Raw genomic sequence first — 72089 nt, forward strand, 5'->3', positions numbered from 1 at the left:
TAGAATTTGCATGTATAATAGAGAAAACAAAGATCCAAGGTTTATAGGGTTGCATATACACCATAGGAATGTTAGAATGCTCAAAACCCATCAAATGGATCTTCAAGAAGAAGACAAACATGTATGGAGAGGTGCACACGTTCAAGGCACAACTGGTTGCGAGGGGCTTTACTCAAACCCTGGGGGTTGACTATGATGAGACCTTCTCACTAGTAGCCAATATCAAGTCTATTATGGTTATGTTAGCCAACGTTGCATTTCATGATTATGAAATATGGAAAATGGATGTCAAAACTGCTTTCCTTAATGGGATGCTAGTTGAAGATGTTTACATGTATCAGCCAGAGGATTTTGTGGATGCTAAATACCCCCAATAGTTTGTACAAGCTTGAGAAATTCATTTATGGATTAAAGCAAGCATCTCACAGATGGAATCTTTGCTTCGATGAGAAAGTCAAAGATCTTGGTTTCTTTAGGAATGAGGATGGACCCTATGTATATGTCAAAGCTAGTGGGAGTATAGTTAGCTTTCTAGTGTTCTATGTTGATGACATACTGCTAATAGGAAACGACGTTCCAACCTTGCAGGAAGTTAAGTCTTGGCTTGGAAAGTGGTTCGCTATGAAGGATCTAGGAGAAGCTGCTTACATTCTAGGGATAAGGATTTTGAGAAATAGGAGTAGAAGACTAATTGCACTTAGTTAAAGTACTTACTTGGATAAGGTGTTGAAACATTTTAGCATGGAGAATTCCATGAAAGAGGAGTTACCTATCCAGAGAAATACCAAACTGAGTAAGACTAAGAGTCCGAGTACCGACGCAGAGATAGCAAAAATCAGTCGAGTGCCATATGATTTCGTTGTTGGCTCAATCATGTATGCTATGAGATATACTCGCCCTGATGTGGATTTTGCTTTAAGCATGGTAAGTCGATACCAAGGGAACTCGGGTAGAGCTCACTGGATAGCAATTAAGAACATTCTTAAGTATCTGCGAAAGACTTAGGACTGGGTCCTTGTGCTTGATGGCAGTGATGACTTAAGAGTTACAGGGTATAAAGATGCCAACTTTCAGACTGACATAGATAACTTCTGCTCTCATTCGGGTTGGGTGTTTACCTTGAATGGAGGAGCTGTGACTTGGAAAAGTTCCAAGCAAGAGACTGTAGCTGATTCAACGTGCGAATCAGAGTATATAGTTGCAAGCGAAGAGTTAAAGGAGCCTATATGGTTAAAGAACTTCATTGGAGACCTTGGAGTTGTACCAGCCATAAAAGAGCCTATGGAAATTTTCTACGATAATGAAGGAGTGGTTGCCTTAACCAAGGAACCAAGGGATCATGGCAGATCCAGACATATCGACAGAAAATATCATTTCATCAAACATCGTATAAAAGAAGAACTCCTCATGGTCAAGAGGGTATCATCAGAAGAGAATCCTGCATATCCCCTCACAAAGGGTTTGAGTAGGATTAAATATGTTCAACATGCGAGGAGCATTGGTCTGAAGTATGATATTAGTTTTAGTGATTAGATAGATTTTCAAAAACTTGTAACAATATATATGTAATTGACATTTGATCATTAACTAATGGAGATTTATTTATAAGTAATAGTTTACTATCTTTTGTCAATTGTTTATTTTGTGTTTCATTTTTGCATGTTTTACTTCCTGAATAATTGAATTATTCAAACATCCACAGTCGATCATACTTTGAAAGTAAGTAATGAAGTAAGATTGTCATGAATTGGCTTGTAGATTGTCTAAGTGTTTAGACATAGCAAATGTTTGTTGCAACGTTCACGAGTACTAGATTGTCTAAGTATTGGATTAAACCCACACTCATTTGAATTACTTCATGGAATTTATCACGGGTAATTGTGAGACGATAATATCGTATAGTCTTTAAACCGAGATATATTGGTTGTTGTTTACAAGTTGATTGTGCATTGATAATGCGTAAACATATCAGTAACTTGATGTTATAAAATGTATTGTTGTGTACGATTTGATGAGTAAATAGTAAATGCATATAAGTCAAAATTTATCTGTTCCTTTTATCCCAAGGGGTAAAAGTGATATCTTAGTCCCCTCGATGATTTGTGTTGACTTATGTGTTGGACCTGGTCAGGACTGAATTGATGTGTTCAATTAAGTTCCTTGTCAAATAAATCTAAAATCGGGAAACAAACTGTTGGACATTGAGAATGATTCTGTTCCATGTCTTTATCCACATGATATATTGCAGAACGGAGGATTATATGATCCCCTAACTAAAGGACGCATCATTGACAAGGTCAGAGTTTGACAACGGCTTTTGAAAGATAAGATTGCAAATCAGATTCTGAAGTCATATTTGCAATTTTAGTTATTAGACCTATCCTAGTGGGAGACTGTTAGATTAGGTGGCTAAGCTCATAACTATAATTGGTTTGTACTTGGTTTGATATTAGCATTGTTCTTTTGGGTTGCCTTCACCATAACAACTTGACAAGATGAATTTTGGAAAAAGAGGTTAATATGTGATTTAATAATATATTATAAGAATAATATATTAATTAGAGATCATATTATTTAATTAGTTTTAATCAAAAATTAATTTGGAATTAATTTTCGGATTAAAGGAACTGATTAAAAGAATGGGGATTGGTTTTGCAAATCATTGATAGTTGCAAAGTTGGGCTGATGGACTCCTTTAGGATGAGTAGATGAAATCTATAGCAAGCCCTATAGAATTTTATCCAAGGCTGCTAGCTAGGAGGCCCATGGACTGCTTAAGGCCTAAGCAAGGAAATTAGGGTTTCCACCTGAAAACCCTAGCAGCCTCAAGTATATAAAGAACCCCCTAGCATTTGATTTTCGGCCCCAAGCTTCTAGGAAAAACCCTAGCTAATTTTCATAGTGCTTTACCATCTCTCTCATCTCATCCTTTGCTATTCGTGTTTGTGACTCCATTAGAGGTGCAACACTTAAGGTGCTAAAGCTTTCAAGAGTCAAGATCATCTGTGGAATTCTTATTATTACTAGATAGCAAGCAAGGTATTCTTCTAACCCTAGTCTTCATATAGATTTTGAAATTGTATGCTAGTATTAGGGTTATTGCTTTGGAATTTCAATTTGCATGTATAACTAGTGAAAAAATTAGATCCTAAACAATTAGGATTGCATGAACACATAAGAATGTTGTTGTGCTCAAAACACATCAACCTAAAGGTGGAAGGGATTGATGAGGGTTAAGTTGCTTAAATAGAGCTCAGAACTCTGAATTTAGGGTTTGTAGAACTGGCGAGTACGTGCGGACCCATTACGTACGCCCATCTTACTCATGAAGGCCCACGTTCCTTTTAATGAATTATGCCATGCTTACGCCCCAAGTACGCACGATGTAAGGACTACTTTTGCAACAAATTCATATTTTGAATCTAAAAGGAAAAAAATACTTGATGTCTAGGTGTTACAATATGTGTTTATATAAGTCGTTTATTACACAAATTTAATTTGTCTTATATGTCTTTAAACATGTAAATTCTTGTTTAACACATGTAAGACATGAAAGACGAATTTAGGATTTGTGTCAACACAAATAAACACGTAACACAATTTTCTAAAACACATACACAAAAAACCTGTGTCGTGTCGTCGTGTCATGTATCTAGTTGTCGGGTCTAGTTGATTCCTTGTAGACTAATAAATAAAAAAGAGGTTTTGATGGCTCTATAACAACTTGGTGAATGTTATGGTATTAGCACAATTCTATAGTCTTTGGTGATAAAAAACAAAGAATTGGAAGATTTTAGATTCTAATTTTAGTCATTCGTTAATTGGTGTTTTAGTAGGAATCCAAAATTAATGTTTCATAGAATCGATTGGCTAAAAAGACCATTTTGAATTGTATTATGATGTAATAGTTTTTAGTTTTTTACTAGATACTTGCCCGTCTGTTTTAATATATGAAACATTAAATTAGTTATATAGGTCGGGTCGAGCCCATTTATGCATATAAATTATTTAACGGGATAATGACTTAAAGAGTAATATATTTTTGATTTGTACATATTTGGTCACTGAGATTTTTTTTCATCCACATTTTCTCTTTCATCTTGTTTAACTATACACATTCAGTACTTATGACCGGCTACTCCAGGTAAACCGAAAAAATGACTTAATACAGTATATTTTCTCACTTTGTAAACATTTAGTCTTTAATATATATATATATATATATATATACACACACACACACACACATACACAAACATTTAGTCCTTAATATTTTTTTGTTACAAAATAAGTCCTTGTTGTTTTTGTACATATTCAATACTTATGAATAATTTATTTACGTTTTTCTCACGATATTATACGTAGGACAATCATTAATGAGTGTTTGGGGTTGTTCATGCTTATGGGTATTACGACCTCAACTTTTTGGTTGCTTAGGTTTTGTGTTCTGAACGTTGTAATATCTTCATATGATCTCAGATTTTTACGATCTTTAGATCCACATATTCGTATTTATTGTGATGTGAATGTCGTAACTTCTTTATATGATCTCGGATTTAATGATCTTTATATTCACGCGTTCATATTTGAGTCTACTACAACTTTCATTTAGATTATTCTCGTTAAAAAATAATATATTTTTACTTACGATCTTTATATACATGAGTTCTCTGTGAATATATATAAATAAAAATATATTAATTTTTAACGGGAGTAATGTAAACGAAAATTGTAGTAGACTTAAATATGAATGCGTGGATATAAAGATCGTTAAATATCGAGATCATATGAAGAAGTTACGATGTTCAGAACAAAACAAATATGAATGTGTGGATATAACAATTGTACAAATCTGAGAACGTATGAGTTACGATGTTTAAAACATATAACCTAAGCAATCGAGTAGTCAAGGTCGCGATGGTCATAAGCATGAACAACCACACATACCTCATTAATGATTGTCCCATATAGGATGTCGTGGGAAAAAACCTAAAGAAACCATTTATAAGTACTGGATCTGTACAAAAACAAAAATGACTTATCTTGCAACAAAAAAATAAATGACTAAATGTGCAAAAAAAAAAATGAATACCGACTAAATGTGTAGAAAGTAAAAAATATATTATCATATTAAATCATTTTTTTCCGGTTTACCTGAAATCACCAATCATAATGTACATTTAAACAAATTGAAAGGTCAAACATGGACGAAAAAAACTTAGTAATTAAATGTGTACAAAATAAAATTTATATTATTTTTTATGTCATTATCCTTATTTAAATAAACGAATAAAATGGTATATCAAAAGAAAAAAAAAAAAAAAGCTAAACCTTTATTTTAAACCGTATCCACGTAACAAATTCTTTATAAAGGCCATCTATATGGTACTTTTTGTAAATGACCAGAGACCACTTTTGTAATTTGTCAAATGGTTATGATATGATGAACGATTTTTGTTTCCCATTTTATTGCATCATCATTTGCCTTTCAAAACCACTCACTTTATTTGATGCATAAACGTAGTATATAAACTAATTAGGTAACACTAATTAACTTTGTCTAAAAATTTATATAATGAAAGAACAACATGAAATTTCTACCATTAATTAAGTAAAAGTATGTAACCATTAAGTTTGACCTAATGCTACTACGTATCAACTAGAATCATCTTATTATCTAATGTTTTTCTCCTTTTTTGGCACACAATATCAAACTCCATGAAAACTTGTCTTATTGTTGGATTTATGACTTTTATTATTTTTGTATTTGTTTATTATTTTTATATCATAGCATTATATATTATATTTAAATATTTAATATATAATAAGAGAAAAAAAAAAAGTTAAAAACTCCAGATGAGAACGAGGGAAAGGGACGATGATCATATCAAATCTTGTTTTGCCTCACAGTTTTCCACTTCTCACTATCCCCACCAATCCCAGCTCACAAAATTTAATTCTCAAAAATTAAAATATTAAATTAACCCCATTATGATATTATCCTCTAATTCCTTTCCGCCTTCCTCCTCCACACAACCACCACCAGCCGCCGCGTCGCCACCTTCTTTTGGACTCTCCAACGCTCTCTTCTCCTCCTCCTCCGCCATCTCCTCCACGTCCGCCCCCAACCGCTGCAACCCACTTCTATTTTTCTCAGCTCTTACCCTCAACGCCTCCAGTAACTCCCTCAATGCCTTCTTGTTGTCTCGCCGGTTTTTTATCAAGACCTCGCTGATATCCGCCGGAGTCATCTCCGCAGCGTCGGTGACCTCCTCCAACCTCTGTAAAACCGACGTCTCCACGTCGTCCGGCGTACACCCTAGGTAGTTCTTTAGTAGAATTTTTAACGACGGGAAAGAACAGTGGCTCATGAAGACGTGCATATCCATTCGCCCGCTTCGTAACAATGCCGGGTCAAGTTTTTCAATATGGTTTGTCGTGAACACAAATATTCTCTCCGATCCGCAGCACGACCATAACCCGTCTGTAAAATTCAATAAACCGGATAATGTTATGGAGTTGTTGGTCCCACTGGTTTCGATATCGCCGTCGACGAAAGTAGAAGAGTTCCTATCGCCGCCGCCGGTGGTGGTGGTGGTTTCTTTGCGGTTTGTGAGGTTTATGGAACAGTCAATGTCTTCGATTACGATGATTGATTTAGAACTTGTCTTCATAAGCAACTTCCGGAGCTCCAAATTCGTCTGCACTTCAGTTAGTTCAAGATCGTAAATGTCGTACCTAAGAAAATTTGCCATTGCAGCGATCATGCTGGATTTTCCGGTGCCGGGTGGACCATACAAGAGGTAACCGCGTTTCCAAGCGCGACCGGTGCGGGTGTAAAACGCCTGGCCGTCGGCGAAGTCGCGGAGATCGGACATGATTTCCGCTTTTTTCACCGGATCCATTGCCAGCGTCTCGAATGTGCTAGGATGCTTGAAAGGCACCGATTCCCATGGTTGTCCCCGGGAATCGAGCGATCCACCGCGAGAATTTGTGTACAGCAACCTGTCTTGATTTTTTCTTCGAATTTCGTTCGCTTTTTCGTTGATGAAGTTGAGGTAGGATTCTAGGATGTAAGATTTATCCCTTTTGTTAATCCGGAGAGTGAACCCACGTTTCTCCTCCGGCAACGGCCGCCATGAAAACGTCTGGGACTGTCGTGGGGTTACGATGTGTTCCCAGACGACGGAGACCCCATTGAAAACGTCGGTGAGGCGGTCGTTGTGAGAGAGACCGAAGGTAATTGCGGAGGAGTTGAGGCCGCGGGTGAGGGAGAGACGGTTGGAGGAGGTGGCTGAACATGAGGATGAGGCGGAGGAGGAGAGGTAGAGCTGGACGGCGTTGTAGAGCTCATTGGTGTTGACACCTTCGATCTCTGTGATATCGTAGTAGCAGTAGGAAGAGCAGCAGTTGAATAAACGTTGAAAGAGTTTTATTAAGGCGAAGCGGAGCTCCGGCGGGAACACGGCAAGTAAGAGTGTTTGGGAGAAAGCCCAAACGCCCATTAGAGACGCCACCGTCGTCCAAAGCTCCGTCATCACCGGGTGCTGATGAATTTACAGAGTGAAAGAAAAAGAGTTGTAGAGATGGTGAAAACGAAAGTCTTGGCTGTTGGAATTTATAGATTAAAGATAGTGATGTAATAAATAGATTCTAATTTTTACATGTGATAAATAGTTTAATAAATATTTAGATTATTATCTAACAAAAGGGTAAAATAGTAAACTAAATTATTAATGAGTGTACTGATCTTGGAATGTAGTATATGGTTTAATTCTCCAGGGTGTGAAGAATAATATTTTATGGATCATTAATTTATATTTTTATTGGGATAAAAATAGACTATGCATCATACCAACCAATTAAAACGACAGTCACTTAAATAAGTGATTAATTTGCAAGTGGCATTAAATTAGTAAAACCAAGTACGGTAGCCTAACTCTCCTTTTAGTAAGGTTGTATTTGTTTTTTTAAAAAATCCTCTTCTAACCTCTTAGTGTTGCGCGGCGCAGCACACGCGCAACATTTTTAAATTTGCAGCAGTTTGATTTTTAGAAGGTTTTTGGCTCCCGTCCTCTTCCCCACGCAGCATTGGACTTTCCTCTTCTCAGCACTTCTAAACCTAATAACAAAAAAAAGACACGGACAAAAGCACAGCCGCAACTCGTTCATTCTCTCTTGGCGTCGAATCTGTTGAAGACCGGAAGAAATCGCTGCCAGTCACCGCTTGCTGCTGCTGCTCGCCGGTCGCTGCTCACTGCTGCTGCTCACCGCCTACTGCTGCTGGTGGTCGCCGATTTCACTGCCCCATCCTCCATCTGCCTTCGTCTTCAACATCACATCACACAGGTTTGTTTGTTTTTTTTTTTTTTGTCAAGATTTCTTAATTGACTTTGAAAGTGTGAAATAAAATTGAAGCTGTGAAATAAGATTGAAGAAAGAAGCTGTGAAATAAGCTTTGAAGCTGTGAAATAAAATGATAATCTCATGATTTTAATGGTTTCATAAGGGCATAATTGGCTTTTTTTTTAACAGATCCACCATAGAGAGAAGTTTGTGTTTTGTTATAATTCTAGCAGTTAGAGATATTGCAAGCATGAATTGAGTTAAAATTCTGCTTTAGTGCTTTGTTATAATTCTAGGAGTTTGTGTTTTGTTCTTTAATTAGAGCCATGATTTATGTTTAGGTTCATGAATTTTTGTGTTGAATTGTTATGAATGTTGGGTAAAATCATAATCCTTGCTGAAATCATATACTTATATTGTGAAATCATAAACTCGTATACTAGTTTATATGCTGAAATCATTAGCTCAAATGGTTTTTTTAAACTTATTTGTTGAATTGTTATCACTTGTATTTCTTGAATGGAGATCAAGTTTATGCTTCTTTTCAAGTTTGTGCTTAAATTGTTGAATATGCTAAACGTATTTGTTGATTATGTTGAAATATGATTAATCTTTTTTGCTAAAGTATGTATTTTATATTTTTTTGTTATTAGCGATGGGAGATAAACATACATGGACCAATGAGCAAACAAAATGCTTATTGCTCACTTGTATTGAAGAAGTACAAACCGTGGGTAGAAAAGGTTTGAGTTTGCACAAACAATCATGGTACAAGTTAGGAACAACCATTAAGGAAAAGTATGGCGTGGATTTGAGTCAACGACAATTAAAAAACGCCTATGATAACCTTAAAGCCAAATACACAGGATGGTTATACTTAAAAAATAAAACTGGAAACCTTTACAATCCCCAAACAAATACTTTTAATTTAACAAATGAGGAGTGGGAGGACTTTAAAAAGGTATATATACACACACATATTTATATGTATTTTGTTTATATAGTTGCCAATTCTTATATTACTTTTGTTACATTGATTGCGTTTAGGGACATCCGAAAGCCGCTTCTTTGAAAACCGTCCCATTATTGTTCCCAGAGCTTTGTGCAGAACTCTTTGATGGAAACAGTGCATCTGGTAATCTCAGTTATGCCACATCCCAAACACCATCGGGACATGGATCATCTTCTTTCCATGTCGTACCACTACATCTTATGGACGCCCCTTCTATTAACATAGATGAGGATGATTTCTTTTCCAATCATACTAGTGAGCATTTTACTCAGCCTTCACCTTCTGCTGCTTCACCTTCTGGTAACCCCAACAAAAGGGCCAAACCCTCAACTCCTAGACCTAGAGCTCCTAGTGCCTCACCTGATCCACCTTCTTCTGCCTCGCCTAAAGCTTCTATTACTGCTGATGATTTAGCATTGGAGATGCAAAAAGCTCTACGTCATTTGACTCAAGGGCTAACAATTCCCCAATGTTTAGAGAAGCTTGAGTTGCTCGAGTTAGACCCAATAGACCCTCTACGATTTGCTGCGTATCACATTTTTGGAGGGACCATGAATATGAGAGAGATGTGGGTAAATTTGCCTAATGATCCACGAATATTAAGAGGATAGATCGAGATGACAGCTACAAGTTTGGGAGTTTTAAAGGATGGAAAGATCGTTCGTTAACTTTATATGTTTGAGTTGTTTAGGTTTTAATTGCATGTTTTGGAACTATATGGTTATGTTTTTTAGTTATTTCTACTTGAATGTTATTTTTAGTATTTGGTACTTGAGATTTATGTTATGTTATTTGGTACTTAAAATTTATGTTATGTTTTTTGGTACTTGAAATTTATGTTATGTTTTTTGGCACTTGAAATTTATTTTATATTTTTTTGTACTTGAGATTTATGTTATGTTTTTATGTTATGTTATGTTATGTTTTGTTGATTAATAGGTTTGTAATGGATCACGACAAAAAGATATTACTCATAATTCTTATGTACTTGTACGTCCGCTACTTTTGGAAGAGAGGTGTCAAACGAGTGCGGGACAACGATTCGGAAATGACGGGACATGAATTTACGTTAGAGTTACTTCACCGTAATCCTCTACAATGTCTTGAAGTGCTACGTATGTCCCGTGAATCATTTGTTCGGCTATGTGCTCATTTTAGAGTACACTACGCGTTAAAGGATAGCAAACATGTGTCGGTTGAGGAGAAGATGGCTATGTTTTTGATGATGATCAGTCATAACCAACGTTATGTGATTATCAAGCGGAGATTTCAACACTCAAAGCAAACAATTCATAAGTTTTTTCATGAAGTGTTGGACAAAATGTTGCTTTTTTCACATGACATTATAGTGCCAACTTCTTTTAATCCGAATCCAAACATTCCGGGACATAATAGGAGGCTACGACGGGTGTTCAAGGGAGCAGTTGGTGCACTTGATGGCACTTTGATACATGTTGTTGTCCCTGCAAACAAACGGGATTTATATAGAAGTAGGGGAAAAGGCGCTTGTTACCAAAACGTATTGGCAATATGTGACTTCAACATGATGTTTACGTTTGTTGTGGCCGGTTGGGAAGGGATAGCACACGATTCTAGAATTTTATCAGAAGCATTAGCAAATCCACATGCACCATTCCCGCTCCCACCACCAGGTAAATTTATGGTTATTTAAATAGTTTTATCTTAGCTTGAAAAATAAATGACTTTTTTTTTTTTTGCTTTTTTACAGATAAATATTATCTTTGTGATGCCGCCTATGCAAACATTCGAGGTTTTATGGCACCGTACCGTAATGTAAGGTATTGGCTTGGAGATTTCCGTCGAAGACGTGCATTAACGAATAAAGAAAAATTTAACCATGCACATGCAAAACTTCGGAATGTCATTGAGCGGGCTTTTGGTGTCTTGAAAGCACGATTTCCTATATTGAAGAGGATGACACCATTCTCGTTGGTTACACAACGAAACATAACCCTAGCATGTTTTGCGCTTCATAATTTTATAAGAAGAGAGGGACTACGTGATGAGTTTTTTGCACGATATGATGAACCAAATGTCTCGGTTCGGAATAACAATGCAGTCGTTGATAATGATGAAGATGAGATTCCAACACATGGTACTGCAGCGGACCGTGAATATATGACCCAGTTACGGGATGAAATTGCCGAGCAATTGATGCAAAATATGGAATGAAAATTATTAAAGTTTGGTTTTATGAATTTTATTTAAAAATGTTATTATAAGACTAATTTGGTTGTTTGAATTTTATTTCAATGTTTTAAAACTACTATTATTAAATTTTTGGTATTAAAAAACTATCTTCGGTTTATTAAATTACTTTATTTTAAATTTTTTAATATATGCAGCAGTCTGCAGATGTTAAAAAAACAAACATGCTTCTCATTACAGTCTGCAGCACTTTGGTCCACCTCTTCTGCTGCAGAGGGCCGCAGAGGTGGTCCGCAGACTTCAGACAGTTTCACTTCGGAAAAACAAACAGCACCTAAGAGTTTAAGTTCAAATCCGAATCCTTCTAGTTGAAGCCGTAATAGCACCAAACTTAGTTCGGAAAAAAAAAAAAAAAAAAAAAAAAAGGAATAGAGTGTTTGAATATTTTGACCATGAAAATTTGAGTTTTGTAGAACGATCAAGGAATTCTCAAAGGGCTCTACGAAGGTTTTTACTTACAGTTCCTCACAGATGTGATGATGAAGAACAGATCTTCAGACCCTCAGCCACCTCTGAGTAACTATGCAACAAACCTTTTTTTTTTTTTTGTCTTTTTACCTGCCACCAACTGAACTCGTCAAGTTGTCTCATCAACCCGCCGAGTCACTCATGTCCAGACTCATCGGGGAAAACCCTAGCCAACTCGTCGAGTCACTCATTGACTCAACGAGTTCATTTAGTCTATGTTCTCATTAACACATTTTAAGGCAGATCTATAACCCCAAACTCTAGATCTAGCCATCCAAGGCTGAGATACCATGTAAAGTCATAATCTTTATGTCCATGTATTGCACTTTGGGCTTGAAGTGCCAAAACAAATCCCATTTAGGTTTTTAAGCATATAGGCTCTTCTGTAGTTGAATAAAGTTGGGACCTTTGGACTCTAGGGACCTCATAAGGTCTAGATCTGAAGTCTCATTTGATAAGCTCAACACACTCACAATCTCAAGGAAGGATGGAAATAGCCCTAAAACTCCATAATCATGAGATCTAATCAACATAAGAAGAAAGGTAGGGACTTTTTACCTTCAACAGAAGCTATGGATGAAATAACAATAGATCCAACAGTCCCTCCTCGCTCCTTGTCATGATTCTTCTCTCTTCTCTTCCAAAAGATCACAAAAATGCCCAAGATTAATTCTCCTTTCTCTCTTAGCTCACTCTAGATGGTTAGGGTTTCACTCAGGGGAGTAAGGTGACTGGTGAGGCAGAAATGAGGGCTTAAGGTCCTTTAAATAGGACCCAACCTTGGAGGTTTAGGGTTTCTTCTCACAGCGCCAACTCGCCAAGTTGGTTGTAAAACCCACATGGCCAATTTGTCCCTACTCGACGAGTTGGGGCACCCACTCGTCAAGTTGCTCATTCAACTCATAAATAAATAGATAAATATTATACATGGGAGTCGGGATGTTACAATTCTCCCCCGCTAGAATCAGACTTCGCCCTCGAAGTCATGCTCCAGAAATAACTTTGGGTATTGCTCGCGCATCTCAGACTTCGACTTCCAAGTCCACTCGGATCCCTTCCGATGTTGCCATTGGACATGAACCGGGTGCACCTATTTATTCCTCAAAACCTTCACTTTCTGATCCAAGATCATTATCGACCTCTGAATGTAATTCGGGTTCGCATCTACTTGAATGTCGTCTAAGGTACCACCACCGTCTCATCGGCTACACACTTCCTCAACTGAGACACGTGGAAGGTGTTATGAATCTGACTCAACTCTGCAGGTAGCTCCAACTGATAAGCTACTTTCCCCACTCTGGCAGTCACTCTGAAAGGGACGATATATATAGGACCCAACTTTCCCCGCTTTCTGAATCGGATCACCCCTTTCCACGGGGACACCTTTAGGAGGACAAAATCTCCAACTTGGAACTCTAGCTCGGATCGTCGTCTGTCTGCGTAACTCTTCTAGCGACTCTAGGCTGTCAGTAACCTCTTTCTGACCTGCTAAATCTGCTCAGTCGTCTTGAGCACTATCTCAATGCCACCCATCACTCTCTGCCTTACTTCTCCCTAACAGATGGGATTCCGACACGTCCTCCCATATAAGAGCTCAAAGGGAGGCATACTAATATTGGAATGGTGCTTGTTGTTGTAAGAAAACTTAGCCAAGGGCAAATAGGTGTCCCATCTTCTACCGAAGTCCACAACACATGCACGCAACATGTCCTCAAGCGTCTGTATCATCTGCTCACTATGTCTGTTTGTGTGTGGGTGGTATGCGGTACTAAAGTGCAATCGGGTACCCAACTCCTCATGAAACTTCTTCCAAAACTTGGAAGTAAAACGCACATCCCAATCTGACACTATTGATGTCGGCACTCCATGTCGTGCCACCACCTCTCTCACATAAATATTGGCCAATTTCTATGTAGAAGAACTCTCATTGATAGCAAGGAAGTGAGCATTCTTCGTCAACTGGTCCCCAATCACCCATATCGCGTCGACACCTCGAGCGGTTCTCGGTAATTTGGTGATAAAATCCATGGAAATTTGTTCTCACTTCCACTGGGAATCTCAAGAGGCTACAAAGGGCCATGTGGATGCTGGTGCTTTGCCTTAACCCAGCGATAGGTTAAGCACCTCTCCACTACCCATGCCACATCCCTCTTCATATAGGGCCACCAGTAATCTCTCTTCAGATCCAAATACATCTTAGTGGCCCCTGGGTGGATCGAGAATCTCGATCTATGTGCCTCTTCCATTAGTATGCACCGAGCTCCACCCATATAGGGCACCCAAATCTGCCCACGGAAAATCATAATTCCCCAACTATCAGTCTCAAACTCGGAAACCTGTCCGATCACCTGTTCCCTCTTGTAGTTTTCCGGTCTCATGGCCTCCACTTAAGCCTATCGAATGGTATCTAAGAGTGGAGTCGTCACTGTCATCCTCATACACACATCTCGGATCAGAGCACTCGCTGCTCTATGGCTCAGGGCATCGGCTACCACGTTAGCCTTGCCCAAATAATACAAGATCTTGCAGTCATAGTCTTTCACTACATTTAACGACCTCTTATGTCTCATATTTAGGTTGGGATGATCCATGAGATACTTCAGGCTCTTTTGGTTCGTATATTGTTGGATTAGTGTCTAAGTCCATAACTATAATTAGTATGTACTTGACCCGACTCAACATGGTCCATTTGGGTTGCATGGCATCGGAACATTTGGATAGACCGTTTGTGAGAAGAGGAAATTTGTGACATATTAATATATTATAAGTTCTAATATATTAATATGAAATCATGTTATTTAGTTAGTATTGATCAAGAATTAATTTGGACTTAATTTCTACACTGCAAGAGGCTTCCATTCAGGTAGAAACCCCCCCACCTTGATCACTAGTTCTTTAGATCCCCTTTTTGTCCCTAAAATGGTGGTTTTCAAGCCCTAAAACACCATACTCCTTGTGTTTGTGCTTAATGGTCCGAAAGGACTTCAGATCTAGGCAATATGGACGTATTAGAAGTATAAAGTTTTTGTGGTTGGAGTGATTGAGGTCCCCATTGAGTGTATGAACTCATAAAAAGCTTGGATTTGCCTTTTGGAGCTTGTAGGGCCATGCATGCACGTAAAGTTTGCAACTTTACGTGATAAGCATGCCCGAGGATCATAGATCTATGGTTTTGAAGCGTTGCATGTCGCAGATTTGGTCTATATGGTAAATGGGTCAAGGAACTCGGTGAGTCCTAAAGTGGAACTCGGAGAGTTCTATGATGATGGCTTTAGACTCGGTGAGTTGGATGAACAACTCGACGAGTCCTATGAACATTGCCTGGAGCTCGGCAAGTTGTTCTTCAAACTCGGCAAATTGTTCCTGGACTCGGCGAGTCGGGTCGCGAGTCGGTTCAATCGTCCCAAGTAATGAGTTAAGGGTGACTCAGTGAGTGGGAAGAGGGACTTGTAGAGTGGGACCGGGTTAGTGGGAGAAGGACATGACTCGACAAGTCCAGTCAACTGGAAGTTGACCTTGACCATGGAGTTGACCTTGGACCAAGGGTGGGTCATTCATCTGACCTAATGGTGTGTATGAGAGGCTAACCTATGTTTATGATTTATAGTCGGAGGATTTGCGATTCAGCAGTCAGGCGCTTAGCAAGCAGACTTCAGTAGCTACTTTTGAGGTGAGTTACCTTCCAATAGCGGTGGGTGTACGGCCACAATGTCGGCCCACCACTAGGAGGTGTATGTTAGATTATTGTATTTGTGATATCATCTAGGTTTGCTACTACCTGATACGTTATATGATGGCATGATATGTGATAGTAGTAGAGTTCGGTCGTTAGGATCGAAGGGTAGGTCAGGCACCCCAGCTATGTCTGACAGTATGTGATGATCTGTTTATATGCCATTATGATCTGTTATATGTGTTAGTGGTAGTAGGAGGGGAGCAGTCCCCGAGTTTCGGTTGTTAGGATCGAAGGGTAGTCAGCATCCCAGAACGGCTTAACATGGGTAGTCAGCACCCCAGAATGGCTTGACACGGGTAGGTCGGCACCCCAGAATGATCGTACCGGGTAGGTCGGGCACCCCATAATTGTCTGGCAGTATGTATGCTATGTGATTATATGGTATGTGGTATAGTGGGGGAACTCACTAAGCTTCGTGCTTATGGTTTTCAGTTGTTGTTTCAGGTACCTCTTCTGTCAAGGGGAAGGAGCTAGCGCGGTAGCGGCGCATCACACACGCTCTTTTGATTTCCGCACCAAGAGTCATTCTGGGATTTTGTACTCTGACATTTTCATGTTTTATGTTTTGGTTTATGGCCACGAGACATGTTTTATCAAATATTATGATCGTGTGATATTTTGTTACAAACGCTTTTTCAAATCGCTTAATTAAAAACGAAAATTTTGGCCCGTATTTTTGGGATGTTACACAAATTATGGAACTTGAAGAGTTTTTTGAATTAAAACTACTTTAAACACATAATTTATGGAATTGAATAGTTTTGAATAGTTTCAAAACTTGCCCTCAAGTTTTGGAATTTGAAAACTTTTCCCTTATGAATACTTTAATTCCAAGTTAAGCCCTTAGAATTTTAAAAGATAAAATTCAACCCTTACACTTTATAATATTAAAAATTAATAATATATATATATATATATATATATATATATATATATATATATATATATATATATATGTGTGTGTGTGTGTGTGTGTGTGTATAAGAGCAAGTTGTCTTACCATTAGTAGGCCTAATTCACGAAGCCGGTCTATAAGGAGGGTATAAGGTTACTGCCTATAAAATGACATTTTAATGGGTGTCCACTCTCACCCACCTCTTCCTTGAATGGTGGAGGGTCGTTAGCTGAACGGGTAGGATAAGGAATATAATTCTCCCTTCATTAAAAGTATTAATGGTAAATACTAAGTAACTAAACTCTTATTAATACCCAACCTTAGTTACATAGGAAAATGTGAATTTGGTGCTAACCCATGAAATTACACTTTGCACTTTGCTTAAGTCAGTTAGTGGAGCGTGTGTGGTTAACCGCCATACTAGCTTGATTTAACAAGGTAGACAAAGGGTTTCTTAAAGTTTATCATAGGTCGGTGGAGCGTGTGTGGTTAATTGGCACATCGGTTGAGTGATAAACATTGAAGAGTACCAAGTAATTTGCATGGTTACTTCACACCATGTTTTGTGATCCTTGGCATCCCAGTCACAAAACCTGAAGGGCACACTCTAGACTGAAACATGTCATTGAAAAGTTCAATGAATCTCAAGGGAATCTAGGAGTTTCAAAACCAATAAAAACCTAATAATACATTTCGTTTATCTTGGTGGAAATTGGTGAATCTTCATTCACATACCTTCAAATATTTTATAGCTTGGATTATGGCATCCCTATTCCAAGTTATAAAATAGTTTGTTGGGTCCTAGCTTTAATATTTCATATTGGGTGTTATATTAAGGACTTAAATCAACTAACTTGAATTTCTCCCATTATAGATGTATGGTTCAGACAATAATGATCTTCCCAAATATCATCGAAATCATATTTCCCTTCCTCCTCCTCCTCTAATTATTCTCACTGACCCACAAGCTCAAAAACTTGAGAAGCTCAAGATCACTCAATCGCTACTCATAATGAAACATAGAGATGGAAGTCTTGTGTGCACTCATGTCTTAGGAATGAAGTCACAGATTGACAGGTTGAGAATGTTGGGTCTCGTTGTCCCAAGGAAGTTGGCTATTGACTAGGTTCTTCAGTCACTTCCTAAGTCATATAGTAAGTTTATTAAAGACTACTATGTGACAGATCACGACATGACCCTATAGATCTTTCCTATTTGCTTATTGCTGCTAAATCAAAAATGATGTGGCACAATAGTCAAGCAAATATGGATGGAAGGTCTATTTCTCAAACTTCCATGGACATAGACAATGCTAACATTGGAAGTCCAGAAAAACTTTCTCTTCCCAATGGAAAAGGGATCGGCCTTGGTCAACCAGGTTGACCGGAAAGTAAAGAGAAAGTCTAAGTCTGGGATAGCCACTTGTACCATTCCCGAAGAGTCTATATGTTTTCATTATGAAGAAAAGGGGCATTGGAAGCGAAGCTACCCTAGCTACCTGAAAGAAAGAAGAATCAAAAAGTTTGACCCTGCTTCAGGTAAGTCCACTATCTAACTATGTTAAGTTCCCAGTTGATGATTCTTAATACAAAATGTGGCTCGGTTGCATCTTGATATTGAGTAAGATCAAGCAAAGGGAAGGAAATTTAAACAAAGAGTATGTTGAATCTGTTCGCGTAGATGGATTTCTATCGCAAGGTTTGAAGATCGGATTCTTGAGCTACTTCTTAGGAGTTATGATAGATTGCTAGGAAACATATAATAGCATAGTTTTAATTTCAAGTTGCATTGTAAGGAAAAAAAATTTCCGCATTTTTATAAATAAATAAAAGTTTTACTTTATTTTATATCTCCTTGCAATGGCATTTATGAAAACTTGATTTTTGTATGTTTCTAGCAATATTGGAAATATGAATTTGATTCTTTCATTTGTGGTAGTGTCTAAATTTACCAAGTAAGGAAAGAGTCTCATCACCCAAGGTTCAGTTTGATCGAAGCTTGGAATCATGCAAGTTGTATAGTATGATGAATGAGAAGTTTTCATTTTTGGAAAATTAAGACTAGTTCCTTGTTCACATGTATATTTGACTCAAGAGAAGGACTAAGGGATCAAGTACACATTCTTGTGCACTAGCCAAAGTCCACCACAAAAGATGGATAAGACAATTCATCATGATTTACGAAGGTTTAGTAAATATGGTTATACTTACAAGCTTAAGTATAATTCTGAGACATCGAAAAAGTTTCAATATGTGGCAGAGCGAATAAGAAGAATCAAATTAGGCAGAAGGATAAAAGTTTCTCAAATTTGAAAAGATGGGAGAGTACTTTAGTATCATGTTATATGATCATCTTGATGATTAAGAGACCTTATCACAATTCATCCTCTAAGTCCATTTTGATAGCTAAGAAGAGGAGTTATGAATTGTTGAAGTGGTTAAATTAAGAAGATGATTCATACTTCATTCCAAAACAAATCTTAGAAACATACTCAAAGATTGTAACTTGAGTGACACATCGTAAAGAAGGTTTATAACACTTGTCAAATGTAAGAGTAAAAGTTTTCTATTCTTATACATTTGAAGTTGGTAAGTTACAAGTCGGTTGCACATTGGTATTACATAAACACATCAGTAACTTGATGTTATAAAACGCAATGTCATTTATGATTTGGTGAGTAAAATATACATATGAGTCAAAGTTTATTCATTCCCTTTTCCCTGACGGGAAGATATCTTTGGGCCCCTCGATGAATTGGTGTTGACTTATAGTGTTGGGTCTAACCATGACTAAATTTATGTACTAAATTAGAATTCTTATGATGTCATCATAAATCAGGAAATCGGGAAACAAAATTTTGGACAATGATATTGATTTTAATCCATGTCTCACATCAATACGATATCTTGTATAATGGAGGAATATTTAATCACTTATCTAAAGGACAATTATCTTATCAGATCATAATTTGGCAGTTGCTTTGGAAATCATCCTTTGCTGTTTAATTTTGAAGTTGTACCTGTAATCTAGTTTTAGACTTATCCAAGTAGGAGACTATTGGATTAGGTGTCTAAGCCAATAACTAAATTAGTATAATCTTGAATTATTAGTTGTCTAAGCTAATAAATTTTTGGAGAGAGAGAGATTGATTTATTAATTTATTATATGGTTATTAAATTAATTAGAAATCAAAATAAATAATTTATTAATATATTATTAGAACAATATATTAATTAGAAATATTATTGTTTAATTAAAAATTAACCAAAAATTAATTGGAATTAATTTTGGGATTAATTGGATTAATTAAAAGTGGAAGGACTAAAGGTGACAATGTTTAAAAGTTGAAAATTGACCAATTCTACAACCTCCCACTAGGGATGGTTCTAGAGGAGATATAGAGGGTTTCTAGAGCTTTTCTAGGCTCTAAGGAAACTTGGATGCCTTAGGAGGAAAGCAAAAGGATTAGGGTTATCTAAAATGAATCTACATTATCTTTAGCCTCCCTATCACCAATATAAACCCCCTTAGGTCATGATTTTTGGAACTCACTTCATTCCAAATAGAAAATCCAAAAATTCCCTTCCTCTTCCACTCTCCTCTTAAGCCTGTAACTTGCTAGGGTTTGGGTGTGAGCCATTAGAGGCACGAGACTTTCTGTTGCTTGATTTCTAAATACCAACAAAGAAAGAATACTAGTTTATTTGCTATAATAAACTAAGGGTATGATTTTCTTGTAACCCTTTTTAATTTTGAAAATAGCAATGTACTTTTAGGGTTCTTGATATTCAATAGTTGTTTGCAAATCATAATAAGAACATAGATCATTTAGAGTGCATGTGAACTGAGGGTTTATGTTTTTCCTCCAAAATAAGACTTTGTAACATAAAAAACTCATCATAAAAGTCATGGCCTCTTATCATCATTTTCATCTCTCATCACCCTTTACTACCCAATAGTTTATAAGTATGAAAATACATATATGGTTAAATCAAAATCATCCCATATTGTTTCATCTAACACATAATAGCTTAATCATAGATAATAAGCATATATAACATTTAATTATCTATATACTTCATATCTATGTGTAAGATAAAAGTGACTATGCACTCATAGTTAACAGTGGATGACTTGTGATGTGGACAGAGCTTCACCTAACACCTTAGACTTTCCTTTGATATGACCTAGGTATACGCATCGCTAAATCCTAGTCTTATGTTCTTGGTGACTAATGATAGTCTAGATTTCTCACTAATCCTAATTTCTACATCAAGATCTATCAAGTAAGGAATAACCAGGTAAGATCATATCATAGGTAGGGTTCGTTTGGTATATAGAGTACACTGTTTAGAAATGTCACTTTAAACACCTCAGTAAATATAGTCGAGACATCATTCTCGTAAGTAGATCAATCGGTATTTTGACTTGGAATCTCTCATAAATCTTATTTATAGATTCATAATAACGACTATGAATATAAATATAAGTTACACTTGAATTATAGTAAGTGCCGCTTAATTTATAGGAATTTTAGTGAAATCGGGAAATTATGCGGGTAGAACTTTGAAACCGAAAGACCTATTTCTTTGGGCTCTCGGACGCTCCAGAGCCTCGCTCAAGTAGTTGAGAACTAGGGAGTATCAATGCTAGGGGTGTGGAAAGGATTACAGAGGATTTGGATGAGAATTGGTGAGGAAATAGGCTGAAAACGATATATATATATATATATATATATATATATATATATATATATATATATATATATATATATATATATATATATATATATATATATATATATATATATATATATATAGGGATTAGGAAGGGGAACGTTGCGTCTATTATCTGGTGTGCACCACGCCTTTTGTCAGGGCCTTTGACATGGTTCTGGTTGAAGGTTTCAACGTGTCAGAATATGGGTGGGTCGCATCCCACCAGTGCATGCCGCGCAACCTACTATGCTTGTGACACTTTTAGAAAGACTTCGGAAAATCAAATATTTTCTCATACAAACTCTGTTTTCGACGTTTTTTATATCCACGCGTGGTCGACAAGCACTAAAACTTTCATTTAGATTTTGTCGACTAATTCTCACTTTATTTTTTATTTATGATTTTTTAAAGGGCTTAAACTGCTAAAACCCGTATAAAAATCATAACTCTTTCATACGACATTCATTTTCGATTGTCTTTATATCGACGGATTCCTCTTCTCGAGATCTTCAACTCTCTTTTAGACTGTTTTGGATAACAATCAATCGATTTTAATTTTGGTTTCTATGTTGACACTACTATGCTGAAACTTTGAAAAATCATAACTTCCTCATAGGAGTTAGATTTAGGCGTTCTTTATATGCACATTCTCAATTTTATGATTACTAGAATTTCGTTTATATTACTTACACTAATAAGCAACTTATCTCCGATTCATTTTTTATGACGCGCATATCCATCTCGGTTTGATCGTGAACTTCGAAGAAGCATAACTTCTTCATACGAAATCAAATTTAAGCGTTCCTTATATCCCTGAGATGGTCATTACGAGTACTACATATTTGGCTAATATAATAATAATAATAAATGTAATTAAAAAACTTAAATAAATTATTTCGAAATCATTTAAAATTATGTATAATTATTATTAGATTAACAACTTTATTTAATTCAATTCAAACATAACTTATTATATCTATCTTATCCTATACTTAAAATAGTTATAAAATTAGTTACAACTTAGTGTAAAAATCATTATTTTAAGATAAATTCCAATAATATTGTTATTATAACATATAATTGTCAATATTTTACTACATTCATATGTACAACTCAAGTGTTTGAAACTCTTATAAGAACTCTAAGAGTTTTCTATTTTAAATGCAGTTTTAATTCCAAATTTAATATAATTAGTCATGCCTTTTTGTTTTGATTACATTTCAAGAGCTATTTTTTTTAAAGTTATGATTATTAATGTTCAATGTTTTTTTCCAATTATTTATACACACTATAGATATATTTGTACTATATAAATAAGTTTTGATCAAAATATGTTTGAAAATATTTGTTATTCAAATATGAAAAGAGTTAAAAAAATGAGTTTTGTAGCATCAATGGTTATTTTAACGCAATTTTTTTTTAACAATGTTTATATATATCAAATGTATGTTGATTTCTAAATATCCCTTTTAAATGACTTATAAATGTTTAATAAGTTTTGTTTGATGTAAATGTTATACTAAATGTAGTAATATTTTATGTTCTTAAAAGTTGTAGTATTTTTTCATATTATTTCTTATTTGTTTTATATACTAATCAACATATGTTTTATATATAATTACACAACTTAAAACAATCTATAAAATCATTAGAAGTTATAGTATTTATTTTTTCATATTACTTTGTTATTTGATATAAAATTTACACAATATAAAACGGTTAATAAAATCATCAATTAATAATAGAAATAACCAATTATATAAATTTATTATAGTTAATAAAAATAATAGGTTAACTATATGTTTTATTTTACTAGTGATATTGGTTTTTGCATGTATAAATACTAAATTATAATTTGTAAAATTTTATTATTTTAATTAAATAATTATATTCGCGAGCAACGCGTAATGATTCACTTAATATATAGATAGATAGATATAGATATAGATATATAAATATAGATGTTTTATTATCAATTTTTAAATGGACCGAACAAAAGTTTTAATTTTTGCTATAAAAAAAATAGGATGCTAGGAATGGAGTGTTGGAAGTGTATTGTAAAAGTGATATTAATTGTTTAATATGTATGTATATATAAATGGTTAAAATGGAAAAAAAATTGCAATAGATAGTTTTCGAAATGAATAAATGAAATGGTTGGCTAAAAAGATAACTTATTTTTTCATATAGACATCCTATTTAATTTTTAAGATATTTTTATTGGTTACGTTTGTATTGTTTTCTAAAAAATAAATTATAAATAATTTATTATACGTTGATTTTTAATAAAAATATGTATAAAATCTCTAAAGAGTATTTTAGCCACATAAATGGTTTAGTGTCTACCACCGAGCAACATCAATTTCATGTTTACCGCATAGGTTTTGGGGTGTAGTATAGTTGTCATGCTCAAACGACATCTTAATCACCGTCCTCGTCCGATGATAGTAGATTGGATGGTCTACGAACAATAAAGAAATAACCTTTAAATAACTATCATATTTAATATAATGGTTACTTTCAAACAAAGCAATAAATATAATGATCATGTCTTTTCTAATAACACCAAAACTGGGAATATTTCAAAAATTGTGGACAAATATGTTCCTTTTATGGGTATATTGTCCTGAGATGTCTACTAATCAAGGTTCTAAATAACGTAAGGCGTGACTTGGCGGTAATGTTAAACCTCAAGTTTTTCCGAGCCTTGGCGAGTCATGACGTTTGTAAGGCGTGACTTAAGGCGGCAATTTTCTATATAATTAATATTTTTATATGTATTTTGAACTATTATTCATTTTTATACACATATATGAGTTAAGGCGGCGTTTTGGCAAAGCTTGGCGGTAGTTGCAAGCCTTGGAGTCGTGGCGTACCATGGCGAACTTTTTAGAACCTTGATACTAATACGTATCCCAAATTATTTGTTGTATTGTTTATAAGTGAATAAATGTATATTTCTTATATTTGACGTTTTTATATGAGTGAGAGAGTATAAGGATGAACATTTGGACCGGAAAATTGGCCAAAACCGGTACTGGAACCGGTTAGGTTAGTATTGGGACGATATTCTTGTGAATTTTTGGAATCAGGAACCGGAACCGGTAGAACCGATAAAAATCGGAACCGTATGTTGCTATTTCTCGATGACCGGTTCCAACATTGAAGACACGATAGAGAACCGGTAGGAACCGGGAACCAATAGAACCAGCGGTCCGGTTTGGTTCCTATTTTCCACCAAGTTCGGTTCCCGAGCGGGTTCCGGTTTGGACCAGTTGGTTCCGATGCTCATCCATAAGAGAGTGTATATAATAACATCTTGTAAAAATATGAATAAAAATTGCTATGATCAGTAACGAAACAATTCACTGAAAGTTAACAAAAAAAATAATTTAAAAGATTTATGATTTCCCAAGTAAGTTATTTATTTATTTATTTATTATTATTATTATTATTTTTTACGGCGGAGTTAGTGGTTAGCATTTAGTACACGAAAACAGTTAGTACCACGAAACCGTCAACGCCTGGAATAGAACTCGAGACCTTCAATCTAAGAGGTAAAGTCTTTACCAAATGAACTAGTCGCACATTGGCCAAATATGTTTTTGTTTAATTAAACAATTTACAACAAAATTTAAAAGCTACTAATTTTAAGCAATGATCATCAAAATTAGTTAAAATAAATTAAAAACATATATGATTTAAGCATATCATATAAAAAATTTATACATTTTGATCAGCTAATATGATATCTATATTTTTTTTATAGGAAGAATTTCATATCTATACTCATGGGGGGCTTAGAGGGGGGGGGGGGGGGGGGGAAGTGGGCAGCTGCACAGGACCTAATTTTTTTTATTATATATTTTTATTTAGAAATACAAAATTATAATAAAGAATTAAAGATAAGGGCCTTTTTTTTCTTGTTCGTCCTAGGCCTTTAAGAATATTTCATTTTTCAGGATCGGCCCTGTCTATACTACCTTGTAAAAGAAATCTTACTATTTCTATAAATAGAATTAATACAATAATAATATTTTTTTAAGACGTTCAAGTTTTTAAATTTAAAGTACAACCAACTATTAATATAATAATATTATAATATATATCTTACAAATGATAATGCTAGGGATACAAGTATTAAAAACACATTTAAATTAGTATTTCCTTATTTTTAGGGATTGAATTAGTATTTTCATCAATTTTGACCAAACTTGTACTCATAAAATATCTCTTCTCTGGTATCTGGTGCATTCGAAATCTAAAACACTTCTTTTCGACAAATCGTTTGAAATTTAAAAGCTCATTCAAATTGGAGTTTCCTAATTTTTTGCATAAAATATAGTTGACTGAAGACTAATTCAAATCTTCATCTCTTTTTCCTCCATGGAATCCACCACCACAATATTTTTTAGTTTTGACATTGCACTTTTTATTTTTGTGAAACCGATCGATAATGGTACAATTGTTCTTATAAATATAACATGTCTCCGAATGGAACTAATTGCTTGAAAGAAATTATTCGCCGTCACCGTTTTGCGCGGGCAAACGACTAGTATATCCTAATATGATATCTATATTTTTTTTATAGGAATAATTTCATATATATATATATATATATATATATATATATATATATATATATATATATATATATATATATATATATATATATATATATATATATATATATATATATACTTTAAACTTTAAAATATCATATTTATCTAATTTAATTTTTTAATATGAAATTCTCCAGGATAGTTATATTATTAATAGAAAGTTCATATGTTTGTATAAATATCAAACTATTTTGTGTCGAAAAACACGAAGGAAAAAGAATAGTAGTAGTAGGAACTATGAAGGGGGACCCATGTGTTTTAGGCTAGAGTTTAGTGATTTCCAGTGACATTCTTTCTGTATGTTTATTTTTGCATTTTTCTAAATGATATAATATTTTAATTTTGAGTGATTTATAAAAATATGATTTAGTTCATAAAAATCATTAAGTTTATATAAAAATTTTAATTTGCTACTGATTTTTTTTTATCAAATTTAAAACTGTGTTTTTAATTTGTTACAATTTTAACAATTTAATCGGTTAAACGTGTTGTCTGCTAACGTGACATGATGATGTGTCGGTATCGATGACGTATTAAAATTGAATTTTTTTTTCACAAAAGATACTATTTTTTTTTTCAATTTTGACACTCCATTTTTTTGTTCCAAATCGAACATCATTTTTTTTTTCAATTTTGTTAAATGTTACTCATTTCACATTTGAAACCGTACAAATATAAACTTTTCATTTAAAAACCATATTTTATATAAATACAAGTGTATTTTTACATTCAAATCATATTGTTATGTATCAATATGTATTAATTATACTATAACAATATTTTACATTAAATACGCTCTTTTAAAATGAGTTTGGAAATGTGCAGTGCATAATCATATAAACTAATTTGATCTCGAGAACACGAAGGTCCTGTGTTCGCTTTAATTACCAAAAGGCGCTTGTTATATATATATCTGTCATTTTTGGTTCTTGTAGATACACTTTTTCTTTATCTAACATAAAATAGTGCATGAAAAATACATTTATAATATAATTAATAAATATTTATACATAAACATTATGCTTTGTATGTAAAAACCTTGTTTTTATAAAAAATATGGTTTTTGATGAAAAAATATATTTGTATGGTTTCAAATGAAAAAAAAATATGTATACGTTTCAAATGGAACAAAAAATGATATCGGATATTGAACAAAAAAATGAAGTGCCACGTCATTAAAACTGAACAAAATTGGAAAAATAATGATTAATTTGGAAAAAAAAAAACTAAATGTCAAATTGGAAAAAAATAATTAAAAATTTAGTATCAAATTTGAAAAAAGTGAAAATTTAATGTTTTTTGTAACATTTTTAAAATTTTGAAATGTCAATATGTTATGTCAAAACATCGCGTCAACAGATAACCGATTTAACTGATCAAATAGTTAGAATCGTAACAATTTGAAAAATACATTATCAAATTTGAGAAAAAAAAATAATATCAAATTAAAATTTTTATGTAAATTTAATGACTGTTGTATTATTTTTCCTTTATTTTATTGTTAATTGTCATGAATATTCTGATACTGATTTTGATCTATCCTCACAATAAATGACATTTTAAATATTTAATTATTTGTAAAATATTTTTACTGAACTTTTACGACTTAATTCCTTAAAAAAATAGAACATAAATAAATATTGGTTACAACATAAATTCTACATTTCATTGTTGCAAGTTATCAGCCTTAATTTATTTTCGTGCTTATTGATCTTTATGATAAAAGAGTTGGATGCAATATAGTAAAATATATATTTGCTTATTTGTTTATTTGTTTTTGATGTTTTATTTTCATTTTATTCCTAATATAATATTACAGTAGGTGTGAGACCGTATATTACACGAGTTTATTAAAAACATAATACATATAAAATTATAAGCATCAAGTCTTTTTTTTAAAGTAATATTTTTATATAAATATTAAAGATATAATGAATTATGCAAGTTTTTCAATATATAGATTCTAATAAATAAAAACTTATGAAAACAATTTTTGTTCTTAATAATTATATTCGATAGCATTTTTGTTTTGAAGAAGTTATTCTATAAGTGAAAATTATAATATGTGTAAATATTAAATTATCGAAGAATTGATTATTGCCTAATTTGTGGTTGTACAAAGGGTTTTTTTGTTGTGTATACGGTTATTGAAATTTAATTTAATGATTCTACATAATATAAATAAACCCACATAAAATGTGAAATTTACTTTTAAATTTAAGAAAACTAAAAACACAAGAAAATGCCAAGTGGAAAAAGAAAAAAGAAAAAAAATCCTACAAAATGACATGTATCAAGAAGAACATGACATTTGGAAAAAAAAAATAATTTTTATTTATTATGATAGATTTTCAATCTTAATTGGCTATTTCTTTTTGACGATATTTTATATTTAATAGAAAAATAAGTATTTAGTAATTATAAATGTTTTATCATATGTTATATTTTTACAAAGGAAGAGCACCGAGTGATCCCTAGAGACAATGTTTGGTTTGATTAGATTTTTAAAGCCAAATTTCCTGCTCCATCATTTGAATCGTGAAAACTAGTTGCCAGTTGGTACTTAAACTCCGTGATCTTTTAATAATTTTATATAGTCATATTGATATATTAATTTTTTTAATCGACAAGATTATATAAATATTATATTCACACAATAAATCTTCTATAAGTAAATTTACTGACATTAGTTACCATTTCCTTAGAGGGTGGTTGAGATTTCATCCAACAACTTATTTTAAAAAGTCAAGTCAAAAAAAAAAGTTTGATAATATGTAACTAATTTTTAAAATTACTTTTTATTAACCCTTCAAAAATGAATTTTCAATAAATTCGGAGCTTTAAAATTTCGAAACTCCTTACAAGTTTTAAGTTGTAAAACACAAATATCTCTTAAAACATATATAAGCTATAAGCTAAGACAAAAAAAATAACTTTTAAAAAACTCATTTTCTCATCAACCATAAGTCAATAAACATTTTGATTGGTTCAGTTCATTCAAGGTTATTGATACAATTGTTCTTGTTTCTAATCTTTGTATTTATATGGATTGGGAATTTGTGATTCTTTCATAACACTACATGATTTGATTGCATACCAAAAAATTTGGTGTAACACAGTAAAAACTACATATCCTAAACCAGCAATAGGTAGTGGGTAATGTTATTGATCAACTCCATCAATCACCTTTTTTCTTTTATGTTTTGTTCTAGTTACTTGTTATGGGGGTACATAATGCCCCATATGAACAAAAGAAAGAGGTAAATCCCACAATATGCTACCATTACCAAAATGGTGTCGTTTTGAATTATAAAGGTAAACAACAATATAAAGTATTTGAAATGATTTTGGGAGTTGATTCATAGTTTCATACTACTATACTATTTTCTTAAACATGCCAGAGTTAAAACTGCCATAAAAGAAGCTAAAAAGTTGATACAAAATTTTCGTACACACATGTATATAGTTACTACCAGTACTAGTATTATAAAATTAAAAAAAATGGAGATCTAGTCATCTACGAGGCGTATATTAATTAATTAAAGATAAGAAATGATGTAAAATATTATAAATTAATTGATTGCAATGATAAGGAAACCAACAGATACATACATGAGTAGAACAGGGTAGAGTGCAAGGGCTTTTCTTCTCGGGTTGACAGCTGTACTCATGAATGGATACGCTGCCCATGAGCTCCATGCTAATGTCACGCACACCACCACCAATTTCACAATCACGTTATCCTTCATCAAGCAGATTAGTGCTCCGATGTCCAGAGGGAATAAGCAGTAACCTAAAAGACTCAGACTTTGGAAGAATATTATATGCCCCCCCTGTTCTCCATCATCATCCAAATGGAGTTGTTATGCAAGAAAGAAGAAGCTAATTTTATGGACTTTTATCAGGTGATGTAGTGAATCAGAAAATTACCAGAAGTAAGACGTTGAGTGTAAGAATGATAGCACCTGTTGCCAGCAGTGCGAAAGCCACAGCAAATACTTCAGACTGTAACAAACTTCTGAGTGATAGGTAAGAAATTCTAGTATGAAAATTTCATGCCTTAGGTATAATTTTATAGGAACGATGCATATATATAGAAACTGAAGCAAAACCAATATCAATCATCGGATTATGATCGTGGTCAATATGATTGTAAAGTAAAACACTATGATCATAGATGAAAGATCTAGGATGGAATGACTTACAACAGGGAAAACATTGTACAGGATAATAGATTATGGATGAATGAAAATACCTTCTTTACGGAGGCAGACCAAGACAATGTGAGTCCTAGAAACACAATGAAGAAGAAGGGTCCCCACAGATCCCAATCTCTCAATGCCTTCCCAGGATCCTCGCGATATGGATTTGGGAACACGACTAATTTCAAATTACTTACGATTCTCGATAGATCTCTTTTCACCGTGTCCCAAACAGGTTCGGTTAGCGTGTTGGGAAGTGGCCCGAAGCCGCTCATGCTCGACTGCGGCAGACCTGAATTGGCATGACGGATGGGGTTAGAAGGCGGTGGAGGCGCGGAAGGTGCGGAAGGTACGGAATTCTGTTTTTGAGGAGGCGGAGGAAGATTAGAGGGAATGAAAGGTGAAGTGGACACAGGGATGGATGGAGGCGTAGGGGACGGTGGACTAGCAGGGAGGACGGTGGAGGGGCCGAATTGGACACTGGCGGTGATTAAATTTTCGATCTCATCGATGTCGGATTGGGATGATTGGTTGAGAGGTACGTTGTCTCTCTCGTCGATGTGAGACATTTTTGGTGGAGATTCCGGTGGCGATTGGGTAGATCTGATGTTCGATACGGTGGCGGTTTCAGATCATTTTGGGGGAGGAGGGGTGTCACTGTAATAATTAACAAACTTGTAAATGCAAAAGAAACACGACGACTTTGCTTTGTCCTTTTGCCGCAAATGGCCCTTCAACTTTTCGGGAAACATGAATCTTTCTTTTTTATATAAAACTTTTACAATAAGGTGCTCCTCAAAGTGAATATTGTGCTGTATTTGCTATTAACGTTGACTTGTGTACATGTTTATAGAATAATGTTCACATCATTTTTTTGAAACATTAAAATAAAACTTCCTAATCTAATCTAATATTCTTTATAATTGTCGACTATATCATGCTTATCTTTACTTGGATTAATTTATATGTGGGCCTGGACCTAGAACAAATATTGATTACTTTTGATTAATTAATTTTGTGGAGTTAGGAAACCATTTTGGCAAATAGATATGTTTTTCATTGGTAAAAGAGGAATCATTTAATAGAAAAGTCATAAGCATCATCATAATCGTAATCAAAATATTGTCATTGTAGTTATAATCAAATATCATCACTAAATTCATAATAAACATATCGTTATTAAAGTCTTACTCAAAATATCGTCATTAAATTAAAGTCATTCATCATATAATTATTGGAGTCATAATCAGAATATCGTCGTTATAGTCATAAAAATAATAGATGCAATGCAATATGTTTCTAACCCTTTCATAAATCATTTTCATATGTCCAACTCCGCACGTTATATAGTCATAAAGTGAGAAGTGTCTTACATCAACATCGTGGGAGAGTAACAAAGCAAATAACCCCTAATTGCTAACTATTGTAAGGAACTCCTAAGTCATAGCTAGGATAATTTGTCCACTTACAAAATTCCACATACAATGTAGCTACTCTTGCATGCAAGTGATATAGTGTTTATAATACCATCACTATGTCATTAACACTTTTGGTCACATCATCAATGTAGTCATTTTCCATGACTTTTTATGGTGGACAAGCAAAAATCATTCCCATCCTAATATGAATGCACATATTCATAAGAAAACGTCATTTGAAATCATCGTATTCGAGTCTTAGAAAAAATATAACTTCATGAATACAAACACATATACACATTATATTTCACGTAGAAAGAAAGTTGGGAAACATTTAGTCATACCTTATTTCATAAATCGTCATCACCATACTTCATTTCATAAAATCACTTAATCATACGTCAGTTTATAAAATCATAAATTCTTTTTTCCATAAATACATGTATTAGGTAGTTACTCAATTTGGTCAAAAACAGGCTATACTTCTTCACCTTCAAATGAGTGCAAAATGTGCTAATACATTCCGACTCTTAAAAAATATTTTAGGAACTCAAGTGTCACCTATATTAGGCCTAGCAATTCTCGATACGACTCGAGACACGACACGCAACACGATACAAAATAAATGGGTTTAAGTTGAGTTTTTTAACCTGCAAACCCGTTTATTAAACATGTTATATATGAGTTTCTCAAAAAATATATGGATTGACCCGCCAACCCATTTATAATTTTTTTTAAAAAAAAATTATATATATATATATATATATATATGTGTGTGTGTGTGTGTGTGTATGTGTGTGTATTAAGACTTAAGTATTATATAATTTATACACTAAGATAGGATGCCATTGACCATTTGACTTGTGGAAACGTTTGTCATTTGCGTTTGTATTGATGTTTTAGTTTGAACATATTATTATGAATGTTTTTAATTTTCATTTGGATGTTTAAGATTTAAGTGCCTAAAATTTGAATATTTTTGCATCAAGAATTTTTTCATGTTTAATTATCAATTTTATTTATAGAATCTAACCCACGAACCCACGAATCCAAATCTAACCTGTATATGAGTTTATATTCCAAACCCACCAACTCGTATAAATAAGTGGATTGACGGGTCATATATGAGTTTATGTTCCAAACTCACCAATCCGTGACCTATATAGTTAAATGAGTCGTGTTCGGATTGATGTATTTTAACTTGTCAACTCACCAACCTGTGACCTGCTAACCCAAACACGACACGATTGTCAAACCTAACCTATATGTATCATTAGGTATTAGTGTCCTATTAAGTTCCCCATCAAGTCATTTGTTTGTCTCATCCAAATATGAAATTTTCATGGCTTAAGATTTTTCTAAGTTAAAACATACATGTAGACAAAAAACATGTACAATTTCGAGTTCGTATGAAAAAATCATGAGCAAAGCAAGTTTTTAGATGACATGTAGCATAAAAAAACACACACCTGCATGGATATCACATGGTCTTGTGCCTTCTACACACAACTCAAATGCTAAAATATGTTATTTTCCCCCTTAAGCATTATACTTTGCTTATATAATCTCCAAACTCTCCCAAGACATACCAATAGCCAAACATGACATAAATAACCCATAATATCATTATTACATCTCAGTTAGATCCTATCGCATTTATTACTTATTGGTTAAGACATTTAGGTGCTATTTGTTTTTTGGAAAAAAAAAAACCTCTTCGAACCTCTTATTGCTGCGCGGTACAACACACGCGCAATAACGTTATGCATCTTCGCAATGCCAATTACCTAAGTGATTAAATGAAGTAATTTTTGTAGAAGAGTGAATGAATTACTTTAACTATGGTATGGATAAAAGCTTGTTAGGTGAACATGTTTATATACTTGTAGGTGGGAAATAATAAATTTGTTACATGAATTCATAACGGAGTATGTGACGTCTCAGAATGTATATTTGTTCCAAATGTCGTGTTTATAAGATGCTCCAACGAAAATGATATCTTTACAAAAATAAATAAAAAAAATAGTCATTCAGCTTAATACTTCATTAACAACGATCATTTTTCGTCGATATCCTATTTTTAAATCATCCACCAAAATTTTTAACATTAATTGTTTAATGCTCTTTAAAGTAGAGCAAAAGGCCATGTAAATTTGATAAGAACGATTCTGTTTTGGACTTGAATAGCCGATCGATCTGGACGGCTGATCGCATCTGCGGTGCACGATAGCAAGGCACACTTTGCCAAGACCATCAAAGAATCTCGAGAGTCGACTCTGACGCGAGATAAATATAAAAATCCGTAGAAAATAAAAACCCTAATTTGCAGAGAGTCCGCGCTTCTCTCTCAAGAAAATCTGACCAAAGTGCGTCGTTCATTGCTCCAGCTCGATTGGCGTTGTACGTCTCCTATCCATACATCTGTGTATGTAAGTACATTCTGTTATATATATCCTACAATTTATCCAAGTAGAAGTTTTCCTGATAGGATGTTCTTGTAAATTTGCTAGTAATTCGGTCTAATCAATTGACGTTTGATGATATTGATATGATACCTTTGCCGTTGAAAACTGCTGATTGTTTTGAAGTATTCTGAAATCTGTAATAATATCGTAGACTTATTTGTAAATTCTGGTGGTTTCCTAATTACTGTGGAGGATTATGATGCTAATTCTTGCTGAGTGTTTAAGTATTTTTATCGCCTTGTGGAATATTGATATTCAAATCAAACGAGTGATGAACTTAGGGGCATAGAGAAACCAGAGTTACAGACCGTTAGAGGAAGGAGATAATTGAAAAAGGAAGGATGAGATTGAAAGTGACCATTGATATATGTTCGATTTTCTCTTATGTTGTTGGTTCTGAATTTGGTTTTCTACTCCAAATCCTAGATCGAGATAAAATGTACCAAATTATTGGACATCTTCTGTAGTTTAAGGACTTAGCATTGACATTCAGACTCTCTAAATAGCACTTTATTCATTATGACGCCTTCATCTCTTGTGTCATGGTTACAATAAAGGTTCATGGATTATTTTGATATCAGTCTACAAAGTACATACTTGATTGTGTTGTATTTCTAAGTTATTTTAGCATCAACACAAACATGTACACGCTTCCATGGGTTGCATCATATTTTGGTTATTTAACCTGTTGAACCTATGCACCCGATACAACTTACAAGCATCTGTACCCATGCATTCAAGGTGGTAGACGTTATGCCTTATGAATGAATGGAGCCCTGGACTGGCATTTTCGTATGTAAGATCCTTATGATTGCTTTGTTGCCTTGAGAACTTTGGAGGTTTTTTTTTTGGCTTAATTGAAACCTATTCATGTGTAGTTTTAACTAGGGGCAAATTTTCTATGTAGACACCTTTTCTTTCTGTCATATGATTGTGTTGCTCTGTTAACATTTGACATGGCTCTCAGGTTGTGATTGAAAGCTTTGAGTAGCAACCTCAATTCTAATTTCACAATGGGCAATGGGCCAGCACCCTTCTCAGATATTGGCAAACGGGCAAAAGGTAAGCCTTCATTTCATAGTTCTTATACACAAGGCTATGTATGATGATTTAAATTGCAAATGTAATCTCACACATTATATATACTTTCTTAACTGTCTATAAAACACACAGTCTTACACCAACAACACTTAACTAGTCCTTCTTCCCTTTTTGCACAACATATAATTCCATTCGTTTGTTATTTACTTTCTGTATATTTTTACCTTAAGTACTATAATGCTGTTCAAGATTGCTTAAGAGTTTTTATGTACTTAGATGTTGATGGATTCTGGGGACATGAAAACATACACTTAATTTTGATGGGTTTGGTCTCATTTGATGGCTTATATTGTTACCCCAATGCTTGGTTGAGAAAAAGCACCACATTGACATTGTTTGCATCCTCATTCTTAACCATGGTTTTGTGCTCTCATATGAGTTACAAATTTGCAAGTTTAACCTAGGGAGGTATGAATAGGAGAATTTCCCAGTTCAATAATATAAAACATACAATAAAGTTATTTCTGGCTTAGATTTCTTGCCGTATGTTTGGTCCTAAAAAGTCAAGATTTTTTGGTGTTCATTAGAACACTCTTTTAGTTGAAGTATAAACCGATACAAATTACAAACTTGAGTGCAATCACTCGAGGTGTTTTGATCAATGTATAAACAAATAAAGCACAAAGTTCATCTTGCAAGTTTGTAAACTGAAAGTTGTAGGCACACATGATTGCTAATGGGAAAAATCAAAAGAATTTAGTATAGCATAACGTGTAATGACTTTGAAGTTGTATTGTTGTAAATGTTTTTGAAGTCATAAATGAATTGGGTATTTATACTATCAAAGAGTTGTTGAAGTTATTGGGTATTTTGCTAAATAATTTTCTTAACCTTGTTAGAACTGGTAGGGGTTTGTTAATTAGTTTTCTAAACCTGAGTGACGAAAGTGTAAATTTGGACTTGTTTAAAAACTTTACTTCTGTGCTAGCAATCTTCTTTTTTAATGGACAAATATGGCTTTAAAGAACGTCTAAAAATGTCAATTTTCACTTTTTGGCAGAAATAGTAAAAAACATCATTTAGTACTGCCGTAGATTCTTTCCTTTTTTTGTCAACTAAAAAGTTCATGGGATTGGAGACCTGCAATCATAAGTTGATCAAAACTACTCCAAAACTTTCAACCTTTTACACTACTTTTCATGTCATATTACATCAATATCTTTAAAGGAAAAAGTCAAACACTATATATTTTTCCCTGCAGTGTTAAATTATCTTCTAAAAACAATATTAGGTTATATTAGTTTTGAACATAAATTATAAAATTATAAGAAAATAGTAAGAGTTCTATGTTTAAAATCTTTTAAATGTTCATTGGATTGTAGTGAATAAATTTTCAGAGAAGAGGTGGATTAAGATGATAAGATTATATATGAGTTTGTTTTTGTCATCCAATGAATTCAACAAAGAATTTAGCTGAATAAGTTGTCTTGCTTCATGCAGATCTGTTGACCAAAGATTACAACTATGACCACAAGTTTGTATTATCAGTTCCTGGATCTACCCCCATGGTATGAGTTTCATCATCATTTATGTCTAGCATCCACTCCTTTCTATTACAACCTTGTTCTTTCATTTTTTTTCCTTAACAAGTTATTATTTTTTTTCTTATCATGGTATTTTGCTTTTAAAAAGAAGGAAAGAAAGTAGCATTTTATAACAAACAAATCAATTAATGACTTAGAGTTAGTTGCTATATTTTACATTTAAGCAAACTCTTACGTTCTTACAGGGACTGACTGCTACTGGTTTGAAAAAAGGTCAAATATTTCTTGGAGATATAAGTGCTCAGTACAAGAGTGGCAGGACTATCGTAGATGTAAAAGTTGATACATATTCAAATGTAAGAACTGACAATTTTACCCTTGGTTTCTAAAAAAATTGCAACAATATAATTATTTATTTTTCCATCATACAGGTCTCAACAAAAGTAACTGTTCATGAAGTAATGCCAAGTACAAAAGCAGTATTAAGCTTCGATGTCCCTGATCATAAATCCGGGAAGGTTAATAATCATTTTTCTTTAAATTCACATAATCTTATAGCTCTATAAATAAACTAACATAACTTGTTTACACTTGTACTCTCAGCTTGATGTGCAGTACCTTCATCCTCGAGTCGCCATTGATTCCAGTATCGGCCTGAACCCTTCTCCGGTTCTAAATCTGGCGGCGGCAGTTGGCGGCAGTGACATACTTCTTGGAGGTGAAGTCGGATTCGACACCGCCTCCGCTTCTTTCACCAAGTACACCGCCGGAATCAGCTTCAACAAACCCGATCTTTCTGCCGCCCTTATGCTGTACGTATAACAAACCTGTTCTTTTTAAGCTGAAATTCATTGCACTTTTTAATAACATAATTTTGAAGATATAAAAGTTATTCTTGCACTATTTTAAATCTTTCTATACAACATGAACTACATATGCTATAAACATTGTATTCATGTTATAAAGATATTAAAACTTAAAACTGTGTATACAACAACTGCAGGACAGATAAAGGGCAAACATTGAAGGCATCTTACGTACACTCAGTGAACACCTCAAACACTAGTCAAGTTGTTGCTGAAATGACACACAGATTAAACACGTTGGAAAACAGCTTCACAATCGGAAGCTCACATGTTGTAGACCGTTACAACACGGTTAAAACCCGGTTCTCAGATAACGGAAAACTCGCCATGGTGTGCCAACGGGAATGGCGGCCCAAATCGTTGATTACTTTCTCTGCAGAGTATGATGCCAAGAGAAGTGAAGTGGGACCCAAGTGGGGTCTTGCTTTGGCTTTGAAGCCTTGAATATGGTTTGGTTTGGTGTTTCTTTTTTTTGGGGTAAGCTTTTATGAAATTGTTTTGGAGATTATGAAATGATGAGATTTCATCAAAAGGGTATTATATTGATATTGATTGATGTCGAATTTTATTTGGGAAAAGTTGACCCGATTTTGATTTTGGTGTAACGGGAATACATGCAAATTGTTTGTATGTTAGATTTTGATGGAAGCATGGGGCGTTAATTGTAGTCCTGTGAATGATACTTCTCTCAGCTTAATAATCCATGATCACATTTTTAGGTTGTTTTTTTGCAGTTGTTTGTTGTTGCTGCTCAAGTTATACTTGTCGTTTTCTTTTTTCCTATTAAGTACACTCTTGTAGCAAAGTGATGTTGAAACCTTTATCTTTATATCGCCTTAGTATGTGAAATATCAAAAAGATATATAGTGGTTATAGAAACATAAGAACTACAAACTACCAAAAAATGAAATCTTTTATTTCTTAAAATGAAAAAATGGTTAGAATGTAACATACCACCATTGTAAGCTAGGATATATGGTACATTTTTGAAGGTTTTAAATTTTGTGTAACATTAAAATACGACAAAGTCCGAATCCACTTCTCTTGTGTCTTCAAAAGATGTACAGCAACCGTATCTGGCCAAAGTTCATGTGTACACCTTGTTGGTGGCTCTGGATAGTTATACATATGCCACTTGGCATTAAACCGATTTTTCCCACGTCGACCCTCTCTCATCCACTCCCCAAAAATTTTATCTTCCGGCCCCACCAAATGTCTCTTCGGAATCTCAGATTCCTTTATCCACTCAACTATATCCCATGACACCAAATACCCCATTCCAGACATGTAATGCACAAATGGATCCATACTAGGACACGGAATCACATACCCGTAGTATAAATCCTCTCTCGGTAACGGAATCAGCGTGTCCACCAATTTTTGCAACCGGAAATACGTATCGTCATCGCCCTTTATCACATAATGGTATGGCGGGTAAGGATCGGAATCAGAATTGGAATCGGGTTTTAGCATATCTGGCAAGCTTGAGAAGTAAGTGTAGGTCTTACCTTTATCCATATTCTCTTTGCAATTCAAGATTATGATATCGTTGTGTTGTATTATCTCAAGCGCTACTAGGACTTTTTGGTCTTCTTTTGTTAGGTTGCAGAAGACAAATTTGACATCGATTTTTGCTCCCACCACCGATTGGGTCCCGTAAATGAGGCGGAGGAAGTGGCGGCGATCGTGATGGTCCGCCATGGTTGGGATTCCGAGGAGGATTCTGATGTCGTTTTCCGGTGATTTCATGGGAAGAACAGAGTTGTTTGAGGAAGATGATGTTGAGGCGGCACATTTTTTGATGCTTGATAGATGATCGAATTGGATTTCATTGATGGATGCTAAAGTGAACAAGAACGCAATGAAGATGAAAGATAAAACGATTACATTCTTCATATTGAGATATGGAATTTGTTAAATGTTTGTTAGATATAAAGCCTATTGGATGTGTATATCTTGCACTTTTGGACCTTTTTCATTCTTGAAGAGAAGTGCGAAAAGACGAATCTGTCCCCTTGGGACCTGTCAAGATGCAGCCATGTTACCACCTTCGGGGGGTGTTTTTGGTAATTTGCTAGGAGAAAGAAGAAAAAATGGTGATTTTGAGCCTAACTTGAATCATACATCAGGTGGTATGATGATAGAAAGTTTTGCTTGAATAGTGCCTAAAGTATGCTTACTGTGGATCTTACACCAGGAGTGTGAATAGACGATTGTGCCCTTTTGCAAGCTGGGTCGACAAGGATATGATAAGTTTTATTGAAGGTGTTTTTTGTAAATGACTAAACGGCAAGGAGAAAGAAAAGGGTGCATGCATGTTGACTATAAGGTGGTGATTGTCAGCCTAACTTGAATTCTACACTGGGTGTATGAATAGACGATTCTGCCCTTGAAATTTAAAGAGAGAAAGTCTGAGTTGACCAGCTTCTGCTAACTTGGTTGAGGGTGTTTTTGGTAAACTACTTAATAGTTAATCTTGCTTGAACGTGGGCTAAAAGTAAACTAAAAAATGGTCAAACACTTGAGTGATTATTAGGTATAGCTGCATGAACATGCGTGGAAGCTGAATTTACGTTGGATATGCTTCGGTATTGTAAACTTAGCTTTTTTTTTTTTTTTTGAACTATATAAAATTTTATATACTTAGTTGATTTAACTATATAAAATTTTAGATATACCCAATTGTTTGGTGTGTGTTTGATTTTTAATGAAACCCTTAATGAAATTAATTTTGCGGGTAACATTGTCCAAAAAAATAAAATAAAATAAACACAATGTTTTGGATATATATATTTTTTATATGGGTGACAATTATCGATACAAAATGAAAAACAAGGAAAAAAACGAGTTTAGGTTAAGTTTTCTGGCTGCCAACTTGCGTAACCTATTTATTATATGGATCGTGTTCGGATTGGTAGGTGGGTTTGTGGGTCAACCCGCCGACCCGTATATTATTTAGGTTAAAAAACAATGTTTCACATTTCTTATTTTATTTATTAGTTATTATTTTTCTTTTCTCTTCCCGATTGATTGCCCTATTCTTGAACGAGACTTCACTTTTTCTTTTCATACTATCGGCATATGCATTACGCAACACACTGCATCTTCGTTCTTCATCGGCTGTGGCATGAATGTTTTTAACCTTTTAACTTTTTATTTGTGTGATTATTTTGTTATGTGAATACATGAATTTGGTCATTAGACGCATCTTTTTATTCATATCAGTTAGTTTGTTTCCTAAAGCCTGTTTATGACCCACAAACTTGTTTATAACCCACAATCCTCCTTATGACCCACAAAACTACAAAATCGGATAATTAAATAGGTTGTGTTATGGTTAGATACACGATTAATTATACAAGTTGCGTTTGGGTTGATGTTTTGATCTGTCAACCAATGATATGCCAACCCAAACATGATACGATTGTCACCCTATTATTTTATAAGTCATCAACATAGAAATGACAATTAGTATTATTATTACATACATCTTTTTAAGGCGTTTGTTTTTTCAAAACAAAATGTTTGTAATCTGTGAACCACTTCAGCAACCCTTTGTAGCACAAGATGTGGACCAAACGTCTACAAACTATAATAAAGAGTTTGTTTTTTAACGTCTACAAACTGCTGATATAATTAAACTGAAATTAACCATATAATAGTTAAAAATAATTCTAAATATAAATTTTATTTAGTTTCAATTATATTATAATCGAATATAAAGATCATTTGGATGATATGCCCAAAAATATAATCCCTATACTTTATTTTTATAAATATTATGCTTAAAAATATAAAATTTTGACTATGAATCTCCTGCTCACCAATTGTTATATATATATATATATATATAATATTTTCGGTCCCCAAATGAAAATTTGAAGCTCCATCATTGGTCTGAAGAGAAGGGTTCAGTGTTGCGCCACCAGGTCAGAAGGGTCCAGTGTGGCGCTGCACAACAATTTTTAAGTCGAAAGTCTTTTAAAAAACAAAGAGTTGTGAAAGACCAAATGATACACGTGTTCCGTGCGGCGCAGGTAAATTATATATATATATATATATATATATATATATATATATATATATATATATATATATATATATATATATATATATATAATTTACCTGCGCCGCACGGAACACGTGTGTGTGTCTATATATATATATATATATATATATATATATATATATATATATATATATATATATATATATATATATATATATATATAAAAGAAAAACAAACAACCTCTAAGTGTCTTGTAAATTTTTTACAAACCACCCCAACCTACCACCATCCCCAATCCCATTTTTACCCGCTCATCCATCCCACCCATATACACCTATATTATCCACCTCATCATCCCCACTTGTAGCACCCGGTTCTTGGTATGTATCTCATTCAAGTATTTTTCACATTTTGGAATGGACTCGGCAAGTTGAAGGCCCAACTCGTCGAGTAGAAGCGACTTGGACCCGGGGGATAAGTGGCAGACTTGTCGAGTCAGCAGCAAGACTCGACGAGTAGACCATGTCAGGACAAAACCCTAATCCAAGGGTTTGCACCCTATTTAAACATCTTATTCAGCCTCTCTCGTCCACCATGCTCTGAAAACACCTCACATTAAACCCTAATCGCCTTTGGTGAAGATCTAAGGCCTCTTTGGTGGATTTTGGTGGTTTGTGAGCACAAGAAGGAATGAAAAGCTTGAAGAGCCAAGAGCAAATCAAAAGATCCCGAGTTTGTGCTGCATCTACAGTTCTTTGGAGGTATAAAGTTTATACCTTGCTCATTCATGGTGTAGATCCCTTTTTGGAGTAAATTAGGGCTTTAAGGAGCCATTCTTGGTGACCAACTATGAGTGCAAGCATGGTTGAGGCTAAGACTCCAGATCCAAGGTCCTTAGGGGACTACAAGACATAAAGTGACTGACTTTGGGGTCTTAGAAAGCCCCATGCATTTTAAGAGTTTCTTTTAGAGCCTTTTAAGCTTATTCTCCCATACATGCACGTAAAGTCTGTAACTTTACATGCTAGATCGATCTTAGGAGCCTAGATCTATCTTTTGGATAAGTGTTGTACATCAGAAATCAAGAAATGGGACTTGAACAACCTTGACTCGAAAAGTTGTTCTTGGGACTCGACGAATCCGAGGCTTGACCCCTGTTTTTTGTTAGGGTTCAAAGGAACCTAGTTGAGTGTTAGAAGGGTTTTAGAGGGTCCAAAGGAGTGAACCAACGTATTGGACTTAGCCATAGACCTGGAGTTTATAGGGCTCGACGAGTGCATGAGCAGACTCGGCGAGTCCAAGGCAATCTCCCAACTTTTGAAGATGAACTCGACGAGTTATTTATACAACTCGGCGAGTCAAGGACATGACTGTTTGAAGGACGAGGATGAACTCGATGAGTTGTTCGTAAAACTCGGCGAGTCGGATGAAGGTTCATTCGAGGTTGTTTTAGAAGGAGAACTCATTGAATCATTGCTAAACTTGACGAGTAGAAGCGTGAAGAAGGGCGGATGAAGGGTAGGGACTCGATGAGTTGGAGGCCCAACTCGGCGAGTCAGGTCAACTGGAAGTTGACTTTGACTTTGACTTTGACTTGGTCAGCGGTAAAATAGTCATTTTACCCTAAGAACAGTTATCAGTGTATGACTAAGTGTTTTATGGGAATTATAGTACAAGGATCACCGGAGCAACAGTCGAACATCTGTCGATCAACTTTTCAACAATCAGCCTTACGAGGTGAGTTACCTTCCAGTAGGGTGGGTCTACGACACCAATGCCGACCCACCAGTAGGAGATTACGGCTGAGATGGTTATCTTTGTGATAATTGTCTGATTGCTATATATGTGCTGAGTATTTCTTAGTAGTAGTAGGGCGTGCTAGCCCCTGGTTACCAATTGAAAGATACCGAATACGATTACCGGTTGAAAGATACCGAAGGGGTGGACAAAACCCACGCATGTATAGTTTTATGCTTATGATATGTCATTATGTGACTCACTATGCCTATGTATGTTATCATGAAACCAATATGTTATGACATGTAATATGTGATAGGGGTAGGGGTGAAATAGTCCCAAGATACCGGTTGAAAGATACCGAATGGGAGGTTAGTTCCCGGATACCGGTTGAAAGATACCGAAGGGGAGAGTAGCTCCTGGTTACCGGTTGAAAGATACCGAAGGGGCGGATAGTTCCCGGCTACCGGTTGAAAGATACCAAAGGGGAGGGTAGCTCCCGGTTACCGGTTGAATGATACCGAAGGGGAGGGTAGCTCTCGGTTACCGGTTGAAAGATATCGATAACTATGTACTATGGGTATGATGGGGGAACTCACTAAGCTTCGTGCTTACAATTTCAGTTTTGGTTTCAGCTACCTCTTCGTCTGAAAGGGAAGGAGCCGACGGTGTAGCAGCGCATCACACACACACACACACATGTTTTCAGCATGGAGTTTCTTGGGTGTCTACTATGAATTATTTTACTTTTGGACAAAATGGTTTTTATGGTGAGATGTTGTGGATTATTGATGTATTGATTGTGACATGAGATATCGTTATGAATGCTTTTATATTGATGGGTTTTATGTTATAATCTATTCAAAAACGAAATTTTTGGCCTTGAATTTTGGGATGTTACAAGTTGGTATCAGAGCCCTGGTTTGAGGGATTTGGACACACCCTCGAGGGTGTCTGGACTCAAACCGTGGGGCTAAAGGATATTTTTTTTTCTAAAGATATGATTTTCTAAATCTATGAAAAAAGAGTTTGAAAAAGAACAAGGTGTGTTATGCGTGCGACCAACCGAGCTCAAGTAAATTTTCCCCAAGATACCCATACTTGTTATGTTATGTTATATGATATATAACCCTGAGAACTGCATGCTAGATTAGGGATAAGGATCTAGGGGATGCCTTTTATGCCTGGTATATGTTTTCGAGAACTACATTCTAGATTATGGCTGAGGATCTAGGAAGGATGCCTTATATGCCTGTTGTATAAGCTGCATGCCAGGACCACCTAGTCAGCAGTAGGATGGATTGGTTAGGTGATGTTTGATATGGTTACTCGATGCACGAATGCTGCTTGCTTTGTGCTATAGGGTTCCTGGCTAACTTCAACTAACTAGTGAGCGGATATGTAACAGTATCCGCAAGCTAGTTAGGGGAGGATGTTAAGGACTCCTGGTGCAGCTGATGGCGGAGAGTAGATCGGAGAGTGCCCTAGGAAAGCCTAGGATGAGAATAGCTGGAAAGGGATATTGGTTATGGGACTTGGTGAAGTCGAAGCAATCCTTGAGGAAAGTACAGATAGATGTGGAAGGTAGTATGGGCCCGTACTACTGAAAGCAGAGGATCCGTATGTCACACCCCAAAACCGATAACGGCGAAATACGTTTCGGGGTGGATGACGTAGTGTACAGTATCATCACAATTGTATAATAGTAAAAGCAAGAAACATACAACCATTTCATTTATATAGTAAGTGTATTTACAAGTGTGTTTTGTAATGTTTGACAAACACCAAAAGTAAACAAAAATAAGAGATGGGTCTTGTATCCTCCATCTTCTCCAAAAATTGCTACTGCTGTACCTGTCTATCTTTGACCTGAAGATACAAGTTATTTTGAAAAGAATATCAGCATAAAGCTGGTGAGTTCATAAGAGTTTTAGTGTGAGTACTTGTATAAAAAGCATTAGAGTCCTTATTATGAAAACTGAAGTTTTAAATCATAAATAGTGGTGAAACCTAGAAAATCCTATATTTCAGAACTATATAGTAAGTGAAAATCTTTAAGAAATATGTTGTTTCCACCTTTGAATGCCGTTTATCATAGAGGTGTAATAGTGACTCACCATTAAGTAATGTAATATAGTGAGTTATTCTTGGAGTATATAATAGTAGTGCAGCATCCTTTAGTGTTAGATACTTATTTACTTCGGGATATTACTTCATCTTTCTTTTAGTATTTTAGTGCGGTTATAGTGTCTTTCTAGTATATTCCCAATAGTGTGAGTAATAGCGAACTCCCATGACCTTCCCAGTCATGCATAGTGTAGTAGAGTAAAAGCATCCCTGGGCCTGAGTGGCTCGGACTGAAGTTATCAGTCGGGATGTAATAGCGTCTGCCCCGTATAGATCTATACATATAGTGTCGTCTTCCTGTCGGAAAACTTCGGGCATAGTGAATAGCGTATAGAGTATCCCGTAGTGGATTAGTGAGTTATCTCATGATTAGTGCTTTCTCTTGTATTATAGTGTAGTAATCTTTCGTATAACTTGTATTGTATTCTCTTATTAGTGTATTGCTTCATAATATAGAGAATTATAGTAGTGTAGAGTAATAGTGGAAACTAGGGATAGAGTCCTTAACTATACCCATTATAGTTAATTTAGTGTATGTGGTTTTAGTCAAGTAGTGATTCAGGTAATTAATGAATTAAGAAGTACTCATAATCTATACTAATATATGAGATATATAATTAAGAAATCAATGACAGTCGGATGGATAACTACTACCCTAAGTCCACAATCAAACAAGAAACAGGAAATAAGGCGAGCTATCGGTCCTAAGTCTTTCAAGTCTTACTTATATAAATATATTAGTATGATTACATTCTCATAAAGAGTTTTATTTAACAAAAGTATTGTACGAAAGGAACATTTAAAACTTGTTTGTTAATCCAAGATAGTTAACAATTGACTTATTTATAAAGCATAATGATAAATCACATGTGATTTGAACTACAGATTGTGAATCACATGTGATTAACTCTGAAATCTGAAAAATAGTTTTGTATAACTTTTCATAAACATGTATATTCAACTTGTATCTCCCCCCTAAAACATATAAAACATTTGAAAGGTTCATTAAGGGGTATGAACTCACCTGAAATCGCGGAAATCGGGTAAAAGTGTCGATTGAGCGTTTGGTACCCAATAACCTCTTGAGCACCTTCTAGGACCCTAATGTCATATGAAATATGTATTTTACGAGAAGTTAATCATCTTATGCTTTTCATTATAGTATTTGGACATTCTAGTATCGTTTTCGGGGTTTTAAGGCTTAGAAGGGGTTCCCGGGAGTGGTACAAAGTCATGAATGATTCACGGGAGGGTCCACGAGTTCACTCCCTTGGAGTTTATGGCCCAAAGGCCATCCTTTGGGAGTTTACGGCCGTAAACCCCCTAGGTTTGGCCGTAAACTCTTGTGGCACTCCAAAGTGTATGTTTAAGGTCTTATTTCACTTCCTTGATTTAGTGGTATGTGTCTTGGACTATTTTAAGGGGTTAAACATCATAATTTGTGACATTTTTGGGGAATTTACGGCCAAGACTTGTTCTTGGGCCATAAACTCTTGTAAACCCTTCAAGATGTATGTTTTATTGGTACAACAAGGTCCCATACACCTTAGATAAATTCTAGAAGGCCATATAGTGAGTTTGGGACAATTTGGCATATATTTTTGGGGAGTTTACGGCCCAAGAACACCCTTGGCCGTAAACTCTTCATTTTGTGTCCAAATGTGAAGTTAAATGGTACAACACACTTCCAAAGGCCTTAACTAAATTCCGTACAAGCACTAGGGTAGTTTAGGGACTTGTTTGACACAAATTTTTGGGTGTTTATGGCCCAAGCTTAGCCTTGGCCGTAAAATCCTCATTTTGCCATCAAATGATGTTGTTTGATGCATTTAAGCCTTCCTTGTTGTCAAGTCTAAATTGCCAAACACCCTAGATGAGTTTTTGGGACTTTAAACAAGTGTTTTTGGGGTGTTTGAGGTGTTTACGGCCTAGGCACATGCTTGGGCCGTAAACTCCTTTTTACATGTCTAATCCATGTGTTTTAGTGTCCAAACCCTTCTAGATACATGCCTTAATTAGTATACTAGCTTAGCATGAGGAAAAACTTGACATTTGGCATGATTTTGGGGGTTTACGGCCTAAGGAGCTTCTTAGGCCGTAAACTCCTTTATGGTATTTGATTCTCATGATTTTGGACTCTAAAAGTAGTAAAGTATGATTAGATTAAGTTAGGGGATGAATCCTTACGTTTGGAAGTCGGAAATTCACGGATTTGGAGTCGATTTCGGGTCTAGAGAGAGAAAGTAGTGAGAGAGAGGTGTAATTGTGGTAAAAGAGTCCAATTGAAGTGTTCAAGTGTTTTTATATGTCTCGGGTATTGTACCCGATACACGGCTACCCGATGCTAAAGTTTAACGGGGTTAAAACTTTTTACCCGGGTGAAGTGGTTGAAATAGTAATACAACTCTATTAGGTTATACTAGATTAACACGTATGAGTTATATTACTTATAATGATATTAGGACATGCATAAAATTAGATATTCGGATATTAACGATTCCAAATATTACATAAAATAACATACATTAACGTATTCCGTTAGTGAAAATGGGATTTGTAACGGGAATAGATTGAGGGTTGTCACATCATCCCCCCGTTAGGGGAATTTCGTCCCGAAATTTTAGAATTCATACATATAAGAGTTATAGTACAACTACGTGAAGAGATGGGGGTATTTGAGTTTCATTTGGTCTTCGCGTTCCCAAGTGAATTCCGGTCCTCGTTTGGCGTTCCACCGAACTTTCACAATTGGGATACGGCTTTGCTTCGTTCGTTTTACTTCTCGATCCATAATCTCAACAGGTTCTTCCACAAAGTTGAGGCTCTCATTGACCTCAATCTCGTTAAGGGGAATTACGAGCGTCTCGTCTGACAGGCATTTCTTCAAGTTAGATACGTGAAAGGTAGGGTGTATGTTGCTTAGTTCGTGAGGTAGGTTGAGTTTATAAGCTACGGGGCCGATTCTAGCGAGAATCTCAAAAGGCCCTATGTACCTTGGGTTCAACTTTCCACGCTTTCCAAAGCGTATCGTGCCCTTCCAGGGTGAGACCTTCAACATGACTCGATCTCCCACCTGGAATTCCAAGGGTTTTCTTCGTTTATCGGCGTAGCTTTTCTGTCGATCCCTAGCGACTTTAAGTCGTTCGCGTATCTGTACAATCTTCTCGGTCGTTTCTCGAATGATCTCCGGACCAGTGAGAGAGCTATCAGGAACACTTCCTTTAGCTAGTTGGGTGTCACCCACCTCAGCCCAGCACAGAGGGGATCTACACTTGCGGCCGTAGAGGGCTTCGAATGGGGCTGCCTTGATGCTCGTTTGATAACTATTATTATAAGAAAATTCCACAAGAGGTAAGTGTGTGTCCCATGACTTACCTAAGTCAATTACACAAGCTCGCAGCATATCCTCTAAGGTTTGAATCGTCCTCTCACTCTGTCCGTCGGTCTGCGGATGGTAGGCTGTACTCATGTCCAGCCTCGTCCCTAGTGCTTCTTGCAACGATTGCCAAAACCTAGAGGTGAATCTACTATCTCTGTCTGAGATAATAGAGATAGGGACGCCATGTAGTTGTACTATCTCTTTAATGTATGTTCTAGTGAGTTTCTCCATCTTGTCCGTTTCCTTGATGGGTAGGAAATGTGCGGACTTAGTCAACCTATCGACAATGACCCAAATAGTATCTAATCCACCCGTTGTCTTGGGAAGTTTGGTTATAAAGTCCATTGTGATCCGCTCCCACTTCCATTCTGGTATCTCAGGTTGTTGGAGAAGTCCTGATGGCTTTTGATATTCAACCTTGACTTTCGCGCAAGTGAGGCACTTACTCACAAATGTGGCGATCTCCGCTTTCATGTTTGGCCACCAGTATAGCTTTTTGAGATCCATATACATCTTATCTGAACCCGGGTGGATGGAGTAGCGAGTGTTATGCGCTTCCCTCATAACCAAATCTCTAAAACCTCCATGGCGTGGAGTCCAGATTCGGTCCATGAAGTAGTAGGCTCCGTCACCCTTTACCTCCAAATTTTTATCCATTCCACGTAGAGATTCTCCCAACACATTCTCGGGCTTTAAGGCTTCCAGCTGAGCCTCTTTGATCTGCGTGGAGAGATGCGAATGAATAGTCATCGTCAACGACTTGGTCTTTCGACCAGTATACTCCTTCCTGCTCAGTGCATCTGCTACTACATTGGCTTTTCCCGGGTGATATCTAATTTCACAGTCGTAATTGTTGAGTAGCTCGACCCATCGACGCTGCCTCATGTTGAGTTCTTTTTGGTTCATTATGTGTTGGAGGCTTTTATGATCAGTGTATACCACACTCTTCGTCCCATATAAGTAGTGTCTCCAGATTTTTAGTGCAAAAACAACTGCTCCTAACTCGAGGTCGTGCGTAGTGTAGTTCGCCTCATGGGTCTTTAGCTGTCTCGAGGCATATGCGATAACCTTACCCCGTTGCATCAAGACACAACCGAGCCCCTGGTTGGATGCATCACAGTATACGACAAAATATTCTGTCCCTTCGGGAAGGGATAATACTGGTGCGGTGCATAGGGCTCGCTTCAGGGTTTGGAATGCCTTCTCCTGTCTTTCCTCCCAGTCGAACGGTACTCCTTTCTGTGTCAGCATAGTGAGAGGTTTCGTAATCCGAGAAAAGTTCTGAATGAATCTACGGTAGTAGCCAGCGAGGCCTAGAAATTGACGAATTTCCGTAGGTGTCTTCGGTGCTGACCAGTTCTCAATAGCTTTAATCTTGGAGGGATCCACATGAATTCCTTCTTCACTAACCATGTGACCTAAGAATTCGACTCTTCGGATCCAGAACTCGCACTTAGAGAACTTCGCATATAACTTTTCGGATCGCAACGTTTCCAAGACTTGTCGTAGGTGATCCTTGTGTTCTTCCTCGTTCCGTGAGTAAACGAGGATATCGTCAATGAAGACGATGACGAACTGATCCAGGTATGGACGACACACTCTATTCATCAAGTCCATGAATACTGCGGGGGCATTGGTCAGTCCAAAGGGCATCACTACGAACTCAAAGTGTCCGTAGCGGGTTCGGAAAGCTGTCTTCGGAACATCTTCCTCGAGTACCCGTAACTGATGATACCCAGATCTAAGGTCAATCTTGGAGAAGTAACTTGCTCCTTGTAGTTGATCAAACAGATCGTCGATACGAGGGAGAGGGTAGCGATTTTTAACCGTGAGTTTATTGAGTTCTCTATAATCGATGCACATCCGAAACGATCCGTCTTTCTTCTTCACGAACAAGACCGGAGCTCCCTAAGGTGAGAAACTCGGTCTTATAAAGCCCTTGCTGAGCAGTTCGTTGAGTTGACCAGACAGTTCTTGCATTTCGGCGGGCGCTAAACGGTAGGGCGACTTAGCTACGGGGGTAGCTCCTGGAGTTAGGTCGATTTTGAACTCAATCTGACGTTTGAGAGGTAGGCCGGGAAGATCCTCCGGAAAGACATCAGGGAAATCGCATACTACGGGAATGTCTTTTGGATCTTTCGATTTCTGGTTAGTGTCAACGACATGGGCAAGAAAGGCGCGATACTCCTTGCGTAAGTATTTCTAAGCCTGAACACTGGAGATGATACGAAGGCTCGTACTCGGCTTATCTCCATATATCACGAGGGTTTCGTGATTTGGAAGGTTCAGGAGAATGGCTTTGTCGGAACATAGGATATCGGCGCAATGGAGACTCAACCAATCCATACCAACAATGACATCGAAATTTTTGATTGAGACTGGCATAAGATCAATTGGGAATGAGTGATCGTCTAACATAAGAGTGCACCCTATGTAGATTTCGCTAGAGCTTTCTGTTTTCCCATTAGCCATTTCTACGACGAATGTTTCTTTTAGTGGTTGAGGGATTTGTTTGAGTAAGTGTTTAAAGTTATGATTTACGAAGCTTCTTTCTGCACCACTATCAAATAAGACACAGACATAGGAGTTGTTGAGAAGAAACGTACCCGTGACTACTGTGGGATCTGCTACCGCTTCATTGTGACCGATAGCGAGTAGCCTTCTAGTTCCTCCAGCATTTGGGGTCTTTGGACAGTTTCTTTTAAAATGACCCGCCTCTCCACAGCCATAACAAGTTGGGGTCACTCCCGTACCAGGAACCTGCGTGATAGGTTTGGGAGGGGCCTTACAAAATCGGACAGTATGGCCCTTTCGACCGCAGTTGGAACACTGCAGTTCACGGCAGGGGCCGTTGTGGTGGAAAGGGCACTTGGGACACTTGGGCAAGTTTCCACTGTAAGCTTTTGGCGGGGCTGGAGCAGCTGGAGTAGTCGGGGTGGTGGCAGCATGGACCGCCACAATTTGTTGGTCCTTTGAGGAGGCTTGAATTTTCTTGCCTTTCATCTTATCCCATCGCTTCCTCTTTCTGTCAGATGAAGCGGGCGGTGCAGTGGTTGTTGTGGTTGCTGTCGCCGGAGTGGAGGGGATTTCGTGGTTGATCAGACTCTGGGCCAATTCCTTGGCGCTATCAAAAGTTGTAGGGCGTGAAGCTAGAACATTTCCTTGATACGGGGGCACTAAACCCCAGATGTACCGTTCAATCTTCTTGTTCTCTGTAGGGATCATATTGGGGCACATAGCTGCCAAGTCACAAAACCTGGCCGTATAAGCTGTTATATCGGTCCCCTTCATCTTGAGGTTCCAGAGTTCTTCCTCAAGTTTCTGAATTTCGCCCCTAGGGCAGTACTCTCCTCTCATGAGGTCCTTCAGAGTGTCCCGGCCCATAGCATTGGCTGTGACCAAGGAAAGTGAACTAACATGGCCGTTCCACCATGTCAAGGCCCTGTTGGTAAGGGTAGCGGTAGTGAACTTGATTTTGCTCTCCTCGGGGCAAGAGCACATCTCGAATACAGCTTCGGTTCTTTCGAACCATCGAGATAATGTCAGAATTCCTCCAGTACCATCGAAGAAGGTGGGTTTACAGTTCATGAAATCCTTATAAGTACATCCCTGCACTCGATGATGGACTTCACCGAACCTGGAGTTACCACCGCTCGCATCCCCAGAATTCATTTGGGCCATGGCTGCTGTCACGGCCGTAGTTACCGCTATTTGAAATAACACCGGATCGATCTGTGGAGGAGGGGGTGGTGGAGTAGGGGTTTGAGTTGCAGGTCTTCCTCTGGCGGGACGCTTTCGTGGAGGCATCCTTTACTGGAAGAAGTATAGAAATGATAGCAATAGTAAGGGCCTATTGCGAATATAAATAGAGTGTTTCGTGGACTAAATCAGCATAATCCAAGATCAAGATGAGAGTTATAGCAATAGAGAAATCAACTGCCAATATATTGGTATCCATGATGCAACGCAAGTTCATGAAAATTTGACCTAGCAATAGGTCTTACATCATACCATAGAGAAAAGGTTTGGCAATTTAGAGGTTTGACTAGAGTACTTTCAAGCTAGGAATGTTTACAGATAATAAATCTATGGAACATAGAGTGGATAGGTTAATCCATTAAAAAAAAGATAGAGGTAACTAGACGTCTTCTACTGGCAACGGTTACTTGTCGGGTGAATCCTCAGTTCTGCTAGCTGACGCATAGCTTCTTGAAGGTGTCGATCATGAGTTCTTTGGCGTGCACGAAGTTCTCTAACTTCAGCTCGGGATGCAGCCAGCTGGTGCTGCAGAGCCTCGTTAGTCCTCCTTGTCATGTCCATGGCTTCTTCGAGTTGGAGGATGCGAACTGTGTTGAGATTTGAGTTGGCATCTACTTCCACAACTCGACCTATTGCAGCTTGACCTTGCTCGACATTCCTGGCAATCCTTCGGATCATGATGGGCAGAACCTGATCTGCTGATCCACCTTCGTTTATGTTGTAGAAACTTCGGTCTCCATTGTATGGCGTGGGCTGATCCTGCTCTTCGCTCCATCTGTGCAAGGATATGGCCCACGTAGGAGTGGGGCCTTGAAATGTCGGACGGGGGTTGGGGTTTGGGACTCCAGGGGGCAGGTTATTAACTTCTGGCTCGGAGTCGGAGTTATCCGGAAAGCCTTCTGCTCAGTGATCATCCAAGGGGATTGGGTGATCATCGTCCGACTCTTCACTGAGCCATCCCCCATTACCCTGGTTTGGGTAGTACGGGTCGCCTGGAGGGTGGAAGCCAACCATGGTATCTATGCGAGAAAAGGGGAAAAGAAGGTTAATAGGCGTACTAACCTAAATTACTTATAAGACGGTCGTCATGAGTGGGACCAATACTTGCATAATGCATACTAATTACATGTGATTGGGGCAGGATAGTCCGTCGAATAAGTGACCCTAACTCTAAATCCACAACCAAACAAGGAACATGAAGTAAAGCAAAGATCATAGATTCTAAGTCTATAACGCCCTAGTCACATGTAACCGGAAAGTATCCATTTAGCAACTATTGCTCCATCAGTAACGACCCTTTTTAGTTCTCACAGATGTATGTTTTTAGAGGTACAGAATACTCCTATAGTATTCTAATGTTAACGTTATTGTGGTAGTGTTGGTAAGTTTTAGACTTGTTGCAATACCACAACCAAACTTAGGCACATGCTAGTCACTCCCAGGAAGACGTAGTTGATCAGGCTCCATCCCCCTAAATGTGACTATATGTCTCTAAACCCAATTGTGCTATCCAACAATCTTAATACTTTTGTTTGGTTCTAGGACGATACTGACTTCTGTGTTTTGTAGTGATGTGTGTATATATACTTAGGTAAATCTTTTAGATACTTAACAGTATATATTCTTGGTCAGAGTGTTTTAGTCCCGAAGTGTTTATAGTTCGTATATCTTTTATAGGTTGATATACTTGATTCACTATAAACAATGCTCTGATACCAATCTGTCACACCCCAAAACCGATAACGGCGGAATACGTTTCGGGGTGGATGACGTAGTGTACAGTATCATCACAATTGTATAATAGTAAAAGCAAGAAACATACAACCATTTCATTTATATAGTAAGTGTATTTACAAGTGTGTTTTGTAATGTTTGACAAACACCAAAAGTAAAAAAAAATAAGAGATGGGTCTTGTATCCTCCATCTTCTCCAAAAATTGCTGCTGCTGTACCTGTCTATCTTTGACCTGAAGATACAAGTTATTTTGAAAAGAATATCAGCATAAAGCTGGTGAGTTCATAAGAGTTTTAGTGTGAGTACTTGTATAAAAAGCATTAGAGTCCTTATTATGAAAACTGAAGTTTTAAATCATAAATAGTGGTGAAACCTAGAAAATCCTATATTTTCCAGAACTATATAGTAAGTGAAAATCTTTAAGAAATATGTTGTTTCCACCTTTGAATGCCGTTTATCATAGAGGTGTAATAGTGACTCACCATTATGTAATGTAATATAGTGAGTTATTCTTGGAGTATATAATAGTAGTGCAACATCCTTTAGTGTTAGATACTTATTTACTTCGGGATATTACTTCATCTTTCTTTTAGTATTTTAGTGCGGTTATAGTGTCTTTCTAGTATATTCCCAATAGTGTGAGTAATAGCGAACTCCCATGACCTTCCCAGTCATGCATAGTGTAGTAAAGTAAAAGCATCCCTGGGCCTGAGTGGCTCGGACTGAAGTTATCAGTCGGGATGTAATAGCGTCTGCCCCGTATAGATCTATACATATAGTGTCGTCTTCCTGTCGGAAAACTTCGGGCATAGTGAATAGCGTATAGAGTATCCCGTAGTGGATTAGTGAGTTATCTCATGATTAGTGCTTTCTCTTGTATTATAGTGTAGTAATCTTTCGTATAACTTGTATTGTATTCTCTTATTAGTGTATTGCTTCATAATATAGAGAATTATAGTAGTGTAGAGTAATAGTGGAAACTAGGGATAGAGTCCTTAACTATACCCATTATAGTTAATTTAGTGTATGTGGTTTTAGTCAAGTAGTGATTCAGGTAATTAATGAATTAAGAAGTACTCATAATCTGTACTAATATATGAGATATATAATTAAGAAATCAATGACAGTCGGATGGATAACTACTACCCTAAGTCCACAATCAAACAAGAAACAGGAAATAAGGCGAGCTATCAGTCCTAAGTCTTTCAAGTCTTACTTATATAAATATATTAGTATGATTACATTCTCATAAAGAGTTTTATTTAACAAAAGTATTGTACGAAAGGAACATTTAAAACTTGTTTGTTAATCCAAGATAGTTAACAATTGACTTATTTATAAAGCATAATGATAAATCACATGTGATTTGAACTACAGATTGTGAATCACATGTGATTAACTCTGAAATCTGAAAAATAGTTTTGTATAACTTTTCATAAACATGTATATTCAACTTGTATCTCCCCCCTAAAAAATATAAAACATTTGAAAGGTTCATTAAGGGGTATGAACTCACCTGAAATCGCGGAAATCGGGTAAAAGTGTCGATTGAGCGTTTGGTACCCAATAACCTCTTGAGCACCTTCTAGGACCCTAATGTCATATGAAATATGTATTTTACGAGAAGTTAATCATCTTATGCTTTTCATTATAGTATTTGGACATTCTAGTATCGTTTTCGGGGTTTTAAGGCTTAGAAGGGGTTCCCGGGAGTGGTACAAAGTCATGAATGATTCACGGGAGGGTCCACGAGTTCACTCCCTTGGAGTTTATGGCCCAAAGGCCATCCTTTGGGAGTTTACGGCCGTAAACCCCCTAGGTTTGGCCGTAAACTCTTGTGGCACTCCAAAGTGTATGTTTAAGGTCTTATTTCACTTCCTTGATTTAGTGGTATGTGTCTTGGACTATTTTAAGGGGTTAAACATCATAATTTGTGACATTTTTGGGGAGTTTACGGCCAAGACTTGTTCTTGGGCCGTAAACTCTTGTAAACCCTTCAAGATGTATGTTTTATTGGTACAACAAGGTCCCATACACCTTAGATAAATTCTAGAAGGCCATATAGTGAGTTTGGGACAATTTGGCATATATTTTTGGGGAGTTTACGGCCCAAGAACACCCTTGGCCGTAAACTCTTCATTTTGTGTCCAAATGTGAAGTTAAATGGTACAACACACTTCCAAAGGCCTTAACTAAATTCCGTACAAGCACTAGGGTAGTTTAGGGACTTGTTTGACACAAATTTTTGGGTGTTTACGGCCCAAGCTTAGCCTTGGCCATAAACTCCTCATTTTGCCATCAAATGATGTTGTTTGATGCATTTAAGCCTTCCTTGTTGTCAAGTCTAAATTGCCAAACACCCTAGATGAGTTTTTGGGACTTTAAACAAGTGTTTTTGGGGTGTTTGAGGTGTTTACGGCCTAGGCACATGCTTGGGCCATAAACTCCTTTTTACATGTCTAATCCATGTGTTTTAGTGTCCAAACTCTTATAGATACATGCCTTAATTAGTATACTAGCTTAACATGAGGAAAAACTTGACATTTGGCATGATTTTGGGGGTTTACGGCCTAAGGAGCTTCTTAGGCCGTAAACTCCTTTATGGTATTTGATTCTCATGATTTTGGACTCTAAAAGTAGTAAAGTATGATTAGATTAAGTTAGGGGATGAATCCTTACGTTTGGAAGTCGGAAATTCGCGGATTTGGAGTCGATTTCGGGTCTAGAGAGAGAAAGTAGTGAGAGAGAGGTGTAATTGTGGTAAAAGAGTCCAATTGAAGTGTTCAAGTGTTTTTATATGTCTCGAGTATTGTACCCGATACACGGCTACCCGATGCTAAAGTTTAACGGGGTTAAAACTTTTTACCCGGGTGAAGTGGTTGAAATAGTCATACAACTCTATTAGGTTAAACTAGATTAACACGTATGAGTTATATTACTTATAATGATATTAGGACATGCATAAAATTAGATATTCGGATATTAAGGATTCCAAATATTACATAAAATAACGTACGTTAACGTATTCCGTTAGTGAAAATGGGATTTGTAACGGGAATAGATTGAGGGTTGTCACACCGTACTCGAGTCAAGGCGGGCCAAGATGGAACCAGGAATCTTGGGTAATGTGTGAGACCTATTGGGGAATGTTTTGATCTTAACATTCACGTGTTTATTTTCAGTATGGTGGTCACACGACATGGAGTAGGAGGCTCAGGATCTAGGTCAGGATCGGGATCGGGCTTGGGCGTGGGATCCGAGCAGGTTGATGATGGGTTACGTGAGTTCATTGCGTTTGAGATTACAAGAGGCATCCTTGAGGTGAACCTGGTCCTCTTCGGGTCGATTAAGGAGGGGATCATTGAGATGATGGAGGATCGCCTCCGAGCATTCAAGAGTGATTTGGCGTCTGGATAGGCGAGTACGCGCACACTGTCCTTCAAGGACTTCAAAGGAAGTGGTGCGCCGGATTTTCACGGGGTGAAGGACCCTATTGCTGCATGAAGATGGATCGCATACATTGAGTTTGCGCAGTTGACGAGGTTCTGCCCGGAAGGGTCGAAGGTCCGCTTTGCGGCGGGATGTTTGAGAGACAGAGCTAGAGATTAGTGGGAGTCGGTTGGTGACTCATTTGGAGCCTCGACTGTCGAGGCTATGACCTGGTCAGACTTTGTGACCATATTCAGGGAGGAGTTCGCGCCAGCTATTGAACTTCAACAGCTGGCTAAGGAGTTTTTGGACATGAGACAGACTACGAAGACTGTGGCGGATATGACCACCAAGTTCTGGGATAGGGCTCTTTTTGTACCCCAGTATGCAGGAGATGAGGATATGGGGAGGACCCGCTATCAAGACATGTTGAGAGCCGATATCCGGGAGCACATCAGCTTCTCGGCATGCCCAACCTTGGACTCAATGATTGCGAGGGCGCGGGAGAGGGAGATCGATTTGGAGTACCTCAGGAAGAGGAAGGCCGAGACTAGGCAGGTTATAGGGGTTTCGGGGAAGAAACCCAAGGGATTCGAATCTAGGTCGAAGGGCCAACACGGTCGGACCGTTTTGGAAAATGCGGTCGGTCACACGAGGGAGCTTGTTGCACTGGGTCGGGTTCCGCCTGCTATAAGTGCGGCAAGGCTGGGCATTTTTGCAGGAATTGTACTGCCCTCTCCCCCACAATTCAGATGGCAGACCTGATTTGCTTTCATTGCAATTAAAGGGGCCAAAAAAAGGCCAAGCTAGATTGATAGCAACAACGATAATAGCGACGCCGACCCCAGCGGCAACACGGGTTACAGATCGCCGAAAGGTCAAGGTAGAGGCTCCAGTGGTGCGGAGCCGAGCATTTCAGTTGACAGCCGAGGAGGCATGCACTGCACCTAATGTGGTGACGAGTACGGTTTCTTCTCTTATTTCTTTATGTTATGTCGCCGTGATTTTGATATGTTATGTGTATGATCTGTTTAGGATCGTTCCATGTGAACGGTATACCGGTTCAGGTGTTGTTTGATTCGGGCGCTACTTGATCGTTTGTTTCTCTTGCGCTTAGCAAGAAGTTTCCTGAGTCTTTGGGCATGTTGGATCGCCCTCTAGTGGTCGAGATTGCAAACGACCGATCTATGCGAGCATTATAAGTCTTCTGGGATTGTGTTTTTAGGTTGTTCAAAGAGCGTTATCTGGTGGATTTGGTTCCCATACCGTTGAGGGGGGAACAAGGTTATTATTGGTATGGATTGGCTAAGTCCCAATGAGGCAGTGATCGATTGTGCGCAACAGTTGGTTCGGATCAGAACCCCAGGTGGGGGAGAGCTGGTGATTCAGGGCGAGAGGCAACAACGGTGACCAGCTTTATGTTCGGCAGCGAGGGCTAGGCACTACCTTCAGCAGGACTGCATAGGATACGTCGCCTATGTTATGGACACTCGGGAGGTGGGAGGGGAGATGATGAGTGATGTGCCAGTAGTCAGAGAGAGTTTTTGGATGTATTCCCCGAGGAGTTGCCCGAGATATCTCCGGAGAGGCAGGTGGAGTTCAGGATCGACCTAGTCCTTGGTGCAGCTCTGATAGCCAAGGCACCGTATCGGTTGGATCCTCCTGAGATGCAGGAGTTGTCTACATAGTTGTAGGAGATGTTAGACAAGGGATTCATTAGATTGAGCAGTTCGCCCTAGGAGACCCGATTATGTTTGTGAATAAGAATGACGGGTGGCATCGGATGTGTATAGATTATCGGGAGTTGAATAAGGTAATGGTGAAGAACCGTTACCCACTCCAAGGATTGATGATCTATTTGTCCAGTTACTGGGAGCATCTTGGTTCTCCAAGATTGATTTGCGTTCGGGGTATCATCAGATGAGGGTCAGAGAGGAAGATGTACAGAAGACTGCTTTTCGGACACATGATGGCCACTTTGAGTTCCTGGTGATGCCCTTCAGGCTCACCAATACTCCTGTTGCATTCATGGATCTCATGAACCGCGTGTGCAGAACAATGTTTGATCGGTCTGTGATATTTTTCATCGATGACATCTTGGTTTATTCCAAGACTCGAGAGTTGCGTGAGGAGCACTTGCGAGAGGTTTTGAATACCTTGAGGAAGGAGAGCTTGTATGCTTAAGTTCTCCAAGTGTGAGCTCTGGTTGTGTGAGGTGCAATTTCTTGGGCACCTTGTCAACAGAACGATATATCAGCTGATCCGGCCAAGGTATAGGCCATGATGAGGTGGAAGGTCCCGAAGTCTCCATCTAAGATTCGGAGCTTCCTGGGGCTGGCAGGCTACTATCAAAGATTCATTCTGGACTTCTCCAAGATAGCCGTATCTCTGACCAGGCTGAAAAGGAAAGCCGTGGTCGTCTGCTAGGGGCCTGAGCAGCAGACTACATTTGAGACATTGAGACAGAGATTGTGCGAGGCGCCAATCTTAGCCCTTCCAGAGGGCATGGAGGATTTTTTTGTGTACTGAGACGCGTCCATCTCGGGTTTGGGCGCATTTTAGATGCAGAGAGGGAATGTCATTGCTTACGCTTCAAGGCAGCATAAGCCTCACGAAGCGAACTACCCAACGCATGATTTGGAGCTAGGGGTGGTTGCTTTTGCCCTAAAGATTTAACATCATTACCTCTATGGGGTTCGTTGTACCATTTACATGGACCACAAGAGCCTGAGGTATCTCATGGACAAACTGAATCTGAACATGAGGCAACATCAGTGGTTGGATGTGGTGATGGATTATGATTGTGAGATCCTTTACCACCCGAGGAAGGCCAACGTGGTGGTCGATGCGCTTAGCCGCAAGGCAGCACCGTTCAGGGATACCTGCATGCAAATGACCGTCGTGACTCCGCTGTTGGAGCAGATTTGAGAGGCCCAACAGGAGGCTATGAAGGAGGAACATCGGAAGAGAGAGCGTATTGTGGGTCAGGTTTCCTCTTTCGACTATGATAGCCGAGGGTTATTGACCCTCCACCATAGGGTGTAGGTCCCTTATCATGGAGGCGTGCGTCAGACATTGATGGAGGAGGCACGCAAATCCAGGTTTTCTATCCATCCCAGGGCGACGACAATGTATAGGGATCTTCGTCTTGACTTTTGGTGGCCCTGCATGAAGCGGGACGTAGCATGGTATGTGGAGTGGTGCTTGACCGACAGGAAGGTCAAGGCCGAACATCAGAGGCCATATGGCAAGATGAAGCCGTTGGATATTCCCGTGTGGACCTGGGAAGATATCACCATGGACTTCATCACCAAACTTCCCAGGACCGCGCGGGGAGTGGATTCCATATGGGTCATTATGGATCAGTTGACCAAGAATGCCTATTTTATACCAATCTAGGAGAGTATATCGGCCGAGAAGCTGGCTGACATCTACATTCAAGAGGTGGTGGCGAGGCACAGGGTGCCATTGTCAGTGATTTCGGATAGGGATATGCTGTTTACTTCCATGTTCTGGAAGAAATTCCACGATAAGTTGGGTACTCGTCTCCATTTTAGCACCGTATTTCACCCGCAGATGGATGGTTAGAGCAAGCAGAACATCCAGACTCTGGAGGATATGCTGCAGGCATGTGTGCTAGACTTCGGTGGTAGCTGGGACACTTACCTCCCATTGGCTGAATTCTCCTACAAAAATAGCTACCATGCGAGTATCGATTGTCCTCCCTTTGAAATGTTATACGGGGGAAAGTGCAGGACCCCGATATTTTGGGGTGAGGTTAGCTAGAGGCTCATGAGGAGCACCGAAGTGGTGCTCAAGACGACAGAGATGATTCAGCAGGTCAGGAGTAGGCTCTAGACTGCACATAGTCAGCAGAAAAGTTATGCAGACAAGAACCGTTTAGATCTGGAGTTCCAGGTCATGGATATGGTTCTCCTGAAGGTATCGCCTTGGAAAGGCGTCATCCGGTTCAGGAAGCGGGGCAAGTTGGGCCCCAGGTACATTGGACCTTTCAGGTTATAGCTCGGGTGGGCAAGGTGGCGTACATGTTGGATCTGCCAGCCGAACTCAGTCAGATCCACAACACTTTCCACGTCTCCCAGCTGCGGAAGTTCCTGGTGGACGATTCGGCATTGGTGCCCGTGGAGGACATTCAGGTTGACGACAACCTGAATTACATCGAGCGGCCTGTGGGAAGTCGAAGGATCTGAGAAACAAGAAGGTTGAGCTGGTGAAGGTGTAATGCCAGCACCGGAAGGGCTCGGAGTGAACGTGGGAGCTGATGGAAGAGATGATGGAGTATTATCCGGAGCTTTTCCAGGATCGAACAGCAGACTTCGAGGATGAAGTCTAAAATAAGTGGCGGAGATTTGTAGCACCCAGTTCCTGGTATGTATCTCATTCAAGTATTTTTCACATTTTGGAATGGACTTGGCGAGTTGAAGACCCAACTCGTCGAGTAGAAGCGACTTGGACCCGGGGGATAAGTGGCGGACTCGTCGAGTCGGCAGCAAACCTGACGAGTAGACCTTGTCTGGAAAAAACCCTAATCCAAGGGTTTGACCCCTTGTCCCCCATGCTCTTAGAACACCTCAAATTAAACCCTAATCGCCTTTGGTGAAGATCTAAGGCCTCTTTAGTGGATTTTGGTGGTTTGTGATCACAAGAAGGAATTAAAAGCTTGAAGAGCCAAGAGGAAATCAGAAGATCCCAAGTTTGTGTTGCATCTACAGTTCTTTGGAGGTATAAAGTTTATAGCTTGCTCATTCATGTTGTAGATCCCTTTTTGGAGTAAATTAGGGCTTTAAGGATCCATTCTTGGTGACCAACTATGAGTGCAAGCATGGTTGAGGCTATGAATCCAGATACAAGGTCCTTAGGGGACTACAAGACATAAAGTGGCTGACTTTGGGGCCTTAGAAAGCCCCATGCATTTTAAGAGTTTCTTTTAGAGCCTTTTAAGCTTATTCTCGCATGCATGCATGTAAAGTTTGTAACTTTACGTGCTAGACCGATCTTAGGATCCTAGATCTATCTTTTGGATAATTGTTGTACATCAGAAATCGAGAAATGGGATTTGAACAACCTTGACTCGGCGAGTTGTTCTTGGGACTCGGCGAGTCCGAGGCTTGATGCCCCCTTTTTTTTAGGGTTCAAAGGAACCCAGTTGAGTGTTAGAAGGGTTTTAGAGGGTCCAAGGGAGTGACCCAATGTATTGGACTTAGCCATAGACTTGGATTTCATAGGGCTCGACGAGTGCATGAGAAGACTCGGCGAGTCCAAGGCAATCTCCCAACTTTTGAAGATGAACTCGATGAGTTGTTCATACAACTCGGCGAGTCAAGGACATGACTGTTTGAAGGAAGGGGATGAACTCGACGAGTTGTTCATACAACTCGGCGAGTTGTTCATACAACTCGGCGAGTCGGATGAAGGTTCATGCGAGGTTGTTTTAGAAGGAGAACTCATCGAGTCATTGCTAAACTCGATGAGTAGAAGCGTGAAGAAGGGCGGATGAAGGGTATGGACTCGACGAGTTGGAGGCCCAACTCGGCAAGTCAGGTCAACTTGAAGTTGACTTTGACTTGGTCAGCGGTAAAATAGTCATTTTACCCTAAGAACAATTATTAGTGTCTGACTAAGTGTTTTATGGGAATTATAGTATGAGGATCACCGGAGCAACACTTGGACATCTGTCGATCAACTTTTCAACAATCAGCCTTACGAGGTGAGTTACCTTCCAGTAGGGTGGGTCTACGACACCAATGCCGACCCACTAGTAGGAGATTACGGGTGAGATGGTTATCTTTGTGATAATTGTCTGGTTGCTATATATGTGCTGAGTATTTCTTAGTAGCAGTAGGGCGTGCTAGCCCCTGGTTACCGATTGAAAGATACCGAATATGATTACCGGTTGAAAGATACCGAAGGGGTGGACAAAACCCACACATGTATAGTTGTATGCTTATGATATGTTATTATGAGACTCAGTATGCCTGTGTATGTTATCATGAAACCAATATGTTATGACATGTAATATGTGATAGGGGTAGGGGTGAAATAGTCCCCAGATACCGGTTGAAAGATACCGAATGGGAGGTTAGTTCCCAAATACTGGTTGAAAGATACCGAAGGGGAGAGTAACTCCCGGTTACCGGTTGAAAGATACCGAAGGGGAAGATAGTTCCCGACTACCTATTGAAAGATACCGAAGGGGAGGGTAGCTCCCGGTTACCGGTTGAAAGATACCGAAGGGGAGGGTAGCTCTCGGTTACCGGTTGAAAGATACCGATGACTATGTACTATGGGTATGGTAGGGGAACTCACTAAGCTTCATGCTTACAGTTTCAGTTTTGGTTTCAGGTACCTCTTCGTCTAAGGAGAAGGAGCCGACGGTGTAGCAACACATCACACACACACATGTTTTCCACATGGAGTTTCATGAGAGTCTACTCTGAATTATTTTACTTTTGGACAAAATGGTTTTTATGGTGAGATGTTGTGGATTATTGACGTATTGATTGTGACATGAGATATCATTATGAATGTTTTTGTATTGATGGTTTTTATGTTATAATCTATTCAAAAACGAAATTTTTGGCCTTGAATTTTGGGATGTTTCAAGTTGGTATCAGAGCCCAGGTTTGAGGGATTCGGATACACCCTCGAGTGTGTCTGGACTCAAACCGTGGGGCTACAGGATTTTTTTTCTAATGATATGATTTTCTAAATCTAAGAAAAAGAATTTGAGAAAGAACAAGGTATGTGATGCGTGCGACCAGCCGAGCTCAAGTAAAATTTTCCCAAGATACACATACTTGTTATGTTATGTTATATGATATATGACCCTCAGAACTGCATGCTATATTAGGGCTAAGGATCTAGGGGATGCCTTTTATGCCTGGTATATTTTTTCAAGAAATGCATGCTAGATTAGGGCTAAGGATCTAGGAAGGATGCTTTATATGCCTGTTGTATAAGCTGCATACTAGGACCACCTAGTCAGTAGTAGGATGGCATGGTTAGGTAATGCTTGATATGGTTACTCGATGCACTAATGCACTAATGCTGCTTGCTTTGTGCTATAGGGGTCCTGGCTAACTTCAACTAGCTAGTGAGCGGATATGTAATAGTATCCCCAAGCTATTTAGGGGAAGATGGTAAGGACTCCTGGTGCAGCTGATGGCGAAGAGTAGGTCAAAGAGTGCCCTTGGAAAACCTAGGATGAGAATAGCTGGAAAGGGATATTGGTTAAGAGACTTGGTGAAGTCAAAGCAATCCTTGAGGGAAGTACGGATAGATGTGGAAGGTAGTATGGGCCCGTTCTACTGAAAGCAGATGATCCGTACTCGAGTTAAGGCGGGCCGAGATGGAACCAGGAATCTTGGGTAATGTGTGAGACCTCTCGGGGGAATGTTTTGATCCAGACATTTATGTGTTTATTTTCAGTATGGTGGTCACACAACATCGAGCAGGAGGCTCAGGATCTAGGTCACGATCGGGATCGGGCTTGGGCGTGGGACCCAAGCAGGTTAATGATGGATTACATGAGTTCATCGCGTCTGAGATTACAAGAGGCATCCTTGAGGCGAACCCAGTCATCTTCGGGTCGATTAAGGAGGGGATCATTGAGATGATGGAGGATCACCTCTGAGCATTCAGGAGTGATTTGTCGTGTGGCCAGGCGAGTATGCGTACACTGTCCTTCAAGGACTTCAGAAGGAGTGGTGCGCTGGATTTTCACGGGGTGAAGGACCCCATTGCTGCCAGGAGATGGATCGCAGACATTAAGTTTGCGCAGTTGATGAGCTTCTGTCCGGAAGGGTCGAAGGTCCGCTTTGCGGCGGGATGTTTGAAAGACAGAGCTAGAGATTAGTGGGAGTTGGTTGGTGACTCATTTGGAGCCTCGATCGTCGAGGCTATGACCTAGTCAGACTTTGTCACTAGATTCAGGGTGGAGTTTGCGACAGCCATTGGGCTTCAGCAGCTGGCCTAGGAGTTTTTGGACATGAAACAGACTACGGAGATTGTGGCAGAGATCACTGCCAAGTCCGGGAGAGGGCTTTTTTGGTACCCTAGTATGCAGGAGATGAGGATATGAGGAGGACCCGCTATCACGACATGTTGAGAGCTGATATCCGGGAGCACATCGGCTTCTTTGCAATCCCAACCTTGGACTCTATGATTTCCAGGGCACGGGAGAGGGAGATCGATTTGGAGCACCTTAGGAAGAGGAAGACCGAGACTGGGTAGGTTACAGGGGGTTCGGGGAAGCAACCCAAGGATTTCGACTCCAGGTCAAAGGGCCAGTAGGGCCGGGACTGTTGTGGAAAATACGGTTGGTCACACGAGGGAGCTTGTCGCACTGGGTCGGGTTCCGGGTGTTATAAGTGCGGCAAAGCTAGGCATTTTGGCAGGAATTGTACTGCCCTCACCCCCACAGTCCAGATGGCAGACCTGATTTGCTTTCATTGCAATCAGAGGGGCCACAAAAGGCCAATTTCCCTAGATTGATAGTAGCAGCGACAAAAGCGACGCCGACCCCAACGGCAACACGGGTTGCGGATGGCCGAAAGGCCAAGGTAGAGGCTCCAGTGGTTCGGAGCCGAGCATTTCAGTTGACAACCGAGGAGGCACGCACTGCACCCGATGTGGTGACGGGTACAGTTACTTCTCTTATTTCTTTATGTTATGTCGCCGTGATTTTTATATGTTATGTGTATGATCTGTTTAGGATCATTCCATGTGAACGGTATACCGGTTCTGGTGTTGTTTGATTCGGGCGTTACCTGATCGTTTGTTTCTCTTGCGCTTAGCAAGAAGTTTACTGAGTCTTCGGGCATGTTGGATCGCCCTCTAGTGGTCGAGATTGCGAACGATCGGTCTGTGCGAGCATTATAGGTCTTCCAGGATTGTTTTTTGAGGTTGTTTAAAGAGTGTTATCTAGTGGATTTGGTTCCCATACTATTAAGGGGGAACAAGGTTATTATTGGTATGGATTGGCTAAGTCCCAATGGGGCAGTGATCGATTGTGAGCAACAGTTGGTTCGGATCAGGACCCCAGGTGGGGGAGAGCTGGTGATTCAGGGCGAGAGGCCATAACAAGGACCAACTTTATGTTCGGCAGCGAAGGCTAGGCGCTACCTTCAGCAGGGCTGCATAGGATACGTTGCGTATGTTATGGACACCCCGGAGGCAGGAGGGGTGATGGTGAGTGATGTGCTATTAGTGCGAGAGTTTTCAGATGTATTCCTCGAGGAGTTGCCCGGGATATCTTTGGAGAGGCAGGTGGAGTTCAGGATCGACCTAGTCCCTGGTGCGTCTCTGATAGCCAAGGTACCGTATCGGTTGGCTCCTCCTGAGATGCATGAGTTGTCTACATAACTGCAGGAGATGTTAGACAAGGGATTCATTAGACCGAGCAGTTCTCCCTGGGGAGCCCCGATTATGTTTGTGAAGAAGAAGGATGGATGGCATCGGATATGTATAGACTATCGAGAGCTGAATAAGGTAATGATGAAGAACCGTTACCCACTCCGAGGATTGATGATCTATTTGACCAGGTACAGGGAGCATCTTGGTTCTCCAAGATTCATTTGCGTTCGGGGTATCATCAGATGAGGGTCAGAGAGGAAGATGTACAGAAGATTGCTTTTCGGACACATTATGGCAACTATCAGTTCGTGGTGATGCCCTTCGGGTTCACCAATACTCCTGCTGCATTCGTGGATCTAAATAACCGCGTGTGCAGAACAATGTTTGATCGGTTTGTGATAGTTTTCATTGATGACATCTTGGTTTATTCCAAGACTCGAGAGTTGCACGGGGAGCCCTTGCGAGAGGTTTTCAATACCTTGAGGAAGGAGAGCTTGTATGCTAAGTTCTCCAAGTATGAGCTCTGGTTACACGAGGTGCAATTTCTTGGGCACCTTGTCAACCAGAACGGGATATCAGTTGATCCGGCCAAGGTATAGGCCGTGATGAGGTGGAAGGTCCCGAAGTCTCCATCTAAGATTCAGAGCTTCCTGGGGCTGGCAGGCTACTATCAGAGATTCATTCTGGACTTGTCCAAGATAGCCGTACCTCTGACCTGGCTGATAAGGAAAGCCGTGGTCTTCCGCTGGGGGTTGAACAACAGACTACATTTGAGACATTGAGCCAGAGATTGTGCGAGGTGCCAATCTTAGCCCTTCCAGAGGGCATGGAGGATTTTGTTGTGTACTGCGACGCGTCCATCTCAGGTTTGGGCACAGTTTAGATGCAGAGAGGGAATGTCATTGCTTACGCTTCAAGGCAGCTGAAGCCTTTCGAAGCGAACTACCCAACGCATGATTTGGAGCTGGGGGCGGTTGTTTTTTCCCTAAATATTTGGCGTCATTACTTCTATGGAGTTCGTTGTACCATTTACACAGACCATAAGAGCCTGAGGTATCTCATGGACCAGCCGAATCTGAACATGAGGCAGCATCGATGGTTGGATGTGGTGAAGGATTATGATTGTGAGATCCTTTACCACCCGAGGAAGGCCAATGTGGTGGTCGATGTGCTTAGCCACAAGGAAGCACTGATCAGGGATACCTGCATGTGGATGGCCATGGTGACTCCGCTGCTGGAGCAGATCCGAGAGGCCCAACAGGAGGCTATGAAGGAGGAACATCGGAAGAGAGCGTATTATGGGTCAGGTTTCCTCTTTTGACTATGATAGCCGAGGGTTGTTGAACCTCCACCGTAGGGTGTGGGTCCCCTATCATGGAGGCATGCATCAGACATTGATGGAGGAGGCACGCAAATCCAGGTTTTCTATCCATCCCAGGGTGACGAAAATGTATAGGGATCTTCTTCTTGACTATTGGTGGCCCTGCATGAAGCGGGACATAACATGGTATGTGGAGCGGTGCTTGACCTGCAGGAAGGTCAAGGCCGAACATGAGAGGACATATGGCAAGATGAAGCCGTTGGATATTCCCATGTGGAACTGGGAAGATACCACCATGGACTTCATCACCAAACTTACCAGGACCGCGCGGGGAGTGGATTCCATATGGGTCATTGTGGATCAGTTGACCAAGAGTGCCTATTTTATACCGATCCAGTAGAGTATATCGGTCGAGAAGCTGGTCGACATCTACATTCGAGAGGTGGTGGTGAGGCACAGGGTGTCAGTGTTAGTGATTTCGGACAGGGATGTGCGGTTTCCTTCTAGGTTCTGGAAGAAATTCCAAGATTAGTTGGGTACTCGTCTCCATTTTAGCACTGTATTTCACCTGCAGATGGATGCTCAGAGCAAGCAGAACATCCAGACTCTGGAGGATATCCTGCGGGCATGTGTGCTAGACTTTTGTGGTAGCTGGGATACTCACCTCCCATTGGCTGAATTCTCCTACAACAACAGCTACCATGCGAGTATCGATTATCCTCCCTTTGAAATGTTATATGGGGGAAAGTGCAGGACCACAATATTTTGGGTTGAGGTTGGCCAGAGGGTCATGGGGAGCACCGAAGTGGTGCTCAAGACGACATAGATGATTCAGCAGGTCAGGAGCAGGCTCCAAACTGCACATAGTCGGCAGAAAAGCTATGCAGACAAGTGCCGTTTAGACCTGGAGTTCCAGGTTAGGGATACGGCTCTGTTGAAGGTATCGCCTTGGAAAGGCGTCATCCGGTTCAGGAAGCTGAGCAAGTTAGGTGTAACACCGAAAATTTTCAAAACAATTTTTTTTCAATTTTTATAAAACATAATTCCATTGATATTCATTAAACAACCATTTTAATTATCCAAACAAGACAATACAAAATCCCAAGGTCATGATATCAAGCTCCGAATGTGTGTGTGTACGGATCAAGCCGGCGCCTTCCCGCGGTCGTCACTAGTACCTGAAACAATAACATCAACACTGTAAGCACAAGGCTTAGTGAGTTCCCCAAAATACTACATATAACACATATTAGCCACTCGAGGCTATAACTCTGTGGGTCCGTGCACCCAAACTCTGTGAACCCTCAGGTTCTAACTCTGTGAACCTTCCGGTTCTAACTCTGTAAACATGCACAACATCAATCACATAGAAGTATTACAGTACAACACATAACATACATAGCATACAAATACTCTATCACATAACTCTGGTTACCTACTCAAGGTAAAGTATAGTGAGAAGACTCACCTCGCGTGTCTCGGTAAATCGTAAACCTGAAATCGCTAATCACTCGACCTGTCGAGCTGTCGTCCCCCTATAGCACAATACACCTCTAATTAACACTTTCCCAACTAGGGTTGACCACACTATAACAAGTCAATCTAGGTCAACGCTGGTCAACGGTCAACGGTCAACTTTGACCGGACTCGGCGAGTACCCAGGCGACTCGGCGAGTCTGGGCGTATACACCAATTTCCCTGGAATCCTCCCTTGACACGTCGAGCATTCCCTCAACTCGACGAGTTCCACCTGGCACGAGTTGTGGGGCCACCACGACTCAACTCGCCGAGTCTCAAGAACAACTCGGCGAGTCCAGTTAGACTCAGTCCACCTGTCCATTCTGACTCCCCCTTGACTCACTGAGTCCACCTCTCCCAACTCGGCGAGGCCACTCACAGTGTGGTCGGGCAACATTCATGCTACTCGCCGAGTCTGTTCTTCGGACTCGGCGAGTCCATGCCATGCACTGACTCAATCTTGCTCTAAAGGTCAGATCCAGTTCATTAATCCATAGATCCAGTCCCTCCAAGCTCATTTAGCATGTAAAGTTACAATCTTGATGCACATACAACCTCTATATGACCATATATGATGTTTATGACTCAAATACTACAACACAAGGTCAAAGACTCTATTGTCACTCATAAAGCTTGATGAGTGAGACTCTCTGGACCTCTATGGATCCAGATCCATGGCCTCAACTCAAAGAGGGAACCAATGGGCATCAAATCATCCCATAAATGACCACCACAAGCCCTAAATTGCATCATGCTTCACTAAACAGAAAATGGTCCGAGATAATACCTCTAGAGTGATGATCTAAGCTCCAAATCCACGAAATAGCAACCTCCTTTGCTTCCTCTTGCCTAGGGTCTCCTTCTTCTTGCTAAATAACACACACAAGATCAAGAATGGCTCCTTTCTCTTCACAAATAGCTCAAGAACACAAGGGTCACTCACTGAGGGTTGGGTGAGCACAAATGAAGGCCATAAGGCCCTTTAAATAGGCCTCAAACCCGGAGATTTAGGGTTTCATTACACAGCGCAGACTCGCCGAGTCCATATCCTGGACTCGCCGAGTCTAGGCGCGCACCAATGTTCAATTCCGCGTCTCTACTCGGCGAGTCTGAGCTCCAACTCGCCCAGTCCCTCTCACAATATGACAAAATTAGATTTACAAGATACCTGGTAAAATCCGGATGTTACATTAGGCCCCAGGTAAATTGGACCTTTCAGGGTTATAGCTCGGGTGGGCAAGGTGGCGTACATGTTGGATATGCTAGCGGAACTCAGTCAGATCCACAACACTTTCCATGTCTCCCAGCTGTGGAAGTGCCTAGTGGACGATTCGGCAGTGGTGCCCTTGGAGGACATTCAGGTAGACGACAACCTAAATTACATCGAGCGGCCTGTGGCAATCCTCGATCGAAAGTCGAAGTATCTGAGAAACAAGAAGGTCGAGCTGGTGATGGTGCAATGGCAGCACAGGAAGGGCTCGGAGTCGACGTGGGAGCCGATGGAAGAGATGATGGAGCATTATCCGAAGCTTTTCCAAGATCGAGCAGCAGACTTCGAGGATGAAGTCTAAAATATGTGGGGGAGATTTGTAGCACCCGGTTCCTGGTATGTATCTCATTCAAGTATTTTTCACATTTTGGAATGGACTTGGTGAGTTGAAGGCCTAAGTCGTCGAGTATAAGCGACTTGGACCCGGGGGATAAGTGGCGGACTCGTCGAGTTGGCAGCAAAACCTGACGAGTAGACCCTGTCTGCACAAAACCCTAATCCAAGGATTTACATCCTATTTAAACATCTTATTCATCCTCCCTCGCTCCCATGCTCTTAGAACACCTCACATTAAACCCTAATCGTCTTTGGTGAAGATTGAAGGCTTCTTTGGTGGATTTTGGTGGTTTGTGATCACAAGATGGAATGAAAAGCTTGAAGAGCCAAGAGGATATCAGAAGATCTCGAGTTTGTGCTGCATCTACAGTTCTTTGGAGGAATAAAGTTTATACCTTGCTCATTCATGTTGTAGATCCATTTTTGGAGTAAACTAGGGCTTTAAGGAGCCATTCTTGGTGACCTACTATGAGTGCAAGCATGGTTGAGGCTACGAATCCATATCCAAGGTCATTAGGGGACTACAAGACAT

General features: G+C 38.5%; 5 protein-coding genes, 1 long non-coding RNA gene and 1 pseudogene across 8 annotated transcripts; 4 read left to right on the forward strand and 3 right to left on the reverse strand.

Annotated features, from left to right (window-relative positions):
* Positions 1 to 5857: 5857 nt before the first annotated feature.
* Positions 5858 to 7608, reverse strand: LOC145010788 (AAA-ATPase At4g25835 pseudogene; annotated as a pseudogene).
* Positions 7609 to 8291: 683 nt separating this feature from the next.
* LOC145013154 (uncharacterized) lies at positions 8292 to 10102 on the forward strand. Its single transcript, XM_078971960.1, has 3 exons — positions 8292 to 8349; positions 9000 to 9307; positions 9394 to 10102. The coding sequence occupies exons 2-3, from the start codon at positions 9002 to 9004 to the stop codon at positions 9967 to 9969; spliced, it is 882 nt and encodes a 293-aa protein (XP_078828086.1). The 5' UTR covers positions 8292 to 8349; positions 9000 to 9001; the 3' UTR covers positions 9970 to 10102.
* Positions 10103 to 10406: 304 nt separating this feature from the next.
* Positions 10407 to 11551, forward strand: LOC145009954 (uncharacterized). Its single transcript, XM_078968565.1, has 2 exons — positions 10407 to 11010; positions 11088 to 11551. The coding sequence occupies exons 1-2, from the start codon at positions 10407 to 10409 to the stop codon at positions 11549 to 11551; spliced, it is 1068 nt and encodes a 355-aa protein (XP_078824691.1).
* A 17985-nt stretch (positions 11552 to 29536) lies between these two features.
* On the reverse strand, positions 29537 to 30928 carry LOC145012219 (protein YIP4b-like). The gene is made up of 3 exons (XM_078971016.1): positions 30282 to 30928; positions 29957 to 30031; positions 29537 to 29859 (listed from the first exon to the last, which is right to left on the reverse strand). Exons 1-3 carry the CDS (start codon positions 30795 to 30797, stop codon positions 29599 to 29601), a joined length of 852 nt encoding a protein of 283 aa, XP_078827142.1. The 5' UTR covers positions 30798 to 30928; the 3' UTR covers positions 29537 to 29598.
* LOC145012220 (uncharacterized) lies at positions 29855 to 31015 on the forward strand. The gene is made up of 2 exons (XR_013664408.1): positions 29855 to 30055; positions 30253 to 31015. It is a non-coding gene; the product is annotated as an uncharacterized LOC145012220 (long non-coding RNA).
* Positions 31016 to 33841: 2826 nt separating this feature from the next.
* Positions 33842 to 38295, forward strand: VDAC4 (voltage dependent anion channel 4). Of its 3 annotated transcripts, none has more exons than XM_078970566.1 (7): positions 33842 to 34046; positions 35079 to 35173; positions 36653 to 36720; positions 36942 to 37052; positions 37128 to 37214; positions 37300 to 37508; positions 37700 to 38295. In XM_078970566.1, the coding sequence occupies exons 2-7, from the start codon at positions 35125 to 35127 to the stop codon at positions 38004 to 38006; spliced, it is 831 nt and encodes a 276-aa protein (XP_078826692.1). In that variant the 5' UTR covers positions 33842 to 34046; positions 35079 to 35124; the 3' UTR covers positions 38007 to 38295. The 3 variants fall into 3 exon arrangements, with proteins under 3 accessions (XP_078826692.1, XP_078826691.1, XP_078826690.1); XM_078970565.1 differs by having other exon boundaries at positions 33843 to 34071; XM_078970564.1 differs by having other exon boundaries at positions 33844 to 34075.
* Positions 38296 to 38528: 233 nt separating this feature from the next.
* Positions 38529 to 39492, reverse strand: LOC145009955 (Galactosyltransferase family protein). Its single transcript, XM_078968566.1, has one exon. It carries the CDS (start codon positions 39456 to 39458, stop codon positions 38529 to 38531), a length of 930 nt encoding a protein of 309 aa, XP_078824692.1. The 5' UTR covers positions 39459 to 39492.
* Positions 39493 to 72089: the final 32597 nt, after the last annotated feature.

Source organism: Lactuca saligna, chromosome 8 (assembly GCF_052625555.1).
Source record: "Lactuca saligna cultivar CGN05327 chromosome 8, ASM5262555v1, whole genome shotgun sequence".
Taxonomy (NCBI): Eukaryota; Viridiplantae; Streptophyta; class Magnoliopsida; order Asterales; family Asteraceae; genus Lactuca; species Lactuca saligna.

Bases quoted from the DNA above. Each gene is read 5' to 3' on its own strand.
- LOC145013154 (XM_078971960.1), top strand. From the start codon at position 9,002: ATGGGAGATAAACATACATGGACCAATGAGCAAACAAAATGCTTATTG. The intron at 9,308-9,393 runs GTATATATACAC...GATTGCGTTTAG, and splicing joins AGTGGGAGGACTTTAAAAAG to GGACATCCGAAAGCCGCTTC.
- LOC145009954 (XM_078968565.1), top strand. From the start codon at position 10,407: ATGACGGGACATGAATTTACGTTAGAGTTACTTCACCGTAATCCTCTA. The intron at 11,011-11,087 runs GTAAATTTATGG...GCTTTTTTACAG, and splicing joins ATTCCCGCTCCCACCACCAG to ATAAATATTATCTTTGTGAT.
- LOC145012219 (XM_078971016.1), bottom strand. From the start codon at position 30,797: ATGTCTCACATCGACGAGAGAGACAACGTACCTCTCAACCAATCATCC. The intron at 30,032-30,281 runs GTATTTTCATTC...AGTTTGTTACAG, and splicing joins GGTCTGCCTCCGTAAAGAAG to TCTGAAGTATTTGCTGTGGC. The intron at 29,860-29,956 runs GTAATTTTCTGA...GATGGAGAACAG, and splicing joins CACTCAACGTCTTACTTCTG to GGGGGGCATATAATATTCTT.
- VDAC4 (XM_078970566.1), top strand. From the start codon at position 35,125: ATGGGCAATGGGCCAGCACCCTTCTCAGATATTGGCAAACGGGCAAAA. The intron at 37,215-37,299 runs GTTAATAATCAT...TTGTACTCTCAG, and splicing joins CTGATCATAAATCCGGGAAG to CTTGATGTGCAGTACCTTCA. The intron at 37,509-37,699 runs GTACGTATAACA...CAACAACTGCAG, and splicing joins CTTTCTGCCGCCCTTATGCT to GACAGATAAAGGGCAAACAT.
- LOC145009955 (XM_078968566.1), bottom strand. From the start codon at position 39,458: ATGAAGAATGTAATCGTTTTATCTTTCATCTTCATTGCGTTCTTGTTC.